This window comes from Ceratotherium simum, chromosome 20 (genome assembly GCF_057802395.1).
Source record: "Ceratotherium simum simum isolate JZ-2026a chromosome 20, ASM5780239v1, whole genome shotgun sequence".
NCBI lineage: Eukaryota > Metazoa > Chordata > Mammalia > Perissodactyla > Rhinocerotidae > Ceratotherium > Ceratotherium simum.
Window position 1 is genome coordinate 47,311,362 of NC_141919.1, and position 72,089 is coordinate 47,383,450.

Sequence of the window (72,089 nt, forward strand, 5' to 3'; positions counted from 1 at the left end):
TTGCTGTATGTGGGATGCAGCCTCAGCAAGGCCGGAGAAGCGGTGCATGGGTGCACGCCTGGGATCCGAACCCTGGCCGCCAGTAGCGGAGCGCGTGCACTTAACCGCTAAGCCACCGGGCCGGCCCTAAGAACTGATCTTTGTCCTCAGGGAGATCACCATCTTGTGAGACAGATACTCAGGTAAACACACATTGAAAATCACATTATATGTTCCATACTAGAAGTGAGAACTATGTGATATGGGAAACAGAGGAGAGGGCTTGTTCCAATTTGAGGACTTTGACAAATATTCCTGGGGATATAAAACATAAATATATTTTGTTTTGATTGAATATGTGGAGTTGACCAAGTGTAGAATGTTGGTGAGTGTTTCTAGGCAGTGGAGGCACCATGAGCAAAGTTGCAAAGGCATGAACCAGGATAGTATGCATAAAGAAATTAAAGAATGTGGTTACTGCTAGAGCCTGAGTTGAGAGATAGGGGTTGAAGTTGATAGAAGTTAAGATACAGAAGACCTTCCAGGGGGCCGACCCCGGGGCTTAGCGGTTAAGTGAGCATGCTCCGCTACTGGCGGCCCGGGTTCGGATCCCGGGCGTGCACAGACGCATCGCTTGTCTGGCCATGCTGAGGCGGCGTCCCACATACAGCAACTAGAAGGACGTGCAACTATGACATACAACTATCTACTGGGGCTTTGGGGAGAAAAAGGGGGAAAAAAAAAAAGGAGGATTGGCAATACATGTTAGCTCAGGATCGATCTTCCTCACAAAAAATAAATAAATAAATAAATAGAAGACCTTCTATGCAGAGATAAGGAGATTGGACAGGAAGGAGATCCTGTAGATGGTGCCAAAAAAACAAAATCTACAGATAGTCTCTTTTGTTGGTCCACATTGAATCAGTAGTAAAAATTAGAGATTTCATATTAAAGTCTGATATTTGACTTATCTTTTTGTTTTTAATTTTTTGTTTATTGCAGTAACATTGGTTTATAACATTGTATAAATTTCAGGTGTACATCATTATACTTCTATTTCTGCATAGATTACATTATGTTCACCACCCAAATACTAATTACAACCCGTCACCACACACATGTGCCGAATTATCCCTTTCACCCTCCCCCCTTCCCCCTTCCCCTCTGGTAACCACCAATCCAATTTCTGTCTCTATGTGTTTGTTTATTGTTGTTATTATCTACTACTTAATGAAGGAAATCATACGATATTTGACTTTCTCCCTCTGACTTATTTCACTTTGCATAATACCCTCAATGTCCATCCATGTTGTCACAAATGGCTGGATTTCATAGTTTCTTATGGCTGAGTAGTGTTCCATTGTGTATATATACCACAGCTTCTTTATCCATTCATCCCTTGATGGGCACTTAGGTTGCTTCCAAGTCTTTGCTATTGTGAATAACGCTGCAATGAACACAGGGGTGCACGTACCTTTGCAAATTGGTGTTTTCAAGTTCTTTGGATAAATACCCAGCAGTGGAATAGCTGGATCACATGGTAGTTCTATCCTTGATTTTTTGAGGACTCTCCATACTGTTTTCCATAGTGGCTGCACCAGTTTGCACTCCCACCAGCAGTGTATGAGAGTTCCCTTCTCTCCACATCCTCTCCAACACATGTTGTTTCCTCTCTTGTTAATTATAGCCATTCTGACGGGCGTGAGGTGATATCTCATTGTAGTTTTGATTTGCATTTCCCTGATAGTTAATGATTTTGAACATCTTTTCATGTGTCTGTTGGCCATCTGTATATCTTCTCTGGAGAAAGAAGATATGTCTTCTTGTGTCTGTTCAGGTCTTTTCCCCATTTTTTAATTGGGTTGTTAGTTTTGTTGTTGTTGAGATGCATGAGTTCTTTATATATTTTGGAGATTAAGCCCTTATCAGATGTATGGTTTGCAAATATCTTCTCCCAATTGTTAGGTTGTCTTTTCGTTTTGTTGATGGTTTCTTTTGCTGTGCAGATGTAGTCCCATTTGTTTATTTTTTCTATTGTTTCTCTTGCCCGGTCAGACATGGTGCTTGAAAATATGTTGCTAAGACCGATGTGGAAGAGCGTACTGCCTATGTTTTCTTCTAGAAGTTTCATAGTTTCAGGTCTTACATTCAAGTCTTTAATCCATTTGGAGCCAATTTTTGTGTGTGGTGTAAGGTAGATATTTGACTTATCTGACCAATGCTTTTATGGCAGCACCAATTCTTTATTTCCTCATGGCAGTGATACCCTGGAGATGAGAAGACTTCTACTCAGTGCCTGCATTCTCTGCTGTGCCATTGTGGCCCATCCTCACACAAAGTTAACATATGCATCTACACCTGTCTAGCTTTATTTTTATTTGGCCCAAGTAAACACTTGACTTTGCTAGCTCACTCTTGACATTGGTTGTATATGTGAGAGAGGACTATTAAAGTATTTTAATCTGTCACATGACATGTTTAATTGGGAGAAGAAGAAGCCTGGATTTGTGGAAAGGTCAGAATGGGAGCAAGAAGCAGGTAGAATGTTTAGAGGGTTGTAATCATCAATGTGAGACTTAACTGGAACTTATATTGAGCAAATTTCAGTCATTTGTCGGATGTGAGGAAGGAAAGAGAGGAGTCTAGGATGATGATCAGTTGTATGGTTCGGATGACTAGGCTGATGATGAAACTGTGACTAAGATAGCAAACACTAGAGTAGATTTGAAGGAGAGTGGTAAATGTGTTCAATTTTGGACAAGCTGAATTTGAAGTTCCTGGGGGATCCCCCAGGGGTCAAGTGAGTGGTGAGTTGTACATGTAAGACAGAAGCTCAGTGGAAAGGCCAATAGTAAGGATATAGTTTGAGTTATTATATAGGTGGTATTTGAAACCGTGAAAATAGGCAAAGTCCTGAAAGTAACAGTAGAGCAAAGAAAAACCCTGGGAAATAGGAAATACGAAATGGAAAGAGAGAGGTAGATGAACACATGAAAAAGTGAAGAACGAGGAGTCAAAGGAGTATAGATAAAATCGGAAAAAAGTATCCTTCACCATCTGAATCTATTTGGTTCTGGAGTTCAGCCAGCAGGAATTTGTATGGCAAGGGAAATCTTTACTCTCAGAGAATCTAAGGGGGTAGGGAATTTTAGGCAGCGAATGGTTAGCAGTTACAAACTCAATAGATTGGTCCAATGAGACAAAAGCTGAAATGCGTTCATATAGAAATTATGGCTATCTTTGTTTGACTAGTTTCAATGCAGTGATGGAGACAGAAGCCAGAATCTAGGGGGGATGAGGAGTAAATGGTAGGTATCTAGAATCAGCGAGATTAAACTACTTTGAGGAAGCTTGACCCAGATGAGAAAAAAAATCGTAGAGTGATATCAGGAGTCAGATGCAAGATCTAGGGGAGGAGGTTTACATTACTTGGGAGACACTTGAGCATGCTATTCATATATCTCTGATTACATATTTACAGAACTCTTTTGCATGGATTTTTAAAAAGAGAAAACCAGAGTAGTTGTAAATACAGTAAAGGGTAACCCAATATCATTGCTGTTATTGCTATTTATCATTTTTAGAAATCCAAGAAAATATGTTTGGTAATTCAAACTCCCACCTACCTACCACATACATTCTTTCCACTGAGATATCTTTAATGACAGAGAAGTCCCCATCTCTGAAGACAACACATTCTGTTCTTTCCCAGCTTTGATTTGTTTCTTATTCTTATGTTAATTCAATATGTGCTTCTCATGTTTCCATTTCTGGTTCTAGTTCTTCTCTTAGGAGCCACATGGAGTAAGACTAATCTATCTTTCACAAGAAAACCCTTTAGATATTTGAAAAATAACTCGTATGCCTTCTCTTTTCAGCTGTTTTCTAAGCTACATGGAAGTTTCTACACTTAGCTCCTGTTTGAGCTGTGTAAAAGGTCTCTCAATAACTTCACCTCTCATTTCTTCTTCTTCCTCTTAATGTACTCTGGCTTATCGACATATTTAAATGATGTTGAATTGTACATCATGCTGCAAGTTTGGTTTGTGTAGCACAGAGTAAAGTTGGTCTGCCTTGCTTCACTGTAGGGACATTATCCCTCTATTTAAACTCCTACGATTGCCTAGCTATTGTAAGTAACCTTCTCACACCTCTGCTCGTTAGGAGATTTACAGTCACAGATAATTTTCACATTAACTCATGCCAAGTATTTTTTTCTTCCTCCATAAACTTATGTTGGTTATTTTTGAGCTTAAAAGTATAAGTGCACATTTTATTGTCTTCATATTAGCCTAAGAATTCAGTTCCTCACTATCATATTGAATCTTGATTTTGTCACTATGTCGTTGGCTCCCTACCTACTTTGTTGTCTCCTGAAAATATGTCTCCTTTTATGTTCTCATCTAATTCATGGGAAAAAAACGATAGATAGGTGAGGACAAGGCCACACCTTTGTGGTGTTCCACCGGACATTTATCCCAAGGTTGAAATCAATGTCTTATTCAACATTATGTATGACTACTAAGGCATTTGTGAATTCACCTAACAATTTCACCCAACTGATCTTTCAAAAACATCTTATTGATATATATGAACACCTTATTCAAGCGTCCACATATTTTGTCAAGCTAGTGAAAAATTATCAAAGGAGGAAATAATCATTGTACAGCAGACTCATTTTGAGTAAATCTTCATGAGTTTCTTAGGATTTAATGATTCAAGTAATAGTAAATTAAATTTATATAGTGCTTGACTTTTCTAAGTTACTTGTCATGCAAATTTCCACAGTGGAAGTTGGAACATTGTACAAAGTTCACAGGCATTGAAGTCTAGCAAATGGATTAAAATATCTGGCTTTGGTATGCATTAGCTCTGTGTCCAAGGTAAATGTCTAACCTTTCAGCGTATCAAAGGGGTAATAATAGATGTTTCACGAGGTTATTATTGAGATTTAATGAGAATTTATATAAAGCATCCAGTCCAGGGCTATCCCACAGTGTGTATATGACACATTACCTTTCCTACTTCCAACACCACGATACTCAGAGTACCTGCACTGAGTATTCAGCCCGATGTTATGTCCATTTAGAAGATGAGGAAAAAAAGTTTAGAGAGTTTTTATATATCATTCATTCAATAATTATTGAATGCTTCCTAAGTGTTTGGCACTGTTACGCACTGGATACAATTAATTATGAGATACATATTTAGGTTTCCGGGGAACATAAAGAATGTGTACCAAACCTAGCCCCAAAGGCTAGATAGTTAATTTTGAACACCAATTGGCTAAGAGTTGACATAGTGTTTTGACAACTCAGTGATTGTCTTTGTTATAGAAATTTTGTGAATATTCACAATGAATCTCCTAAACCCTTTTTTTGTAGGTGTAGTCTATAATAAAATAGCTTCTTATGTTCAGCTCTAAAGAGTAATATGTTAGGACAACAAACTGTGGCCCATTAAGATGCCTAAAGACCAGCTTTAATGAATCACTAAAGATTATTTATAACCAGCATAGGAAGTGTATGTAATTAGATACTTCTAAGGCACTCTTGGGGCTCAAATAATGTGTTCTTTTATGGAGTAAAATATTTCCCTCCTGATTAAAAATACACTTTGTTAAGTTGATTATCCATTTTTATAACTAGATAGCCTTAACTTGGTCATAAATACTATAGAATTAGTGGAACTAGAATTAATGACATTTGAATGCAATTCTAAATTGTCAAATTGTGAACTTTTTCATAAGAATAAATTTATTCCATTCAAATCCTATTGTCTGAGAGAATGAATAATATTGTACATCTATAGAAGTCAGGATAGATAACAATTTAGTAGTTGTATTTAATAGCACTGACTAGAAAGATCAACTAAAAATATGGTTTAAACATGACAAATCTGTTTTGCTTTTTGCTAAATTGATCAAAACATACAGTGTTTTTCCCTTGGGAGAATTGTTACTGATTTGAAATGAGATTTTAAAAAAATATGCTAATACTTGACTTCCCACTCTGAGGGGGAAATGCACTGAGTGTTTATGTAAAGATACTAGGTGCATCTTTCAGGTGCATTTAAAAAATAATAAATACTGAAGTAGGACTTCCAGTCATATGGGGTGAATAGGTTGCTAATCCTCCACACACACACACACGCATACACAAATGTAACACTAGACAGAATTCTAAAAAAAAAATCTGGACTCTGAGAAAATGATCAAAGGCAGAAGAGAAACTGAGAATAAATTATTAATTCTTGAAAAACTGCTACAGCTCCAGGTAAGAAAAATGAGAGTCCTCCGCCTTTTGGCCAGGTATTGCCCTGTTCCTGGCCCACTTCCACCCACACCTGGTGAGAACTGTTACTTATTCGTTGCAGAAACTTGCAGCCGTGCTGCCAGAGGGCATGGACTCAATTTTGCGTAGAATGTGAAAACATAAGACTTTGCAGATAAAAGTGGCGAATATAATGGGAAACAACAGGAGGAAAACAACATCTCTGATAACCTGAGATTGTGATCCTGTTGGGGTGAATGGTGGACCAGTGGAACTTTATCAGGAGATTCTGGAAATAAGACAGACATGGTTAGATAAACTTTCTATGCATCCCTGACTGTCTAGGAAACTATGCACTTGAGACACCCAAGTAGAAAGTGATTACAAAAGGAGATTGGAGAATTGGTTGATCTTTGAATGCCCTCACCAACCCACACACAGATTGATCATCAGAGAGAGGAAGTTCAAGATTTCTGAGCACATCTGCCAAAATCATTGGCTGACCAGGATTCTGTGGAGACACAAGGGTGACCCCTAAGACACAAGGCTTAAATTAAAAATAACCATGAGGGCTGGCTCGGTGGCGTAGGGGTTAATTTCATACACTCCAATTCGGCAGCCTGGGGTTCGCAGGTTCGGATCCCCAGCCAGGACATATGCACCACTCATCAAACCATGCTGTGGCAGGCGTCCCACATATAAAGTAGAGGAAGATGGGCATGGATGTTAGCTCAGGGCCAACCTTCATCAGCAAGAGGAGGATTGGCAACAGACATTAGCTCAGGGCTAATCTTCCTCACCAAAAATAAATAAATAAATAAATAAATAAATAAATAAATAAATAAATAAGTAAATAAACAACCATGTAGAATCCTATAGAAAAGAAGTAACAGGAGATATTGTGATCTTAGATCTATAGAGCTATTGTCTATGTGACCTGTGCTGGGTAAGATGCAGATAATCATGACAACTACCTCAAAGGAGTATAGAAGACGTTATATGAGTTAATACAGTTAAAAAAATCAGAGCAATGTTTGATGCATAGTAATATTTCTGTTATTTCTATGGAAAGCAGTAAATGTGCTTTCACACAAACAAACAAAAGCAAAACTTTATGAAAGTAGTAGTTTTTATTCAGATTAAGAGAGAACAAAAGGAAAACAAGCAAAAAAACAGGAGAGGCAAGTTTGCACAATACGAAGTTCCTGGATTTAACTTGCCAGTTTTAGGTCTTGTGAATTTTGCTACTTGTGAATTTTGGATGCCTTCATTCATTCCTTCAACAATGATGAACTACTATGTGTCAGACACTGTCCAAGTTGCTGGAAGTAGAATGATGACTGATTTGAGAATTATCAAAACAACAATACTACTAAATCAGATGTTTAAAACTTATTATAACTGCTTCATGTGAAGCAGTGAACTGCTCACTCTTATTCATATGTCAAGACAGCTTAAAGGTAAGGGATGTCCTTCCTGTAAATATGTGCTATCACTTTGGTAGTTGGTGACTAAACCCAGTAGTTAAATATTGACCTAAGAATTAGGCTTATATTAAATTTAGCATTACGCGTGCCGTCAAATTATTATAAAGTCAATGTAACTAACAGAGATGTCTACCAGAGTTGTTCTATCTTGTTTGGATTTGCTCTTAGTTGTTTCATTCCATGAATTCAAGTGTTACTTCAGGGAGCATTGAGATATTAGGACCAGACTTCTAACTTGAGGACTTATTGAGAGCATAATGTAGAGGGGAATTTATTGTGATTATCTTGGGGAGTGTTACTCATGATTCTTTCCGACTTTTCCTCAATCAACACATGAATAATTCATCCATTTCAGTGTTGACTTTTGAAGGCTTGTCTACAAGGAATGGTCAGAACTGAGGCTGCAGTTTCTGTTGATGGTAATAACTCATAATATCTTTGTTTCTGTAAAGTTCTCCCTTGACCTTTAGACTCATATAGTTACTGGACTACTTGACATTTCCAAATGGATGCTTCATAGATATATCAAACAATATTTTCCAAAAGGAACTCTTGATTTCCTCCAACACACCTCTTCTGGGATTTCATCATTTCAGTAATTGTTAAAACCACCCACCAAGATGCTTAAGCTGGAAACTTTAGTGTCTTCCTCAATCTCCCAAGTGTATCAATCTGCAACTCCTACTGTTTCTGCCTTCTAAAGATAGCTCTTCTCATTCATTTTTTTTCTATCTGCTCTATGTCTATTTGAATTCAAACTATTTAAATTATGTTTTACACCTTTTCTCATAACCAGTCTCATCTTTAAGACTCACCCTCGTTTAAATCCTTTTTTTCTCTTTTCTTCTTCTTCTTCTTCTTTTTTTTTTTTTTTTGGTGAGGAAGATTGGTCCTGGGCTAACGTCTGTGCCAGTCTTCCTCTGTTTTGTATGTGGGATGCCTGCCACAGCTATGCACCTATGAATGATGCATAGGTCCATACCCGGAATCTGAAACCGCGAACCCCGGGCTGCTGAAGTGGAGGGCACGCACCTAACCACCATGCCCCGGGCCGGCTCCTCATTTAAATCCTTTTATAAACATAGCAATCAGAGTAATCTTTTTAGATTATGAATTGGACAATGTTAGTCTCCTTAAAATAATCTTCAACACCTTCTAATCGCATGATGTCACCCAAGTGCAAATACAAATTCCTTACATGGCCTCTCAGATTGCACATAACCTGGCCCACGCACACCTTTCAAGTTCCTTTCTCTGTACTGCCTCTTCCATGTGTGTTCTGGCCACCATGGCCTTCTTTTATGTCTCATATTTGTCAGTTTGTTTCTCACCTCAATGGCGATAGTTTTGCTTCTGTCTGAAAAAAAATATCTTTATCTCATGGATCTCAAGTTAAACTTTATTCCAGAAAGACCTTTCCCAAACCACAATAAGTTGTCTAATCACTATTATTTTATATTATTCTACCCTCAGTTATCATTTAAGTACCTCAAGTTTTAAATACGCATTTTATATACTCATCTATATTGCTATACCTCTAAGTTGCAACATAATTGCTCTTAAAAGACGTGCTTAAAAAGCATATTTAGCGCTTACTTCTTCATAATTTCTAGGCACCATACCACCCACACAAGCAAAGCAAACCTACAAAACAAAAATGTACATTACTAAGCAGTATATATTCCTAATGCGTAAATGAACCCAAATAATTTGATTAAACACTGTTTAATTCATTTTCTGCAGATGCTAGCTCTAGGCCTAAGCCCTCAGCAAAGTGCAAAGTATTCTCCCAATCCTATACCTGTGGTATCCCTTGAAATCCAGAGCCCACCCTGACCAACACAACACATTGGTTAGTTAACCAATTCCAGACACAGGCTCACATCAGGGTTTAACCCTCAGTGCAGGATATTCCAGAAAAAAGAAATAATGTTTCTGGAAATTCTGAATTTGTGGGAAAATTATGTTTTTAAAGAACTGTGTAGAAATAGAAAAAAAAGTAATATATCTTCATTTCCTTTATAGAGCTAGTCATCTTGTTAGATTCAAAGTATAAAGATTATATTGAGTATACTTGATTTACTCATGAAATTAAAATGGTTGGAATATTAAATTTAAAAGAATAGTTTGTTTAGGTTCTAATTTCATATTTACTATTGGGATTTACTTTTAAATGTGTTTGATTGTTACAAATGGCACTGAAAGCTGCTGAGCTTAAGAAATTAAACATCTTTTAGTTTTCACTTATTTATCTGTAGCAATCAACAACCTAGAAAATAAGAAATCATCAATATTATAATTAACCAACGTCATCATGTTTTGTGGACATGGTATCCACCACGTTGTCATAGAGATGTAGAAATACACAATTTCAGGAAAATATCTAAGATAATATATACGTATATATATTTATATCTATATTTTTTACCTGTTAGGTCTTGCCAGAAGAATCAAGAATGAAAGATGGAGTTGTTACATGAGTGTGAGTAGGAGGTAGGTATCCTCAGGTGGTGAGAGGATCTCTGGAGGCAGGACAGGCAGAACCCAGTTAGGAGATGGGAGCAGATATAATTCATTATAGAGATAAAAGGTGATGAGAAGGGCAATGCAGTTTTACTGAATAAATACCATAAGCCCAGAACTGGGCTAGACAGTTGAAAGGTAAGTTAATTTAATGTTTGTAATAATTCTTTGAGGTATTATTTTCCTTAACTCACCTGTAAGAGACCTGAAACTCAGTATAATTTGTTTGCCCAAGTTCACATGGTTAGAAAGTGGCCTGTTCAGAAAAGACCGAAAGATATATGTGAGTCTAAACCCAAGCACTTTCCATCAACTAAGCTGGAATCAGTGCTGTTTCCAGGAAAGGAAGCCAAGAAACAACACTACATGAAACCAAGAAGTGGAGAGGTCGTCATTACTACTATATCATTCTATATGACAGATGCACTTGTAGGCTTTGTGTTTATATCAGTAAATAAGAGAGGCAAAGTCTTAACCTCATGGACCGTACAGTCGAGTTGGGGAGACAGACAATGTAAAACAAAGACACAAATAAATATAAGACATAAATAGTATGTAGTTATAGATACTTTGAAGACAACTATAGCTGTCCAAGTGGATAGAAAGTGACAAGGAGTAGAAAGTGGCCATTTTAAATAAAGTGGCTAGGAAGGGCTCTCTGAAAAGCAGATATCTGACTAGAAACGCCAGTGAAGTAAGGGAGGGAAGACCTGGAACAATTGTGTTCTGAGCAGCCAAGCTGCTAGCACCATGAGGCAAAATTGCTGTGTTTGAGGGACATTAGGAAGCCAGCGTGGTTAGAACTGAATGAGAGAGGCAGACAGTTCTGAAGATAAGACAAGAGATAAAGGAAGCAGATGGTTTGTGTAAGTCTCAATAGGCTGTGGTAAGGAGTTTGTGTTTTATTTTAAGTGATGTACAATTCTTGGATCTTGAGCCTGGGGGTGTCAGGAGCTGACTTACATTAAGTACCACTTTTGCTGCTTTGTGAACAATGGGACAAAAGTCAGGGCAGCCAAACCAGTTAAGAGGCTATGAGTTAGGTTAGGAAAGATGGTGATGGCTTGGAATAGGGTAGTAGGTGTACAGATTGAGAAGTAGTCATATCTGAGCTGTATTTTGATGTCATAGACATAGAAGCATCTATGGTTGTAACAGGAGCAAAGAGAGAGGATGTAACAGGCTCACCCAGAGTTCTATTGGCCGTTTGTTGCTGCTCTATTTGCTGTGATTTCAGCTCTATCACCCTCAGAAGTTCAAAAGATACTATAAAGGAATCATGCAACTTCTGAATTCACCATTTTCCAAGCTCCAATATTCTAATTGAAAATACCCTTTGCCATATTGTTAATTACCCTCATTATATGAAGGATCATTATAAGGGACTTCTGCTTTGCAATTGTCTCATTTTGATCTCAGCATAAGTTTCACAAAACTGAAGGTTTTTCACACAGTCTTCTCTTGTCTCTAAAATTAATTAGTTTATTTCTTGGAGAGATGTTGGGATTTCCACCCAGACATTGAGTTTGTCATTGTGTGTATCCTTTGTTTGCTTTTCCCTCTCTGATGAGGAATCTGATGCTCCCCCTGCTGTGAGGTGTTTGGTAATGTTGTGGGAAGAGGACATTTGCTAATATTGTTGGGACTTTTCTGTATGCCAAGTTTGGGAAAAAGCAGCTTGTTCACATTATTTCACTTTAGCTTCAGAATAACCCTGGTAAATTTGTGTTATTTTCATTCAGAAAAGAGGACACTGAGGCTGTGAATTTAAATATCACAATCAACTGAATACGAGTAAGCAGTAGAGTCAGGATTTGAGACTTTCCCTCTAATTCCCCTGTGACCGCAAAGCACAAGTTCTGTCTATTGCATATGCTTGGCAGATCCCAGATCTCAGACTCCTGGAGCGACCCCTAAAGGAATACCTTTGTCTCCTCCAGCACTTTAAAGTTTCTGACATCTAGGCTAACTGTGCTGTTTATTTTGCAGTCTAGTCAAATGCAGCAGCAGTTTTATATTTCTGCCTTTGAATCTCAGATCCAAGAAACTGGCAACAGCGTGAATTCCTCAGTGTAAAAGAATTGTAATGATCTGACTTTGTTGGTGGGTCGACACCAAATCCTTTTAGTCACATAGACTTTTTTTTCTGTTAGAAATAAAAAATAGTTGCAGAGGAGTGAATTTGAGGAGTAATATAAGGACAAGTTAACTTGAATAAATTATTTTTTGTAAAAGATTTATAATAAAAATGTTTAATTTTCCATTCTTAGAGAGAGCTACCAAAAAATATACCTCCTTCAATATTTGTTCTTTCCGTCACTTCCTTCTTTTCCCCTCAAGTCTACTCTAAAAAATGTTCATAATCTGGCCTAGGTTGTATTTTTCTGCACCTCCTCTTCCGAGAAAGGGACAAGCAAGAATCTTCTCACTTGGTGATAATTCGGCCATACTCAAGGATAAAATATTTAAGGGGACGTGGTTATATTAACAATACCTATCTTTACCTCCAGCTTAGTTGTTCTAATTTATAGATGCCTATGACTATTTTACCACAACTACACAAAGAAATAGCAAACTTTATATAACGTTTATGACCCAAGGAAACAACTCAGCTCAGTTCAATAGTGAGCACTTAATATGGACTATGGCTAAAGAAACCACTCTTGAGAAATTTGTAGTTTATGGCAGAACAAACACATACAGAGAAAAAAATACATTCTAATCTACAAATGCTATGAGATTCCGAAGGCAGTAATTTTTCTCAACTTGAAAATTGAAAAGACTCATTGGTGGAGATAACTAAAGGCTGCCCAGGTGAATATAAAGAGAAAATTTCTGGCAGAGAAAACTGCTTGAAATAAGCTAATCAAGGGTGTAAGATATTGCTGGTTAGTATTCTGATTCTAGCTGTCTCCTCCCAACCCCTACCAAGTGAGTGAGGCTCAGCAAAGAGCTGAATCCTCATCTCTTCTTGCCATCAAGAAGGTGAAACAACATGGTAGGAAGCAGGGCTAGTTGGCACTCTGCTTTCTTTCCTTAACTGTGCTGTGTGTGTATGGGAGGGGAGAACCAGTGAGGAGCTGAGTTTTCACTCCCACCCTACAGCAGCAGAGCTGTATCAGTCAGTCCTCTGCCGACTTCCTCCTTGATAGCAGCAGCACCCAGAGGTGAGTTGAGTTTATATCCCTACTTGGAGGTAACAAGGTGATTGGAGTCAATGTCCTAGAGTATAGAATCAGTGAACTAGAGAAGAGACCAATAGAATTTATCCATTCTGAACAAAAAAAGAGAGAATAGATTGAAAAAAGAAGTGAGCATCAGAGACCTGTGGGATGCAACCAAGGACCTAGCATTCATTTCATAGGAATTCCAGAAAGAGAGGAGAGAGAGATTGAGAATGAAAAAGTATTCAAAAAAATAATGGCTGAAAACTTCCCAAATGCAGTAAAACAACACCATGAACTTACAGATTCAAGAAGGTAAGTGAATTTCCGATAGGATAAACCCAAAGAAATCTACACCAATGACAAAACATAATTAAACATCTGAAAACTAAAAGCAAAAAATTGTGAAGGCAACCAGAAAGAAACAACATTGTAATAGAGTCTGACTCGATTTTTGATGTTTGACTGCAAGAGCTTTCAACCTCACCACTCCTCTGGCCCTTCTGCCCTATGATATGAGCAAGCTGATAAGAAAGCCTAGGGTTCCCTGCTTTGGTATACAGGTGGAAAGTTGAAACTAGCCAAGATCTGGCCCACAAGCATGAACTGGCACCTAAGTTGATACTCCTAATCACAATAAATCCAAGCCAGTCTCCTCCTGCTATCTCAAGCGATTTTTTATCTTACATGGGAACCTGCCATGTTCTTCCCTGAAAATATCATTATTAGAGGAATAAACCTTTTCTTACCTTCTTGGTGCATATTTGGCACCATCAGTCTCCAAATCTAAACTAAATTTGGGGTGCATTTCCATCTCATCTTTGTAATGACTGCAACAGATGTATTACTTATAGGGGGCCAATAACTGGAGTTGATTGAATCAGATTTTTCATCTGAAACCGTGGAGGCGAGAGAAATTGGCACATTTTTCAAGTACTGAAAAACAAGAGATGTCAACTGCGAATTCTATAAAAGGTGAACTTAGATGCAAAAATCTTCAACAAAATATTAGCAAATATAATCTAGCAATGAATAAAAATAATTGCATACCCTGATCAATTGGAATTTATTCCAGGTATGCAAATCTGGTTCAACATTCAAATATCAATTAATGCAATCCATTACCCCAGTGGGCTAATGAAGAAAAATCACATGATCCCATCAACTAACTCAGAACTAACATTTGATAACATATAACACCATTCATCATAAAAACTCTCATCCAACTTAGGAATGTGATGGAGAGAGGAACTTCCTCTACTCAATGAAGATCATCTACCAAAAACCTACAGCTAATAAAACTCCTAATTATGAAAAATTGAATGCTTTTCCCTTAAGATCAGGAACAAGGCAAATATGTCCACTATCACTACCTTTATCCAACACTTGCCAGAAGTTGCACAATAAGGCAGGGAAAGGATATAACAGGGATACTAATTAGAAATAAATAAAACTCTATTTGTAGATGAAATAATTGTCTACATAGAAAACCTCAAAGAACCTATAAAAATCTTGTAACTAATAAATGAGTTGAGTATGATTACAAGATACAAGATCACTATGCAAAAATCAACAGCATTTCTTTATACTAACAATAAATAGAAACCCAAATAAAAAAAAATTACAATTCCTCAAAATAAAATGAAATACTTGGGTGTAAGTGGGCCAACACATATACAGAATCTGTGTGCTTAAAATTACAAAATAATGATGAGAGTTGTCAAAGAAGATCTATATAAATGGAGAGCTAGATTATGCTCATGGATTGGAAAACTCAACGTAGTAAAGATGTCAATTGTCCCAAATTGATATACAGGTTTAACAAAGTGGAAAACTCAACATAGTAAAGATGTCAATTGTCCCAAATTGATATACAGGTTTAACAAAGTTTCTATCAAAATCCCATCGTTATTTGTTGTTAATATAGACAAGATTATTCTACAGTTTTTATGGGAAGGCAAATAGATAAATACATTTTGAAAAAGAAGAATAAATTTAGAGGAATCACTCTACTCAATTTCAAGACTTTTTGTATAGCTACTTTTACCCAGACTATGTAGTTTAAGTGGAGGAATTGACACATCAATGACACAGAATAGAAAATCCAGAAATAGACTCACACAAGTGTGCCCAACTAATTTTTGAAAAAGGTGCAAAAGCAATTCAATGGAGGATAGACTTTTAGCAAATTGTGCTGAAGCTAGTGGATATGTATAACAGAAAAATGAATCTTGACCTACATCTTACACATTATACAAAAATTAACTGAAATGGTTCATAGACTTAAGTGTAAAATATGAAATTTTAAAACTTTTAAAAAACGTAGAAGGAGATCTTCAGGATCTAAGCAAGGAGGTCTTAGATTTGACACCAAAAGCCCGATCCAAAGGCAAAAAAATATCAGTTTGATTTCATCCGTTAAGAGGGTGAGAAGATAATCTACAGACTGGGAGAAAAATATTTGCAAACTACATATCCAAACAAAGGACTAGTATGTAGAATATATAAAGAAGTTTCCAAGCTCAAGAGTAAACAAGAAAATAATATGATTATAAAATAAGCAAAAGGCCTGAAGAGACATACCACTAAAGAGAATATACAGATGGCAAATAAGCACATGAAAAGATGTTCAACTCTTTAGCGATTGGGAAAATGCAAATTAAACCTCAATGAGATACCACGATACACCTATCATAATAGTCAAGATAAAAACTAGTGATAACACCAAATGGTGATGAGGATGTGGAGAGACTGGATCACTTATACATTGCTAATGGAAATGTAAAAGGATACAGCCATTCTGGAAAGCAGTTTGGCAGTTTCTTTTTTATATTTCCTTTTCCTATTTTTTAGAAATAGACTTTATTTTTTAGAGCACTTTTAAGTTCACGGCAGTATTGAGTAGAAGGTAGCTGTGTCTAGTCTAATAAGCCCAAATAAGGCATTCTTCATTTCTCTAACAGTATTTCTGACCTCTAACATTTCTTTTTTGCTTATTTCTTAGAATTTCCACCTCTCTGCTTACAGTGCCCACATGTTCTTTCATGCTGTTTACTTTGTCCATTAGAGCCCTTAGCATATTAATCATAGTTGTTTTAAATTCTTAGGCTGATAATTCCAACATCCTTCACATATCTGAATCCGGTTCTGATGTTTGTTAACTAAATCACATCTGCAACAACGCTTTTGCAGTGAAAGGTAGCATATTTACAGATTCTAGGAATTAGGACACGAATATATCTTGTAGGGACATTATTCCTAGATATTTATTTGAAATGACCTCTAAGACAGTTAAAAGAATTGAAGGTTGAAATTGAGTATACTTAATATTACGTATTTAAGTAAAACATATCTTGCAATTATGTACAGTGGTACAATTTGCCTATTCCCTTAAGGCTTTTAGCCCTGGGCCCAAGGCTGGACTCAAAGTAGGAAAATATAATGATCTAACTATTTTTGCTCCAGATTGTGACAGACCATAGATATTTTTTTGGTCACTCCTGTGGACATTGTCTTACATTTTGCTGTGTCTCAATTTTTGTTGCTGCTTCAAAATGAGAATTATTTCAAAGATTCCAAACATGCAAGATGTGAACATCAATATGTTTAATAGTGTCTAATTCTCTCTGCTCCTCTTCAAACATGCAAGAGCCATGCTTCAATGGTCTGTCTCCTGTGAGACTGCTGTATTGAAAGGATTGGTGTTCCTTAATTCTCACTGGCTTTTTTACTTTGAAGATTCATTCAGAAAAATAGGTGCCAATTTCAATGGATTCATCTGTTCTATCTTGCTTGGGGTAGATATTAATAATGAAGTTGAAAACATTCTTATGCAGCACAAAATTTACTATAATTAACTTGTTCAAAGTGAGAGAAATTCAGTATGACTTTTAGTTTTCTTTTGTCTTTTGCCAGGGGAAAATAATCTTGCTGAAATTTTCCGTATACAGGCTGTTATTTATTCTCCTTTTTCATCTCTGAAGTAGAAATATCCATAGACATGACTCTAAACATTGCTGTTCAAAGGTTTGTATGAAGGACTTATATAAGGCGATTTGCAATTTAGAAATATCACTTAAACTGCAGTGTGAAGGATGTATGATTTGTGAAGTAGAAATGATTTGTATTAATCTTAGATTTTTCTATTTTAGTGAGATTAGCGCTCATATGAGATTGTCCTTGAATATTGCTTAACAGCACAGATATTAGGTAAAGCAACATAAACATGCATTATATTCACTTATTGTGTTGTGTTAAGTCTTTGTTTAGTGCAAAGAATTTCCACAGAGATGTTTCACCTAATCAGAAAATGAGAAACTTTACCAAACTTAGTTGTCTCCATGGCTTAACCAACTATACTGTCATTTCATGAAATTTTAATAAAGCTAACAATAAATTGTAAATGAGTTCCGTGTTACTACTTGCCATGAAGTAGCAAAAAGAGGTAGAAATGTGAAATGCAAAGCCAGTGAAATTAACATTTAAAGCAGCAATGAAAGTATCATTCCGAATCTCGAGATATGCTAGGCCCCTAGACAAGGAATTCATAAAGCAGAGTTTCTAAAATTTTCATTCCAGTTTCTGTCTTATTTGAAAGGAGCAATGATACCAACTTGCTGACACCATTTTAAATTCTCCTTTCAGAAGCTAAATAGAGATCATTACCTTACCACCCTTACTTTGTAACTATTTGACATGATTTATCCCGGAATGTCAAAGAGCTTTAATATTATACCTTACCATAAATTTAATAATTCCCTAGCATCCTTGGGATACTACAAAGTTTTCATAAAGTCAAGTGTAATCTGAACGGCGAGACAAAATGAAAATTCACTTCTTTGTTTCCAGGCCCCAAATATCTGCACTAATATGTGCATTATGTTTTGGACAGTGCAAGAATTCTCTGCCTACGTCTAGACTGTGAAATGTTTCTATACTTGCAGGACGGCATAGTTTGTAACCAAGTTACTAATTAGAGCTTATCTAGAGGAGAATATAGAACATAGTGAAGGGACACCAGAAACTACCACATCTAGAATTTCTGAAAGAACTGGAAAAGAAAAGAGAGATATAACGTAGAATGGAAACTGATAGCTGTCTTTAGACATCCGAATGGTTATCATGTCTAGCTCCTGAAGTTGTAACATGTGGAATTAACGTGGAAACACGCTTCAGTCCAACACCAAGACTTAGAAAATTAGAAATATCAAGTGATGGACTATGTTGCCTTGTTAGGTGTGAGTTCCCCATCACTAAAGGGTTTAAATGAAAGCTAGACGGCCATTTTTCCAATATGCTGTTAAAAGAATTGCTTGCGCTGTGCAAGAGAATAGGTTACAGGAATACAATCTTGTTTCTCTTTATATTTCTATGATTACTCAGTATGGCAATGGGACGTGCTAAGGTATCCAACTGGCTAGTGGTGCCCCGGGAGGGAAGCCTATCAAGGCTGTAAACACAACTCCTTACGTTAATCTTTCTTTTGTAATGTACACCCCTAAACATCTTAATCTTCCATATATTCTTCCTCTATAGACAACATATCAATTCTTTAAGAATCTTAGATAGTCTTGTGAGTTTTAGGTGTATTTTGGTAACTTATAGCTAATTCAAAATAATGATGGAAACAGTTTTGTCACATTTTTTGTTCTGAGAGAATGTCCTGGATCTGCTCCACAGGCCCCATCCTTAGGAGGTGCTCTCTCATAGTTTTGCCTGGTCCTTGAATTCTAGTGTAATGTATACATTGGCAGTACTCTCTCCAACATGAGAGAGCTTCCATGGAGTTAATAAATTTCCTAATTCCTTTAAGAATTCAGGGAAGGACATAGATGGTGATAAGACTTGTCATTGTTTTTAAGGGATGTTGCTTGACTGATCTGTGAACTCAGAGTACCAGACTTTTGACAGAATGTCAACTGAGGACTATCCAGATCAGATAGAAACAAAATTGGATATTTATCTCAGAAATTTAAAAATAGAACAAATTGTTAAAATTAAATTAATGGGCTATTTTAATGAATAAGAAATATGTGATTTTTCTAGTTTTAAGTGTAAAGATACATACATATCACACACATACATACACACGTGGACATAAAAATATTAATATTAATTACTAAATACTAATACTAAATTTATGCTGATATTCAATCCCAACTATGATGTTCAGGTTAACTGGTTACCTTGGTCAGATTATGGAAATTCCCACATCCTCTGTCTGTATCTTCTTTTTTAATTTTTTGAGTTACCCGGTTCTATGGGGTCTAACAATCCTCTTCTGCCAATGTTAAATACTAGCTTATTTCCTCCCACCAATTTTCTTGTAATAAATGCTTTTTGTATTAAAACATTTAAAATACATCAAATTCTCATTTCATTGCTGAGACTTGCGCATAGTTTGGGTCTTATATAAACATATGCTCAACTAATTTAGGGAAGTTTATATCCTTCAATATCCCTTTTCTAAAGCATTCTTCCTGTTTTTCCAGGGAGAAAGGGCAATGAAGCTTTTTCTTTTTTTCCCTGTCTCTTTCTCTATCATTTGAGGGTCTTGAATTCGATCTTTTGGATATCCCACAGTGATGGTAGTGGTAGGGGAGTGGGTGATCTGTTATCACGGAGGTGTTAATATTTAACCATTAAGATAGGATTGTGTTCATTGTCACATTGATTAAACAAGTAGAGCCTGGATAATAACTTGCTGAGTATGTAGTGGAGGAAACGTTTAATCTTGATAATGAACTGGACCATATGGCCTCCAAAATTTCTGCAATATCTAAGATTATCCAATTGAATCTACTTTGGTCAATATGAAAATCTGAGGCACAGAAATGGTCTATATCAATTCTAATCAGAAGAAGAGTATCAAAACCCAGATAGAAATGTAAGGCTCTGTCCTCCAAAGAAACCTCCAAACACAATCACTTTTTTCGGAATCATGTCAACTATTCAAGTGCACCATTACTCTGGAGGACAATACTCAAGGAGTTCCTCCGCTTAAGCCAGTAGTAGATCTCAAGTATTTAAAGCTTTCTTTTTCAAAACCAGAGAAAAGCAATCTAAGAATGATTGTAGCAATTTTCTGAGGAAATGGGCAATGGAAAGAGAAATCCAATAGGCATTTTGCTGTTTTCATGAGATTGCAGCAAACATTTTTCTTTCCTGTAGTTTTCACAGATTTCAGATTCTAGGGATGAACTCCTCCATTTTTTTTTTTAGAGGCACAAACTGGAAAAGTAAAACAAAAATATACAAGAAAAATCTTAGGGATGGAATGAATACCTGTTGATGAAAATCAAGTTTATTGTTTATTGTGCACTAAATTAGAAGGAAAGCACCCCTAGAACAACTGGGGAATAATTAGCACTGCAAAAGTAAGTATTTATATTTTCCTTCTCCCTAGGAAGATCAGATACATAAATTCAACCTGACATGGTGGCAGAACTAATGTTTTTCTGTTGTTTTTTTATTGTAAAAATTCATCATTTCTGTTTTCCTCATAAGACTGTACATTTTATGCACATGGGCCATAACTTAAATGCCAAAGCTATTCAGTTATCCCACTAGCATGAGACTTGGTAATTATGGTGAAAAGCTATTTCGTATTGCAAGTGTGGCATGGAATTGTACATTTCGCAATATTGAAATTTCAAGATTTTACACAAACGTATTCATCATGGGTCAAGTTATGGGAAGCAGACCATGCCTTCTTAGTAAGATCTACATAATAATGATATTGGTAACATTAGGCCTAAGGATGGGAAGACAAAGCAAAATGGAAGTTGTAGAATTGAGATATTAACTCGTGTTTTTTCAATGAGGTATGCACTTTTTATTTATTTTATTCTATAGTTCCCTACTTCAAGTTCATCCTTTCCCCACTGATTTGTTTTCCCTTGGCATATTGCCAAAATGAGAGATTATCACTTATGACCCACTCCAGATGTAGTCTTAAAACCGACAAACAAGATAAGGTCAAAGAAACACCTGACTTTAGAGTGCATATCCTCTAGACTGGTATTATGGACTTTATTGAAAGATTGAAAAGCATTCTTCAGTTGAATGAATTGAATATGATTGGGTTCTGGATTGAATCACTATGTGTCATGCAACCAGAAGTTCAACTTATTACTGCACCTGATTCCAGTTAAATTTTTTATGAGACAGACAACTGGGGAAATTTGCAGTTGCTACCATAAGAGTGGAAGCCAAAACACCTCCAGAGACTATTTTATACAGCATGATGTCACCCTGTACAATTGATGAAAGTATTTTAATCTAGAAAATAATATAATATAAAATAGAAAAAATACAGCAGGCGTTTACTGTCATATTCTCTTTTAGTTGTGTGAATATGCCCAGATAGATATAAATCTAAAGACAAAAGAAAAACAGCTTGGGCATATTTATCCATACTCCCATATGAATACCTGTTAGTATCTGGAAGTTTAAAAAAAAAGTGAATTTTGACATTTGATGTTTTTGGAAGTAAGTGTTGTGGTTGTAGTTGCAGTTATTTAAAAAACTGGAAAAATCAAATAAACAAACATAATAGGACTCTCAATTATTAATATCAAACATCAACAATCGTAGACCACAAAGAAATCAAATTGCCGTTCTTTCTCTTCTATATTTCTCCTTTGTATTAGTCTATTGAGATCTTATTTCTGGTTCGGTAATCTTGACATGACCAGAAGAACTGTGGAAAGTGTGTGTCTGATAGATGGCCTAGTGATGCAGAATTAGTTTAACTCTTTTTCTAAATCCTCGCATGGGGAACATATTTCTTTCCCACCTCCAGGCGTACCATGCAATCAAATAAAACGACCCTGTTATAGGAAAGATAATGTTTAAAATATTTTAGCATAAAGTTTATTTGAAAGTACGGTGGATTTTGTTCCTGGTAAATCTAACTTTTGCAATTTTAACTGTTCTTTCGTGCTCAAAATAAGATGTGACTTTGCTGAGAAAAAAAGTGAAACCCTTATACTAAGAGCTCACGCACGTGCGTTTCACTCGCTACTGAGGAACATCTATCTACAAACCTGATCGCTCTGTTTCTCTTTAGTCAATTCGAAGCTCTGAACACCATGAGGTGATTAAGAACCCGTTTTTGTATGAAAAATGGCCTTGAAAAGTAGGTCAAATGTTCCTACTGATGACAAATTGAAGATATCTAAGCAAGTGTTGGCATTTCTGACTTTGCTGATGTGCGAAATCCAAAGCATTTCTGTAGCTCCTAAGGGCCAACTTATCTGTTAAACACAGCAGACACAGTGCCTTGGCTCACAATGATTTCAGAGGCTCATTAAAATATTTTAATTTTTAAAAATTTCATTAGAAAAATAAACTTTTAGGTGAAAGAAAATATTTTAATATGTAATTAATATATTTGTTTTATGCCAAGGCACTTTAAAATGTAATTGTAATACTTTTATGGAGAAAAGGGCCTATGAAAGCAAAAGTACCCCTAAGGCCCATGAAACTCATAATGTGAGCCTGCTCACTTCAACCTATAAACATAGTGAAAGATAGAGGGGACAGAAAAAAATGTTTTGTGCCGTGGTTTGATATTAGGCTCTTTTAGATCCTGGACATTCCAAAAATAAATTTCAGCCAATTTTTCAATCATTCGTTGAATGAGTTCTAATTTCCTTCAAGCTGAAGTGATAGTTATACTGTGACTATGTTCCAGCATGTTTCAATTGGAGGCCAAAACACTGTTCTTTGCTGTGTTCGAGTGAAAATTGCCTTTCCACGTGGCCAGTTCATCGCCCAGTTACTCATAGAAGACAGCACTAGTTCTCCACTTTACTGTATTCCAGGTTGGATGATCTGTAACAATATGATTCTGCTGCAACGTATTACTCAAATCTTTCATTTGAATGCAGCACCTGGTCCCTCGTCAATATTTTATGGAACAGAAAACTCATGAATGAGGGCGCAACAACTGCCACTAGCAGATGCCAAATACTTCTTGAGATGATTATATGCACCTATATATGGATTTCTGCACGGCGGCTATTGGCACTACGTTGTCGAGGGCAGGACTTTGAATTGCGCATGAGAGAACCTGATTCTTGCCCCAGCTATCTCTTATGTCTCTGACCTTAAGCAAGAGATGTGCTCCACCTTGGATTTCATGTGCTCAGTTAAAAAGAAAAAGTGGCTGATTTCTAGGATCCTTTCTAGCTCTAAGTGTCAGTAATTCCATAAAGCTATTCTACTGTTCTCCAGTATGTCTTTTTATGATGTGTGCTTCCATTGCCTGGGATCTAGACCACTTAGCATTTGTGAGGATCTCCCATTGGCAATGAGTCCTTGAAATTGTCCACAGACATTTACAATAAGCATCACTTCCAGGCTGTGGCATACTTGGTTGCATTACAAGAGGCTCTTTTATAGTTGCTATATGTCAAATTTCCATAGCTCGTATCCATGAGAAGATTAGATATTACCATTGTAAGGATTGCAGTCTGAGTTAACTTGGCCTTGACCTGTGAAGTCTCCTGGAGGTCAAGCTGCCTTTTCTGTTTGCTTTTTTACCATTTGGTTTGCCAAAAAAGACAGAGGAATTTAGGGTGATGGCTTTCAGTTTTCTAGTGATGAAGAAGATTATTAGCTATTTATAGCATTTCCTTGGTGCTGGCTTGTATGTGGTTTCAGTTTCTTACCAAATTAATGATATCTATCCAGATCCAGGTATTTAGCAAAGGGATCATAAAGTCTTACCATATTGTAAATGTGGATAAAGATAGAAAAAAAAGTTTGTGTTTTTGCACTTTTTTGCACTGCTTTAATATCAACTATTTAACTATACATTGCGTGGTTTTGTTTAATTTTGAAAAGTGCACAAAGGTGATATATTTGTATATGATTATATCTATAATAAACTAAATAGAGGTATTATTTTCCTTTTATTAAAAAAGAAGTGGCTGAATACTGACACAAATATATATACCCTAATGTACTAGCTAGGTCTTCTAGTACAATGATGAATAGAAAGAATGATCCTGGATCATCCTTATCTTGCTCCCAACCTTAGGCACGGACACTCCATATTTTATCATTCAGTAGGCTGAATTGACTATTTTAGATTCCACATCTAAGTAAGATCATGCACAGTTTCCCTTTGTGTCTTGCTTGTTTCACTTAGTGAATGTCCTCCAGCTCCATCCATGTTGTTACAAATGGCAGGATTTTCTTCTTTTTCAGATCTGAATAAGATTCTATTATACACACACACACAAATGTATTTTGTATGTGTGTATATAAAGCAATATATATATTGCTTTTTCTTTATCCATTTATCCACTGAAGGACATTTGCTTATTGATTACTTCAAAGCACCCCCTGCTTGTCTATAGGGAGGAAAAGCAGCCCCACCTGTTCCAATGAAGAGTGTTCACGCATAAGGCATTTCCAACTCCACAAAGTACATTTCTGCAGGCCCTGTGGAGAAATGGCCTTGCCCCGACCACTGGAAGCCCTTAGAATGCAGAGGTTCTTATTGTCCGTTATTCACAGGCATGATTCTAAGCTGCAATGCCTGGGTTACAATAAAATGCCACAAACAATAAAGGCACTGTTATATAAACTATGACAGTTTTCAATATTGTGTTTTGACTTGAAACACAGGTGATAAACTTCCTTCTCATGTCACATGGAATTCAACTTGCTGATATGTTATGTTAAGAATGGAAAGGTATAGATAGATATAAACTTAGACTAATTGTGTTTGATGGTAAAGAAGATGTATCTTGCTTTAGTGGCAACTGATTCAGTGGAAAATGTCAGAGATGGAAGTGCTGGCTGGAATGTTCTTTCCTATTTAACAAAGGTGACATTGAACACAAAATTACACACTGAATCAGCTACTTTGGGGATGAAAGATAACTTCAGAGAGCGCTGATATCTCAGAGAAAAATAGTAAAAGTACGATTTTTTTAAATAAAAAGTGTGAAATTGTAATCTAGTCTTTTGCAGAGTCATAAATGGAGTTCACCTTTATTTAATGCTTTATTGCCATAATCATTTCACAAGTTCAATAGTTCACTCACACATCTGTAATGTAAATATATTAAAAAACATACATGTACATTAATTAACAAAATTGGAACTTTTACTTATTTATGATTTTAAAATATTTGATAAACTGCTACATGAACAGTGGTTTCTAGGACGATCTAGAAAATGTGTATTGCCAAAGATGTGACTAATTTTTAGGTATTTGAGAGAAAGAACAACTCTAACAAATCTAAATTTTTTACATCAGTCTCCAGTTTGCCTTCAAGAATATTTACAATTGGAGTAGGCCTTAAATGATGGAAATATAATAGAAGCCAGATCCAGAGAGCTATTCAAATGAGCAAATTTTATGGAATCATGGATGCTCTCTTTAGTTGTTGTGGTTTTAAGAGTGATAACATTATAAAGATATAGAACCTTCACTCTCAAGTGATTAGAGTCGACGAATTTTTCCATGTTAATCTATCTTTATCTACTTTTTCCCCAGCTTTATTGAGATATAACTGACATATAACAGTATGTAAATTTAAGGTGTACAGCGTGTTGACTATATACAACTATACACGGCAAAATGATTAACACCATAGTGTTAGCTAACACCTCCATCACGTCACATAATTACTATTTCTTTTTATTGGTGAGAACATTTTAGATCTAATCTCTCACAAATTTCAGGTATATAATACAATGTTATTAACTATAATCACCGTGCTGTAAATTAGGTCCCTAGAATTTATTCATCTTATAAATGGAAGTTTGTACTCTTTTACCTACATCTCCCCATTTTCCCCACCCCCTAGTCCCTGGTAACCACAATTCTACTCTCTGTTTCTATGAGTTCAGATTTTTTAGATTCCACATATAAACGATATCATACAGTATTTGTCTTTCACTGTCTAACTAGCATAATGCCCTCAAAGTCCATCCCTGTTGTCCCAGACGGCAGAATTTCCTTCTTGTTTATGGCTGAATAATATTCCAGTGTGTGTGTGTGTGCATGCGTGCACATGTACATGTATATGTATATGTGTATATATGTATTTATCCATATATCCATTGACAGACACATAGGTTGTTTTCACATCGGCTATTGTGAATAATGTTGCAATGAACATGGGAGTGCAGATATTGCTTCTAAATCCTGTTTTCATTTCCTCTATATATATACCCAGAAGTGGGATTGCTGGATCATATGGTAGTTCTATTTTAATTTTTTAGGAAATCTTCATACCGTTTTCCGTAGTGGCTGCACCAATTTACATTCCAACCACAGTGCACAAGAATTACCTTTCCACCACATCCTGTCCGACACTTATTATCTCTTATCTTTTTGAGCATAGCCATTTTAACAGGTGTGAGGTGATAGCTCATTGTGATTTTGATTTGCATTTTCCCGATGATTCCTGATGTTGAGCAGCTTTCCATGTACCTGTTGGCCATTTGTATGTCGTCTTTGGAAAATGTCTATTCAGTTCCTCTGCCCATTTTTTAATCAGATGGTTTGTTTTTTGTTATCAGATATCAGATATATGTTTTGCAAATATTTTCTTCCATTCTGTAGGTTGTCTTTTCATTTTGTTGATTGTTTCTTTTGCTGTATAGAGGCTTTTTAGTTAGATGTAGTCCCACTTGTTGGTGTTTGCTTTTGTTGCTTGTGTTTTTGGTGTCATGTCGAAAAAATCATTACTGAGACCAATATCAGGGAGCTTTTCTCTTTATTTTCTTCTAGGAATTTCATAGTTTCAGTTCCAATGTTTAAGTCTGTAATCCATTTTGATTTTACTTTTGCAAGTGGTGTGAGATAGGGGTCCAATTTCATTTCTTTGTATGTGGTCCCCCAGTTTTCCAAACACCATTTATTGAAGAAACTATCCTTTCTCCAATGAGTATTTGTGGCTCCATAGTCAAATAATAGTTGACCATATATGTGACAGTTTATTTCTGGGCTGTCAATTCTCTTCCATTTGCTTTCGTCTGTTTTTATGCCCATACCATACTGTTTTAATTGCTATACCTTTGTGATATAGTTTGAAATTAGGAAGTGTGATAACTCCAGCTTTGTTGTTCCTTCTCAGGATTGCTTTGGCTATTTGGTATCTTTGTAGTTCCATAGAAGTTTAGGATTTTTTTCTATTTCTGTTAAAAATGCCACTGGAATTTTGATAGAGATTGCAATGAATCTATAGATTGCTTTGGGTAGTATGGAAATTTTAACAATATTAATTCTTCTGATCCATGAACATAGGAAAGCTTTCAATTTGTTTGTGGCATCTTCAATTTTTTTTTTTTATCAAAGTTGTAATTTTCAGTGTACAGACCTTTTATCTCCTTGGTATTTAATTCTTTTTGATGCCATTGTGAATGGGATTGTTTTCTTTATTTCTTTTTCAGATGTTTCATTATTACTGTATAGAAAAACAACGCATTTTGTATGCTGATTTTGTATCCTGCAACTTTACTGAATTTGTTGATTAATTCTGTTTGTGTGTGTGTGTGTGAAATGTTAAGGATTTTCTATGTATAAGATTATACAATCTGAAAAAAAACAATTTTACTTCTTCCTTCCAATGTAGATGTCTGTTGTTTCTTTTCTTGCTTGATTGCTTTGGCTATGATTTCCAGCATTATGTTGAATAGGAGTAGTGAGAGTGGGCACTCTTGTCTTATTCTTGATCTTAGAGGAAAAGATTTCAGTCTTTCGCCATTGACTATGATGTTAGCTGTGGACTTGTTATATATGACCTTTATTATGTTGATGTTCATTCCTTCTATACCTAATTTGCTGAGAATTTTTATCATAAAAGGATGTTGAATTTTTTCAAATGGTTTTTCTGCATTTATTAACCTTATCCTATGATTTTTATGCTTCATTCTATTAATGTGGTATATCACATTTATTGATTTGCTTATGTTGAACTGTCTGTACATCCCAGGAATAAATCCTGCTTGATCATGGTATATGATTCTTTTAATGTGCTGTTGAATTTGGTTTGCTAATATTTTGTAGAGAATTTTTACAGTTATATTCATAAGTGATATTGACCTGTAGTTTACTTTTATTGTAGTGTCAAATGGTTCAGGGTGCCAAGTGCATGGGTGTATGGTGGCAGTGGGTCCAGGGAAGCATTAGGTCTCTTTGGCTCAGGTCACTGAGGTCCACAGCATCAACAACTGTGGTGTCCTTGGAGAGCACTGTGGGCATCCACATGGGCTGCAAGACCTGTTGGGTTCCTCAGCAAAACTTCCAGGTCCAGTGGCTAGAGACCAGGGCAGGAAACAGTGGTGGCCAGAGTCAGTAGTGTGCACACACTCGGCTGCAGAAGCCAACTGCAGAAGCCTTTTTAGTGGCAGGGGCCGGTTGCAGACACACACGTAGTGGTGGAGTCAGGGCAGGTAGCAGGGGCCGGAGCCAACTGAAGGCACACTGGCAGCTGTGGGGGCCCTGGCTGTTGGTGTGCACTACAGTGGCTGCTGGGTCTCAAGACAGGCATATGGCAATGGAGGCTGGTGATGGACATCATGCCAGGGGGCATGCAGGTGCATAGCTAGAAGGGCTAGCTGCAGGTGAGTGCAGGCCAGTGACAGAAGACAGAATGTGATCTGGGCCCACACGGAGCTGCAGGGGCTCTGGCTGTTAGTGTGCTGTCTCATGACTGTACAGTCTCCCCCAGCATGTACACAGCAGTGGAGGCCAGTGAAGGGCATCAGGCCATTGGCATGCAAGTGCACAGCTGGAGGGGCTAGCCTCAAGCATATGCATAGCGTTTAGGGTCAGCCACGGGGGTCAAGTCTGGCATCTTGCACTGTCAGCTGCAGAGGCCTGGGCTGGCTATCAGTGCAGTTCAGAGTCTCTGGCAGGTGGTGGGGGAAGGAGTTGGAAGGACTCAGCCAACTGGCATTAGCAAACATGAATACCTGTGGGGTGAAAGCTGATGAAATCTGCAGGCTCTGCAGAAGCTATGCTGGCCTTTGGTTTATTCAGTGGTGAAAGCTGCTATGTTGTCTGCAGAGCAGGTCACTGTGAACTGAAATCGCTCCTGCTGCATGGCTACCATTGGTAGTCCCTGCTTCTTCCTTTTTTCTAGTCATCTCTGTACATCTAGGCTTTGCTGGTCTGAATGAGGTGAAAATGAAGTGGGAGTTTCGTGCAGTGCCCCAAAAGGCTGGGGGAGCTGGTTCCTCACCCTGCTCTTCTTTTCCCAGCATTTCATTCCATTCCCAACTCTTTCCAGCTGGGGAGTTCCCTCTTGGCACCGAGCAGTGCCAGCCTGGGGGACGGGATGATGTGGGCAAAATGAAGCTGTCTCCCTTTTTATGCAGTTATTCTCTGGTTCTCTGTTCCACTGTGTTGCTGATGTTTCTTACATGTACTCCAGAGCTCTTCCAGAGCTGTTTTTGTGCATAGCTGTCTAATTGTTGATCTCTGTGGGGGACAGAGACTCGAGTCTCCTACACCGCCATTTTGGGGATGTCACTTTCCTGTCATATCTTCTTTCTTTTTCATTCCAGCTCCTGTACTGTTTCTAGGGGGAGTCATCAAAACTTATTTTTTTTAGTTTATCTATTACAATTAATGCCTCTCTATCTGTAATACTTTTTAATTTTTTTTTCTTTCTCCTTCCTGCATACTTACTTCCCTTTCTTTCTTCCTTCCTTCCCCCTTCCTTCCTTCCTCCCTCCCTCCCTTCCATTCTTCCTTCCTTCTTTCCAGTTCAATGAGAGCAAGGACCTTCTCCACACTCTTCACTAGTGTATTCCAGATGACTAAAACATAACTAGGTACTTAACACTATTTATTAACATAATTGGTAAATATTATATCATTTTCCATATATCCCATGAGAATGTATCTTTCAAATCCCTACTGATGCTCACAAATTGTTAAGTCTCTGAGGACGACTTGACCTCAATATTGTAAATATATTGCCCTACGTCTTATCGAATGTTATGGTTCAAGATTTAGTATTTAAGTCTGCGATATATTCCAACTTAACGTTTGTGTATGGAGAAAGTGGTTGAGGTTTTTTTTCTTCCCATTATGAATATCTTTTTTTTTTTTTTGCAGTACCAAACTACTTTCCTTTACCCACTGAATTAACATTTTTTAGTTGAAAATCAGTTAAACATATACGTGTGAGTCTATATCTAACCAGTCGTCTGTTGAATTTATCTATTTTTAGACTAACATCATACTGTCTTGATTGCTGTGGCTTTATAGTATGCCTTGAAATCTGGAAGTTTAAGTTCTCTAACATTGCTCTTGTTTATCAAGATTACTTTGGCTACTTTAGATTTTTGTATTCCTACATAAATTTAATATCAGCTTGTCAATTTCTGTGATTTTGACTAGAACTACATTGAATCTAGGATAGATCAATTTGGGGAGAATGGATATCTTAATTTTTAATTTTCTAGCACGTGTGTTTAATCTTTTTCTTACGTCTTTAATTTCTCTTATCAAAGTTTTGTATTTTGCAGCAATTTTTGTTGGATTTATTTCTAGGTATTTGATGTTATTTGATAATTTTGTAAATGATATTGCTTCTATTTCATTTCCACTAGTGTCACCTAATATATGGAAAAACAATTGATTTTCTGCATAGTGACCTAATTATTTCTAGTATATTTTTTGTGGTTTGAGTAGCATTTTCTTTTACATGACAATGTCATCTGCAAATAGGCAGTTTTATCTTTTTCTTTCTAATCTCTACCCCTTTTATTTAATTATCTTCTCGTACAATGTTAAATGGAATTAAGTAACTGATAACCTTGACTTGTTTTTGACCTTTGGGAAAGTGTTCAGTGTTTCACTATGAAGAATATATTAGCTATTGGTGTTTTATTGCTGATGTTTATCAGATTGAGGAGATTTTCTTATGTCTTAGTTTGCTGAGAATATTTTCTTTAAAACCATGAATGACCACTGAATTTGTCAGATGCTTTTTGTGTATCTGTGGAGGTGAGTATGTAATTTTTTCTTTACTCTGTTAGTGCCATGAGTTACTCTGATTGTTCTTTGAATGTTAAACTAACCTGGTATTCCCGAGATGAGATCCAATTGGTCATGGTGTAATATAATTTTTATATATTGTTGGGTTAAATTTGTTAATATTTTATTAATGATTTTTTTATGATTACACTCCCAAGGAATATTAGTCTCCAATTTTTTCTTCTAATATCTTCCTAATATTTTGGTAAGAGGCTTATACTTGCCTCATAGAACAGGTGGAAAATTGTTCTCTATTTCCTGAAGCCATTTAAGATTGGTATTAATTTTTTATTTAATGATTGAATTAAAATACTTCAAACTTTATATCCACTACCATCTAATATATCCCTTATCATCCCCCAGCTCAAATGGAATCCTTTCTCTGAGACTCTGTGGAAAATGTCTGTTTTTAACTTAAGCCACTCTACTTACTTTACCTTATTTTGGAAATATCAGTATAGGGTGTATCTTTACCACTGACTAATCTCAATTTTGGCTTTCACGAACCTGAATAATCTTGGTAGCTACTTCCACTATAGGATCCAAGGGAATGTCTTATATATTCACTTCCCTTTCTCTCTTTCATCTACATCTGTGGCGTGATCCAAACATGGTGAATGAGACACATATGTCCTGTGCTTTGATTCTTGAGAGGGGGAAACAAAGGTCCAGAGTCAGATCGCAATTTTAACTATGGTTGCTGCTCAGTGGAGAGTCCATTTGTGCAATTAAAAGTACTGAGTGTACATAGTGTCTAGCAATGTTAGGAGAAGACCCGTGGTGTTGATGGTGGTGGCAGTGGCAGCACAGCGAGATTACTCCTTGGCAGCAGACTGATAGTGATTAGCTCTATTTGGATCCTGACACAGGCTGACTTTCTAGATTTTCTCTGAATTCTGTGACCTACCAGACCCCTTTCCAACAAATATCTGCTGGGGCTTTTCAGAATCAATTTTTGTTCTTTGAAACCAAAATCCTCTGCCAGTATTCTTACCATAGCATGGAGAATGATTCCCTTTATATAGCAGACATCACGTATTTATTACACTTCCAAAGAAAAGTGAGTAACAAATTTGACTCAGTTATACATGAGCATTATGCATGTATTTGTGGTCTAATGTTATTCTTCAATTCGAATGTAATTTCTTTTTGCCTGAAATATGAGTTATACATACAAAATATATTAGCTGAGGGAGAGCTGCCATGCAGTTCTCTATTTAAAAAACAATTTATAAATGCCCATCTTTTGCCCAAAACTTTTTAAAAAAGAAAATGGAGCTATTGTGGAATTAATTCTCATAGATTTCGAGAGTATTTGGAGTGAGGTATTTTTCCACTGAAAGAAAATGATAAATGGAGTTGCGTACAACTCTTATGAAAGTGAAAGACTTCAATGAGATTTTACATTGATAAAGTGCCTAAGGGTGTCAGTTTCCAAAGGGAAGTATAGGCACAGGAATTGATCCTTGGGGAAGCCAATCTTTAAAGTTTGATGAAGGTCAAAGCATTTCACCTCAAGGTTGTTTCTTAATGGCTATTCTCGATCACTGTATAGTAAATTTGATTGGATGTGCCATTTGAGACAGCTAAAAGGAAAAAAAACCTGCCAAAAAGTAGTCAATGTGTTGGTTACTTTTAGATACAACCTAGGAAAAGCAAAATGTCCTTTTTTTTTGTGTTGAACTTCATATAAAATTTTGTTTCGTAAAGGAAAATATTTGGGATCTGTTATAATCGTCTAAAAATGTTTTAAATGTTAACACAATTAACACATATATATGTAGACATATACACACACACACAATTTACTATTGGTCTTTCTAATGCCTATTTTCATACATTTACCTTTGTTTTGTCCTAATAATTTGATAGTTTTAATGATGGACAGGTTAAGCATATTATTGTGTAATGCCCCATGAACTATTAGGTTTAGGGCAATGGTAACAACAGCACAACGTTAGAATATATTTCTCCCTTTGGCTCCCTGGTTTCAGGATGACATAAAATCAACTAGTGTGTCCCTAGTTCCTATAAGCCAAAAAACAACAAAGTTGCACTAGCAGAAAACAATCTGCTATCTGAAAGCCAGTCCATTGTTGACTTCCTTACTACAACTTTTATTCCTAACTATTGGGGGAGAATAAATTACATGCTTGCTTATAGTTAATTCCTTAGTAATTATGCAAGTCCTGAACAAGTTGGCTAATCTTTCTGAACCTCAGATTCTTCAGTTTAGCTGGTAACTCCATGTATAAGACTAGGTTAATAACTACACCTCCTAGGATGTCTGTGAAACTTAAATGGGATAATCTAAGTAAAGTGCTTAGCATAGTGGCTGTCATATAGTGGTGCTCAAAGAATTTAGTAATAACGATGACCCTACTGCTATCAACAACACAATGAAACACAATGAAAAGATTAGTGGATAAGCTAACACACAGGATTGTATCGTCAAATCAGACTTACATCAATCAGAGTTATAACCTAGGTAGACGAGGAGAGTGCCATTTTTGAATAAGTCCAGGGCAGCCAGGTTTCCCTCCAGTGTTGGAGATTACTGTTTTATTTCAGGAGAACCAAATGAAGCAGTTGACTTACGTTTAAGGGCCATGAAGTAAGAAGAAAACACACCAAACATTAAAGTCACACTCAGAGGAGCTAGCTACCCACAATACGATTGACATATGGACACTGAGACCCAATGCAAAGAGAAATGGATTCATATCTCCCATCTCACACTCATTCTGTGTCATAGCTCACAAAAGGAAATGACAGGCAGAATTCCCCACTCTGTTAAATTATTTCCCTCCCCACCGTCTTTCTCCCTGTCTTGTTTTTCGCTTTTTTTTTTTTTTGGAGGTACCAGAAGTGTGTAGAATCAAATGCACTGCACACATGTTAAATACAAGTTCTTTTGTCAAGGAAGAAACTTTTGCAGTAAGAAACAAAGTCCAACTAAAAATGGCTTAACATTAAGAGAACTAATTGTTTTCTTATAACAATAAGTTCAAAGACAGATGGATCTAAGATTAGGCAATTAAGTGGTTCAATAAGTTGAGTCCCAGAACTGTCTTTCCTATTTTCCTCTGCTATCTTCAGTACATTGCCAAGCTTCCTTCATACTCATGAGATGGCAATCATGAAGTATTATATCCTCCTACACCAAAGTCCAAAGGCAAAAATGGGAAGGACATTTTTTAAAATTTGCATTTATTTATCTTTTTAAGCATGAAGGAACCTATCCTGGAAGCCCTCTAGAGGGTCACATGATTTTCTGCTTCAGTAACTGGGAAAGAGAACTGCATGTTTGGCTTAAGCAAATCAGTGATTACCCAAGTCACATTGGGGAGATCTAGAAAAATTTTAGGATTTAGGCAGCATAGACAATTTCATAAACGCTTGAGAGTTAGCACCCAATTGTATCCACTACAGCTACACTCACACGCATGCAAAGCTACTCCTTATTAATAAATATAATGAGATACCTCAGTAATTTATCATTTATATTAAATTGTACTTTTCCATATCGATAGCACAAGTCTTAGCAACTAATAGTTGCCAATTAGTATAACGAAAAAGCTACATTTTTAAAGGTACATTTGATTTATCTACTAATGTGCTGGTGGTCTCTTTGTAAAGCAATCCACAAATATATGGTTTCTTAAGTTACTGTTACACATTTTTGGAATGTTAAGAAAGAGTTTTATTTTAATCTTCCAAAAATGCAAAAGTGATAGCATCTCTGTCAGTTCTGAATCACTTTCTGACAATTGGTTATGTAGGGAGTACATTTGTTCTTTCAGAGCAATGTTCCCATTCTATGACCAATGTAAAAAAACTAAGGCTGTGCTCATTGACTATAGTATAGTTTCCTAAAACTGAAAAAAAAAAGGCAATGGAATTCAAAAAGTCCTGGACATTAGACAATAATTTGCTTTAAAAATATAGAGTTAATTTACGTAAAAATGTATTTTCAGCTGTCTTATAATGCATGTGTACACGTGCACACACACACAGAGTAGATCGTTTTAAAATAGATCAATCAAAAAGGTTTTATAAAAGTGGATGCATTGGAGTTGGGTTCTTAGCTGGGTGGGATTTCCAATAGGCATATATGAGTCAGGGCATTCAAGCTAGAAAGGACTGCAGTAATAAAAAGGCTTGGAAATGGGAAACAATTTTTAGAGCACGTTAGCTAGAAAGACAAATTTGATTATGTGAACAACATAATAGGAAAATGAGTAATGAAACCTTTTGGATAGATTATGGAGAGTCATGGATATCAGGCTATGAATTTATTCTGTGGCTTACTTGATTCTGTAGGTAAGGGAGAGTGATTGAAGAAGGTGTATCAATGACACAGCGTGTTTAAAATGATCTTAAGGAAAGATAAATCTGAAAGTAATGTGTGTAATAAAGTGAGGGAGGCACTTTACTTCATATCCAATTAAGATTAGAGGCAGCATGTTACAAGCAATAAAGCATGATTTAAATTGGATATACATTCAGACTTCAGCTCTGATATTTACCAGTTTTAAAACCATACGCAAATTTGTCCTGTGTCACTTAGACGAATGTCCTCCAGGTCCATTCATGTTGTCACAAATGGCAGGATTTCCTTCTTTTTTAAGGCTGAATAATATTGCGTTGTGTGTATACACAGTAGTCCTCTCTTATCCATGTTTTTGCTTTCTGTGACTTCAGTTATCCTGGTCAACCATGGTCAGAAAATATTAAATGGAAAATTCCAGAAATAAACAATTCATAAGTTTTAAATTGTGTACCGTTCTTAGTAGCATGATGAAAGCTCACACCATCTCGCTCCCTCCCACCCAGGACATGAATCTTCCCTTTATCCAGCGAGTCCACGCTGTATACACCACCCATCCATTAGTCACTTAGCAGCCGCCTCCGTTATCAGATCGACTGTCACAGTATAGCAGTGCTTCTGTTCAAGTCACCCTTATTTTACTTAATCATGGCCCCAAAGTGCAAGAATGGTGATTCTGGCAATTTGGATATGCCAAAAAGAATCCATAAATTGCTTCAAAGTGAAAAGGTGAAAGTTCTCAATTTAATAAGGAAAGAAAGAAAATTGTATGCTGAGGTTGCTAAGATCTAGGGTAAGAACAAATCTTCCATCTGTGAAACTGTGAAGAAGGAAAAAGAAATTTGTGCTAGTTTTGTTGTAGCACCTTAAACATGTATGTATAGAAAAAAACATAGTACATATAGGGTTCAGTACTCTCTGTGGTTTCAGGCATCCACTGGGGATCTTGGAACATATCCCCGTGGATAAGGATGGCTACTGTACCACATTTTCTTTATCCATTAATTGGACATTTGGGTTGTTTCCACATCTTGGCTATTGTGAATAATGCTGTAATAAATATTACAGATATCTCTTTGAGATCCTGGTTTCAATTCCTTTGGATATTTACCCAGAAGTGGGATTGCTGGATCATATGGTAGTTTTATTTCTAATTTTGTGGGGATCCTCCATACTGTTTTCTGTAGTAGTTTCACCAATAATACCACTTATATGAGGAACCTAAAATAGTCTAACTCATAGAAGCAGAGAGTATAATAGTGGTTGCCAGGAGTGGGAGGAAGGGGGAAATGGGGAGGTATTAGTCAAAGGTGTAAAGTTTTAGGTATACAAGATGTGTAACTCCTAGAGATCCATTGTACAGCGTAGTGCCTATAGTTATCAATACTGTATTTTATACTTAAAGAGGGTAGATGTTATTACAGAAAAGACAGTATTGCTACCACAGAAAAAATAGTGTTCTTATCACAGAAAAAATAGTAATAAATAAAGAAGGTGGGAGGATACTTTTGGAAGTGATTGATATGTTTATGACATAGAATGTGGTGATAGCTTCACAGGTGTATACTTGTCTCCAAACTCATCATGTTGTATACATCAAGTACGTACAGCTTTCTGGATGTCAATCAAATCATATTTCAATAAAGTGGTTTAAAAAACGCACAAAGTTTTTAGCCTTTTTGGGCTCAGTTTCCTTATATGTAAGATACGGACAAAATACTTATCTTTCAATGTTATTGTAGAATAATACGTGTGGGAAAGAACCTATTATAGTGTGCGATAGTTTGTAGGTCCTCAATACATATTGATTCCGTTGGCGTTCGTTCTTACCTATCAATGTCATCTAAATCTAAATTTCCCTTTAGTATTATAAAAAATGAATTAGACCTGTTTGAAACTAGATTTGGAGAAATCAGTTATGAGACTATTTTAGTAGTGAATTGCTGAACTAAATCAGAAATATATAGACCTATTGAATATCTCTACCTGCTTGCCCAGTAGACACCTAATTTTAATGTACAGCTAATGCATTTTATCAGCTACACCCTCTTATATATATATATATACATATATATATATGTATCAATATCACCTCAGTCAGAAACAACTAGCTAATCCTGCTGTCTACTAATGAATAATTTTATAGTCTGTTGCACATCTCTATCTCTACTGATTTCATTGTGCAATTCATAATCTAGTCTCTTGCTTCCTTTCCAGCCATACATCCCAACACTTATCTAGCCCCATACACACCGGTTTTATTCGTGGTTATTCAAATTTGACTTCTTATACTTTGCATGCTCTTTGTTTTGAGTGGTTTTCTTTCTCATCTACTGAGCTAACATTTTCTTCATCTTTCAAGATTTAACAAATGCTATATTTTCTTTAAGAACATCTTCTACTGCTGTCTCTCCGACCTATGAGAGAACAAGATGTTTTGTCCTTTCACTGCTCATGGCATCATGTATACTCTGTATTGAAGCTACTCTCGTATTGTATATAACTACCTATTTCGGTGTCTCTTACACTCTTTAATGGAACTTTACATTTATATTGTTTGACACACAGTAGACATTCAATAGATGTTTATTGGATAAAAAAAAATTGATTGATCCCATCACAGAGTTGGGATTATATAATATGGTCCCAACACAAAATAATTTGAAATCATCTTGACATTTATGGCATCAACAAAATTGCATTCGAGTCTTATATGAATATGAAAGTGAATCTAGCTTTGGATAGATTTGATAGCTTTTGATAGATTTTGATAGATTTTGATAATTGATTTTTATGATAGACTTGAATAAATCAGAAGGGGTCCTACAAAGCACGATCAAAGTACTTAAAGGACTGATAACTAGATTCTTATGAGGAAAGATATGATGAGTTGTTATAGAGTAGTTTAGAGATGAGAAGAATGTTAACCTACTGCAACTATTTGAAGGGTTTTATAAGGTGAATATTAGGTTTTCTTTTTTCGTCTCCAGAGGAGACAAAATAAGAAAAAGCTTAAATTATAGCAAAATTTTGGATAGGCATTCAGAAGAGACCATTACCCACGTGTGGTTAAAACGAGAATAGGAATGTTACATCTGTGCCTAACCTTTTTTTTTGTTTGTTTTTTGTTTTTTAGATTTTATTTATTTATTTTTCCCCCCAAAGCCCCAGTAGATAGCTGTATGTCATAGCTGCACATCCTTCTAGCTGCTGTATGTGGGACGCGGCCTCAGCATGGCCGGAGAAGCGGTGCGTTGGTGCACGCCCGGGATCCGAACCCAGGCAACCAGCAGCGGAGCGCGCGCACTTAACCGCTAAGCCATGGGGCCGACCCTGTGCCTAACTTTTAAATAAGATGAAAAATTTGGAATTAAGGTAGTTGTCCTGAGAGATTTGAGACCCTTCCTGACTTTAAAATTAAATATAATACAGAGGATAAGAATTAAAGGATATGTTAATGTATACTGTGTTTGTTCCTTTTAGTCAATTGTAAGCAGATTATTTTGTGCATGTGACCAAAAGCAATTAACAAATGGGAATATTATGCCCATATTAAGTGTACTATTCTCAATTTAATTATCTACTTATATAATAAATAATTCCACAGGCTTTAGTACATAAAGGTCTGTGAAAAATAATAAATACTTTTAGAAGCCATAGTGTAAACCCAAATATAACACAGTACTTATGAATTTAATTTCTTTGTTGTTTGAACATGGATTATATGCATTGAAAAAGAATTGAATGCACAAAGGACAGCAACCAAATTATGTTTCCTCACATTTCTATTAAATTCTCTTCCTTAATAGTATACCTGTAGGTTCAAGTACATTCTCTTTAGGGCAGTATCCAAGGGACTTTATATTCTTGTGTCTGCCTACTTTCCCAAATTATACACATTTAATCTGTAATCTGAATTTTTTCTCTCTAAGTATATGTATACACACACACACACACACACAAACACACTTTCTGCACCTTACTTTTCGACTTGATAAAATATCTGATATAATTGTATCTTAGCATATATTGATATGAATCATTTTTTAAAATAATGACAATGATAAAAATAGACACATAGACCAGTGGAACAGAATAGAGAGCCTATAAATAACCCCCCAAATACGTGGTCAACTAATATTTAACTAGGGAGCCAAACATACTCAATGAAGGGATAGTCTCTTCAATAAATGATGTTGGGAAAACTGGATAACCACGTGCAGAAAAATGAAATTGGACCCCTATCTTACACTACTCACAAAAAATTAACTCAACAAGGATAAAAGACATAAAAATAAGATCTGAAACCATAAAACTCATAGAAGAAAAAAGAGAAAAACCTCCTTGATGTTGGTCTTGGCAATGATTGTTTGGATCTGACACTAAAAGCACAAGCAACAAAAGCAAAAATCAAGTGGGACTACATCAAACTAAAATGCTTCTACACAGCAAAAGAAACAACCAACAAAATTAAAAAGCAACCTACAGGATGGGGGAAAACATTAGCAAAACATATGTTTGGTAAAGGATTAATATATAAAATATATAAAGAACTCATACAACTCAATAACAAAAAAAAAATTCTGATTAAAAAATGAGCAGAGGAAGTGAACAGACATTTTTCCAAAGAAAAAGTGCTCGATATCACTAATCATCAGGAAAATGCCAATCAAAACCACAGTGGGATATTACCTCACACCTGTTAAAATGGCTATGGTCAAAAAGACAAGAGATAAAAAGTGTTGGCTAGGATGTGGAGAAAACTGAATCCTTGTGTACTGTTGGTGGGAATGTAAATTGGTGCAGCCACTATAGAAAACAGTATGAAAGTTCCTTAAAACGTTAAAAATAGAAGTAATATATGATCCAGCAATCCCACTTCTGGCTATATATCCAAAGGAAATGAAACAGGATCTCAAAGAGCTATAGGTACTCCCATATTTATTGCAGCATTATTCACAATAGCCAAGATATGAATGGATAAAGATATAGTGTGTATACACACTCACACACACACACACACACACAATGAGATATTATTTAATCATGGGGAAGAAGGAAACTCTGCCATTTGGAACAACATAGATCGACCTTAAGGTCATTATGCTAAATGAGGTAAGTCAGACAAAGACTAATACTGTATGATATCACTTGCAAGTGGAATGTGAAAAAGCCAAAGTTACAGAAACAGAGAGTAGAATGATGGTTACCAGGAGGTGGAGGATAAGGGAATTGGGGAGATGTTAGTTAAAGGGTACAGACTTGCGGTTAGAAGATGAATAAGTTCTGGAGATCTAATGCACAGCATTGTGATTATAGTCAACAATACTGTATTATATACTTCAAAGTTGCTAAGAGACTAGATCTTAAATGTCCTCACCACAAAAAGACATGATAATTATGTGACATGAAGGAGGAGTTAGCTAACTCTACGGTGGTAATCATATTGCAATATATAAATGTATCAAATCAACAAGTTGTACACCTTAAACTTACACAATGTTATATCAATTAAATCTCCACAAAGCAAAAATTAAGAAAAATAAAATTAAAAAAATTACTGCATGTTATTCCATTTTACAATTGTTCAATAATTTATATAACCAGTCACTTATTACAGTCTAAGCTTTCCCCAGACAGTAATGTAAATGAAAGGAGCCTCTCCATTTGTATTCATATCATCTGGTGAACAAATGATCAGGAGTACAGGCCGCTTGCTTAGAGCATGTAACCAATTCTGAATATTTATTGCTCGGTAAGGGCCACAAGGAAAGCATTCAGAAGCTCTTCACCAGTGATTATATTTTGAGGCACACCAGATTATGCTTAAGTAATGGATATCTTCAAGTAAAGTTTAGCCTAATTGCTCCCATGTGCTATGAAATGTTCAGAACCTTCCCACTGTGGGATCTTTGAGACAGACTTAGCGAAAGATATGATAGGATACTGGAAGGATGCTGAGCATACTCAGGACTTGTATAGATGGAAGCATTAGTGGGGGTGTGAAGTTTCCCGGGAGGAGACTGAAAGTAACAGAGTTAAGTTTCCCCTTCCCTCTCACCCGCTCCTCCTCACGGCCCCCCATCAGTGTTAGCACCAGAGAGGCCCAGAAGAAAAGCATTTTCACAAATGACATCGCTTTCCAGGGCTTGGTGGGAGGCTGTCTTTTGCGGACCATAATTATGGTCCACTGTCCCTTGTTTAGAGCATTAAGGGAGGTTCTCGAACAATGCCAGTAACAACCATTCTCTCTCTGGGTTCTAAAATCGTAGTTCTTTTAATTTTATTCACTCTGTCTTTTGCTTTACTTGTTCTGTAAACTCCACTATTAATGTGTTTGCTGAAATGTAACTATTGGCTGTAAGTTTGAGAGTAGCAGTCAATAGTGGCATCACTAAAGACCGGTGCCGAAGGTGGACAGGGAGGTGGCATCTGAGAAGAGGGCAGAGTGAGTGCTGTTCTATGACCCGGTTCACTAGAGACCCGTCTGTTGCACTAGGGCCTCCCTCTTTTCCTTCCTGGATCTGTTCTCTGACACCAATCTTTTGCACTCAGTCATATGTCTCCATCAATTATTTAGTTCACTTCGTCTGCTGTGGGAAGGATATATTTAGCAGGAAAGGCAGTGACAGTGAAGAGGCCCATTGTTTATAAATACCTACAATTTTTGACCTCAGAAGTGGATAAACATGAATAAATCAATTCTCAAAACCTAGGATTCTGTAGAAAACACATGGGTAACACACAGAAGTTTCACTAAAGGGGACAGCTGATTTGAATTCTCATGCCTGTATCATGAGGATTAACAGCTTATTTTGTACACAGATAATCGGTTCTGCTGATAGCATAGGAAAGCAACTCAGCATGCTGATGGTGAGAGGACTTACGTCCTTGATGTCCACGTCCCAGGCATGGCATTCACGGTCTTCATGTAAAAGTTGTCAAAAAATGAAGAACAAACTTTAAACAGTACAGAGGCCATTTTTGAGTGGAAAACACTTATAAATGGGCAGTTATCCCTCCTAGAATGTTTAGAATGTACTCCTGAGGGAAAGAACTGAAAAGTAATGTATAGCGGAGGGAGAGAGACTGATGGCAGATAAATCATAAATCAATGAATGAGCCCAATGACTGTATGTGGAAGTAAAGGAGGGTTTTAGGCTTTTAGGCCAACTTTTTAGGCTTTGAAGATTTATGAAGCTAAGAATATCAAGGCAGCATAGATGCTATTAGAGAGAGGAACTGGTAACTCCTCTAGCTTAACTGGTGATCTAAAAATAATTAAGAGGAAAAAATATAGGATGATGACATATGTCATATTCTGCATTCTACTGTTTAGGCATGGAGCTATAAAAGAGGATGCAGCAAGAGGGCCTATGTCTGTCTGGCCAGGAGTTTTGCCAGGGCTTTGGGTTTTCCGGGGATGAGGAGAAAGAGTATTATTAAAATGAACAAAGTCTAGGGCAGGAGCTCCAAGTCAGTACCAGAGGTACTGATTGATCCAGAATTGATCCATTTCCCAGGGCAGGCTCAAATACATAGCAGTGCAGTCCTTAGATCAAGAGTAGAAGGAAGCAGAGATGAGAGGGGCAGTCAGGAAGTTGTGTGGGTGGATGAAAGTGGATGGCTCAGAATATAGGTCCTACTATAAAGGATGAGGCAAGTTTCCATAAAAATCCAACAAACATGGGCACCAGAGAGATAAAATGGACTTTTTCAAATCTCTGAAGTATATGAATTGAGTAATTTGAAGAATATGGAGACTTTAAGTTTGAATATAGATAATAAAGGTAGAAGAAAATTTGGGGGAGAATGGGCCTGTGAAAATGGAGGATGCTATAGTGGGACTCTTTCAGCTTGTGAAGCAGGACTAGCTTGGAGGGACTTGGCAGAGGAGGATTGTCTGTGAGAGAATTGCCCTCAGCCCCTCTTCCATAGACGCTTCTGTTGGTTTGAAGCAGAGAGACAGGACTTCCAAGAACAAGTTACATTTTAGACAGTGCCCAATGGGACGTTGTTATGTAGAAACGCTGTTTAGGAGACGTGGAACTATAAATGAGGCATTTGGTTCAACCTGTGTCTCATTTTGGCCATTCTTCCTTTGAGGAGGTTCAGAAATTTCAGAGTTTCTCTCTCACCTCTCCCTCTTTCTCCCTCTCCCTTAAAATTTCTCATTTTGTTGCCTTAATATGTTTTCTACTGAGTGTAAGTTTAATATGAAATCACAAATGTTGGTCACTACAGGGGTGGGTCCTATTGGTGAGGAAGTGACCGTAGGGCTGGAAGATGGGGCATGGATTGTGGCGACTGTAACAGTCCCTCAGACGCCTGGGGTGTGGCACTTTCCCCAACCTATTCTCCAGCAGCAGTGCGTTCTGCACAATGGGATATTTGACCCTTCTATTATTCTGCTATATACTGGATACCTTTTCTGTGAGGTTAAAGGAAGCTAAGGATACTGAATTGAAATGGACACCTAAAATTGTATTCTAAGATCTGATGGAAAGAAAACAAATTTGTGAGTCCTGATGAATTAGAGAAAGATCAGGGATTTGAGAAACGTCAGACACAAGCTGGAGGGACAATATTTTTAAATGAACTCTAGAGTTAGAAAGGAACACTTTTGAGAAATCCTAGGTCAGGGGCTGTCTGAGGCTAGCATGCAGTTGAAGGCAGTTTAGAGTTCAGCGACCACGTGTGAGAACTCTGGGGGATGTAAGGAATCTAATCCATGGAAAGCGTTTACAGTCTAGTGTGAGCCAAGGTTTGGCTTGTCTAGATGACATTGTGATAGGAAGGAGAGTTTTGAAATAATTGAAGAAGTGTCTGTGGAGGAAAAGAAAGCCGTAGGAAAATAAATCAGAGAATAAAACACGGATATGCAACACAGATAGTTTTAAGGGAATCTGTTTCCAGATTCTCCACTTCGCTTATCCTGTGTTATCAAACTCCCCTAGAACTTGCCTGCATTCACATTAGCCCTTTTGTACTTTAAATCATACAGGCACAACCCTCACCCCACCTCCGCTACCCCAAATCCTATAACATTGCATTGCTTGGAGAATAAAATCCTCTTGGTGACAAGCGGATAATATGCGGGCAGCAGCAGATTTGGGGGACGTTTCCCTGAATGACTTTTCAAGCCACTCTAAACCAGACAGCTTATCGATTGTGCCTGTTTATACATTTTCCTTTAAGGGTGAAGCTTGTCCCTTATTTGGATGTACTGAATTCTTTTTTGTTTTTTTGTGAGGAAGATCAGCCCTGAGGTAACATCTGATGCCAATCCTCCTCTTTTTGCTGAGGAAGATTGGTCCTGGGCTAACATCCATGCCCATCTTCTTCTACTTTATATGGGATGCCGCCACAGCATGGCTTGACAAGCGGTGCGTCGGTGCGTGCCCGGGATCCGAACCTGTGAACCCCGGGCCGCTGAAGTGGAGCGCGTGTGCACTTAACTGCTATGCAACTGGGCCGGCCCCAGGATGTACTGAATTCTTAACAACAGAAGCTGTAGGAGCTATGGCCCTGGCTCTTTTAAACAAGTAGTTTTTAACTGGGCTGGGGGAGGGGTGATTTTGCTCCCCAGGGAATGTTTGGCAGTATCTGGAGACATTTTTGTTGTCATAAATGTGTGTGTGCAAGTGGGTGCTACTGGCGTCTGGTGGGTAGAGGTCAAGGATGCTGCTAAGATCTTACAAGTGCACAGGCCCCACCCCCACCTCTCCACCTCTCATCCCCGACAAAGGTCAATAGCACAGAGGTGAGAAACATTGTTTTAAACGTAAGTGGAATACTTTTTGGAATATCATATTTTTCAAAGTGGAATAGATAAAATCCTCAGATAAACAAAGGTATTTATTGTTATTCTAGTAACAGTCATTTCTCATTTTATAATATATTATAAAATATTTAATATATTCTATCTTGTATTTCAAAAAAAGACTTATTTAAACTTAAGAAAAATGTATAGCGGTTAAGTTCACAAGTTCTGCTTCGGCAGCCTGGGGTTCACTGGTTTGGATCCTGTACACGGACCTACTCACCACTCATCATGCCATGCTGAGGCGGCTTCCCACATAGAACTAGAAGGACCTACAACTAGGATATAAACTATGTACTGGGACTTTGGGGAGAAAAGAGAAAAAGAGGAAGATTGGCAACAGATGTTAGCTCAGAGCCAATCTTCCTCAAAAAAAAAAAAAGATAAAAAGTATAGATATCATTTAAATATCCAAAGAGAATAAAGTTGTCATTCTCTCTGCCCCAAATAATAATTTTGCCTTAGATAGCGTCGTGGCTCACTCTCTCATTTTCATCAGCAATTTGTTAAAATGTTTCCTTTTTAATAAGGTCTTCTCCAACCACACTACTTAAAATTATAATCAATCTATAATCCATACACTCCTATCCCCCTTCTCGGCTGGATTTTTCCATATCACTTACCACCATCTAATATAATGCGCATTTTACTTTGTTATCTTAATATCAAGTGCCCTCCTCCTACTTGAACATCAGTTCCTTTAGGATAGGATGTCCTTCTGTTGTGTTCAAGGCTGCATATTCCCCACAGCTAAAGAATATTTGGCACAAAGTAGGTACTTAATACCCATTAGTAAAATGAAGGAAAAGTTACATTGTAATGAGGAAAAGCTTTGAAAGGATTCTAGGGAACAGTTAGAGAGTCAGAGACACAACGACTAGGGAGTGGAGCTGGGAAGGACACAGAGGGAATCCGTGGGCTTTTCATTTAGGATAACGGAGCCCAGGGAATGCGGCTGAGCTTGGTAGCCAGGAGACACCACTCCGAATTCCAGACTATCCAGAGAAATGTGAACTGCCGAGGCCTGAAGCGTGAGGAACTAATAATCTCGCACAGATAAACATGCCTAAAAGAAAGGGCAGACTCTGAAATGAAGAGAAATAGTGAAGAGAATATGAGGGAGAGCTCTGGTGAGAATTATTGAGCTTTTGCTTTAGCTGGTAGGTCAGCTGGCTTGAGTTAAGACTTAAAATTGAAATATATCCAAATTTCAGCATTTCTCATGCACTATTTGGGATGGTAAACAGGAAATACACAGTCTCTGGCCTGACAAGTTTGTGATTAACCACCCAGAACATATATTACGAGGCTTGTTGATAACCAGGCTGCTACAGGGAAAGAGATAGCTCTGTTAGAAGAATTCCAGGCTTGATTGACAAGGGGAGAAGTTGCAAGACATGCTAGATGATGAGGACAGGACATTAGAAATGGAGTAAGGGCTTTTCAAAATTGGAAATATTTACCAGGGTGTGATGGCCCACTTGGAATAATTTGTGCAATCTATTTTCCAGGGGAAAAAAAAACTGTTTGCACAGAGCTTCCTGCTGTGAAATTTTCACACAGCCAAGCTGGTTACGAGAGACTTCTTTGTTGTGTAGCCATTGATGTGACTGGAGAGGCTGCTAGGGTCATTCTTTCTGGGAGACTCTCATTGTGTGGTTGATTGTTTGATAGAGCCATTCACTCAATCAACAGACATTAATTGGTAACCTGCTCTGTGCCTATCAGGAGTGTGTCATGCTTAAAAACCTTGATTTTTGAAGTCAGACAAATCTGGCTCCAAATCACAGCTCCTACACTTAACAACTCAGACTTGTTTGAAAAATAGTTAACTCCTGCATCTCAGTTTCAGCGTTTATAAAAGGGAGTGAATCACAGCTCCCACATATCATGTTGAGGGGCTGAAGGGCGTCATTGTATGTCAGTTGAGAAAGGCTTCTGGCACACAGTGAGCTCAGTAAATGTATCAATACATTTTTGTGCCACTTCACTTAGAGACTAGAGATGCTGGGGAGAGCACAGAGGACCACTCCATAAGTGACCCATAGGTGAGGCTCAAAAATATTTCAAAGAACTCAAAGACCCCCAACAAAAGTTAAGCCTAAATCTTCAAGTTGAATGTGAAATATTAAGAGCCATGCATGGTGGTATATAGAATACACATTCAATAAAAAAGAATAGGTCATGTAGAAGTTATGTCAGCATATAGAAGAAGAGGTGGGTATTTTTGAAGACTGTGCAAAAAGGGAAATCTTCACAGCATAAGCTCTGTGGTTGTGCTGGATAACAGGAGCTGAGACCCTTTTCTTGAGGGTTACCTGCAGGGAAAGGTGAGGAAGAGAGTATTCATGACAAAGCCATGCGTTATCTAGTCACCATTGTGAGACTGAATCATAAAGCCAAAGGAAGGTTTCTCTTGAGCCAATTGGCCATTCCCATTCTGAGACTGTATATTCTCTATGGCTGTCTGCCTGTCTCTAGCTCTCACTCTTTCTCTCTCTCTCTCTCTTTTTCCATTACTCCTGATTTGATGGCCTATTCTGCAAACAGAGGAACTTTGAAATATTAAATGAGTCAAGGATAAATATTTGAAAAAAAAGGGTAACTTACAGATGGAATTGGAGGTATTAGAGATTAGACTGACTGCTCCACTCCAAAAACAAAACAAACAAACGAACGAAAACCCTAAAGTCACAGAGTCCTGTAATCTTGCCATGGAATGTCTCTAAGGAAATTAATCGAAGAAAATGAAGTCTTTAATTGGCACTCAGATTTCCAACAGAATTATACTTAGTCCCCTTTAGGGAAATATTGGAGGAGAGGTTGCCCAGCAGACCTTGATTTAAATATGGTTAGCCTTCCAGTCTTCAATTATGGAGACTCACCGACAATAGAACTGGGAGGGAATAGCTTCTCTATTGCTATGGACTATTTTTGCTGCACATTTTTTAAATGACATTGAAGAAAACACCAAAGAACAAGGTAGAGGTCAATAGTAATGAAATAAAATCTACTCTTCAACACTGGAAATATGTACCAAGCCATGTGGCATCTAGGGTGACTCAGAATAGACAAAAAACAAGTCATAAACGTCATGTTTGTGAATATCCTTAATGTATCACAAGAGTAAAAGACTTTGAATAACAGAAACTACTGTTGCAAAAAATTTAAAAATGTCAGGAACAACAATATTGTCTTTATGGCTATGAAATTATTCTCTTTCTATCCCATTCTACCTCTTATTTTTCTTTCTTTATTCTCTCTTGCTTGCTTATTCTTTGGAAGTTGTTATTTGCATCTTTGGAATGTTTTTTACTCTAATGGTCTACAGATACTTTCTGCAATTTCTCAGTTGGTGTGAAGAGAATGTGGCCAATAATTGATAGTCAGATTTTCAGACTATCCATAGTTGAGTATAGGAATATGGATGGGGCACTATTAGAAATCCACTATTTCTAGTACTGACATGTCTATAGCTAAATTTTTGCTCCCATTGTTTCTTTTCTTTCTCCTCTGATCTTATGTTCTTTTTCTTTTTCTTTTGCTGCTCATGTATTTAGTGTATAATGTAGAATTGTTCAAGAAGGCAGGTGCCTGAAACAGGAATGAAGGCAAGTAGGAGGCAGCTCAGGAGTTCACCGAGTGTCATTCTCAATTTGTCTGAGTACCTAATAATAATGGAATAATAATTTCTCTCCAATGGAACACTGATGATGTGGAAACTGATGATAAGGAAATCCTCAAACCCAAACCTTGACAAGTATGTATTTAACAGCCCAATTCACATATGAGAAGGACTGTTTGGAAGTAGTCACATCCCAGTTGGAATTATTTTAAAAATTTTCTCTGCTAATAAAAAATTCAAGGAGTGGTCTTACATTATTGAATGAAATGCTCAGAGCAAGAAAACTGCAAGTCAAGAGAAAAAGCCTGTGGTGAGTAAATGTCCACAGAGTGTCAGGGACATTTAGTGTTTGTTCAGTAGACTAGTGATAGTTTCATAAAATAAGGATTATCAATTTAACTTAAAACTGTATATTTTTCTGCTATTTTTCTCCCTGTCTCATTCTTCTCATTGTTTACTTTTTTCCATACAGCCATGTACAATTCAGACACATTTTTACCCCACTGTTAGCAAATATAAGCTGAATCAGAGCATGGATGTCACCAGTAAGATTTGATTAGGAAGAGCATTTGTGGAGTGAGAGTGAGGGCCGAAAGATGGTGTCTGTGGAGTAGTTAGAAAGGTCACTCATGGTGTTAGTGACCAGACACCTGTCTTCAGTGGACACAGGGCCACATGAACACCCTTCCCAGACAAATATTCCCATACTAGAATTTTCCATACCATCAGATAGTCTTATTCAGGCTTATCTCTTTGTTCTGTGCACAGAATATTTTGACCATAGAAGGAGAGGCTCTTTGAAAAACTGCATGCCTGAAACTGGTTAGAATATATGAAATAATATTTTAAATTAATGATGATAAAATATCAGGAATTCTTATTCATAGCTTGAAACATTGCCATTAAGTGTGTTTATTGAGATTCTATATTAGTTCTATGGCAGGTATTTTGAGCATTAGAAAGCTGTGGTGGTAAAATCGATGAGGAAGCTAAAGTTGACAATGATTATGAGAGAGTGAGAAATGCTTAAAATAAATTTTGAAAGGATGTGGATAAAGAACTTCTGCTTTAGGTTAGGTTGTTAAAGTGTTCAAAATACTCTCATTATCTTGGTAAAAAACAAGAAAAAACTAAAATAAAATGAAGATTTTTCAACAAGGCTAATGAAGAAGAGGGAATCCAAGGAACCCTTGATGAACTGAATTCCAAGAAAAGCAAAATCCTTCATAGGACAGCAGAGAGTTGCAGTGCTGGTTCTGGAAATAAGCAGAAGGAGGAATGGACTTACCACAGAAGGAGAGACTGTATAGGGACAAGACAGTATTAGGTGAGCATTAAATGACTTAAGAGTTAGGTGGATAGCATATCATCCTGAAGATCCACAAACGCAAAAGTAAATCACTAGGCCTAATAATTCTCAGGACACCTTCACTTCTGACTTCTGCACAGGGAGTAGGAGGAGAGAAGAGACTGGAAAGTGGAGAAAAATAATGTGTTCTTGAAATTTCTCATCATACTTGCATTCTGGGGCTGTGCCTGAGTTAAAGCTAAGCATGATCTAAATTTATATGAAATGTCAACCCATTCCCTCAGTTCACATAATGAAAAGATCAACAAAAAGCATAATCACAGGAGGTTTGGGGTTGGGCTAATTACAGGGTAACTCAGCCTAATTAAAGCTGGTCCAAACTTCACTCAACTTGATGGGAGGAAGAACCTGAATGATCAGTCTCTCACCCTATCTATCACACAAGAAAGGAGCATGAATTGTCTTGTAACAAACAAAATAACAAAATATTATTATATTCTGTCTCTAAAATTTACAACAATGTCTAGAATAACCTAAAAATAATGTAACTAAGTAGAAAACTATGACCGCAAATCAATGGAAAATGCAATTATTAGAAGGCTGCCCAGAGATAATCAGTCATTGGAGCTAACATAAAAGGACCTTTAAAATAAATATTTTAATTATGTTAAAAAATTATAGGGAAATATTTAAGAAAATAATGAGGAATATCTTGTAGATAAAATAAAACTAAAATAGAATAAAGTGCAGATTCTATAATTAAATAAGACAATATCTGATCTTGAAAATGCATTGGGTGTGCTTAAGAACAATTTGGAGACTAAAGAAGAAAAGATCATTGAACTTGAAGGCAGATCAATAGAAGTTACCAAAACTGCAATAGAAAGAGAAAAATATTTGAAAAAAATTCAAAGTAACAGTGGCTTGTGGGATCATAGCAAGCAGCCTAACATTCATGCCATTGGAATCTCAGAATTAGAGTATGAGATAGGATAGAGCAGAATTTTTTTTGAGGAAGATTAGTCCTGAGCTAACATCCATTGCCAATCCTCCTCTTTTTGCTGAGGAAGATTGGCCTTGGGCTAACATCCATGCCCATCTTCCTCTACTTTATACGGGACACTGCCACAGCATGGCTTGAAAAGCGGTGCGTCAGTCCGCGCCCAGGATCTGAACCTGCGAACCCCAGGCCACCGAAGCAGAGCACACGAACTTAACTGCTACGCCACCAGGCCAGCCCACAGAATTTTTGAAAAATTTTCTTCTTCAATTTTGAAGAAAATCATCAGCCCCCTGATTCTAGAACTTGGCACACACCAATCAGGTTAAATACCCATCATAACAAACTGTTGAAAACCAAGAGTTAAGAGAAAATACTCTTAAAACAAAACGAACACCAGAGTGAAAGATACATTACATACAGGTGAACAGCAGTGAGGAATGTAGGTAATTTATCAGAAGCAAGGCAGGGCAGGAAACGATGGAAAGATGTCTTAAAATACTGGAAGGAAAAAAAAATTCTTTATCCAGTGAAAATATATTTCACAAATGAAAGCAAATAAAGTTATTTTAGATAAATGAATTTGTATCTAGCCAACTTGCACTGTATGAAATGCCGAAAGAAATTCTTCAGGCTCAAGCAAAAAGGTTACATACAGAACTAGGATCTACTAGCAGGAATGTGAAGAGGGAGAAATAGTAAAATTTGTGCAAATATAAAGATTTATTTTTCTCCTTTAATCTGTCTAAAGAAAATTAAATGTTTAAAGCAAAAGTAATAACAATATATTGTGAGGTTTATAACACATGTAGAAGTAAAGAAGATGAGAATAGTAACACAAAGGATAACTTAGGGATCAACGGAAATAGATTGCTGTAAGGTTTTATTACATTTATGTAAAGTGGTATAATATTACTTCAGGATAGTGTCATAAGTTCAAATGGAGTGTTTTAATTCCTGTGATGACCACTGAAAATTTAAACAGATACAGCTCAAAAGGCAATCAAGCAGATAAAATCAATTATTTTTTTTTTAAAGTACTAAGTGCAAAAAAGGCAGACAAGGAAGGAAAAAGGAAGGAAGCACACAGAGAATAAATAGAAATCAATTAGGAAGATGGCTGGCTTAAGCCTGACAGTATTAATAATTTCATTAAATGTAAATGATCTAATCAATCACATTAAAAGAGATCGTCAGACCAGACACAAGGCAAGACCTCACTATATGCCATTAGAAAACAAATACTTTTTACACATAAAAGGACAAACACGTTAAAAATAGAAAGAAAAATGTACAAATCATGAAAATACTACTCATGTCTATATTAATATCAGACAGCAGATTTCAGGTAATGAAATATTACAAGAGAAAAAGGTATTTCGTAATGATAAAAGGGTATTTCATTAAGAAAACACAGGAATCCTAAATGTGTATGCACCATATAACAAAAATTCTAAGTACACAAAACAAAATTTAACAGGTGCAAAAGAAATAGACACAACTACAATCACAGTTGGAGACTGCAGTATTCCTTCCCAATAATTGAAAGAATATACAAGAAACATTGGTAAGGATGTGAGAGGTTTGAATAACACTGTCAACCAACATAATCTATTAGACATTGTACAATTCTAAACCCAACGTAGGCAGAACACACATTCTTTTCAATAGCAAATAGAATGTTCTTTAAGATAGATAATATGAAAGACCATAAAATATCTCAATACATGGCAAAGGACTGAAATCATAGAGTATGTATTCTGACCACAAGGAAATTAATTTAAAAAAACGGTAATATTAAGATGTCCTGAAAAATCCCCAAATGTTGGAAAGTGGATAACATATTTCTAGATAAGCACTATGCCAAAGAAATGACAAAGGAATTTAGAAATTATTTTGTGTTAACTGACAAATTAAAAAAACACATGAAATTTGTGTGATGCCGCTAAGGGATTCCTTAGAGAGAAATGCATGACTTAAAATGTATAAATTAGAAAAGAAGACAGATTTAAAAATCAATGATGTGAGTTTCCATCCACAGAATTAAGAAAATAAAGACCAAATGAAAGGCTGGGGAGAGAGGTTATGATACAGGCAAATAGTTGAGGGAGAGGACTCTCCCTATTTGAGCTTGCACGAGCTGAGCAGGGAAGGCTTGATTTGACACTCATCCAGCTAATCATTCTCTTACACCCACACCCACACCCACATACATAACATAGTTTCCCTCTGGAGAGCCCTACTGGACGTGATAGGTAGGAAATCAACCCCCAAATCAAACCTAGTGTACTTTAATATCAAGGCACACAGAAAATCCGGCTTTTTCATGAGTCTTATGTGCTGTGACTCTATGTATGTAAGTCCCGGGAATATTTGATATGGCGACCTGGCATACAATGCCAGAAAAGCAAAAGTGGTCTTTGACAACGATATAAAATCCTCATGAAATATGTATAAATGGGTTATGTTCCTGTAGGAATAATCTGTGGAGTCTACTCTTCAAAGTAAGAGAACTCAAGGAGAGGGTATGTTGGCGGTAGTGCCTCAAAACGATAATGCTAAATTATGTACTACTCTCCGTTAATCTCTCTCTCTATTATTTCCTAATTATGTTGATTTTGAAATAGTATGTTTCAATATCCTGGTTTCCTACTCAGATTTTCCATTGTCTAATAGTCACCCGTAATTATTCAGAGAGAATGTTCGACGGATTAGGAATGTGGGAAGGAAGCTGGTATCTGGGGGCGTTGACAGAATGGGATTTCTTGGAGACCCATGTGCAGGAACTTTTCTGTAATATACATGTAGCCTCTCCATTGCCTTCCGGAGATATTTTGTTCAAGTCTATTGTTTTCTACACAGGACTACTTAAGACCCATCTTGTGGTCTTAAGCTCTGCATTGTGAACAGTAAGTTTTAACATTAAGAGGCATTTTATTAAGGAGCTGTATCCCAGAGAAAAATTCCAAATAAATTTGTTCAACTTTTGTTGGAGAGAAAAATAAATTTCTGAGCATTCAAACTTCAGACTAAGCAAATGTTAATAACAATTTTGAACCCTACGCATTTGAGAAACGTCATGGAAAGAGGACTAACACTTGTAAGCATGAGAACCAGGAAACCCACCCACAGCCCATCATATAGATATACAGATCCATTTATTAACCAGACAGAGGAATGCAGCTTAGCCTCCTGCTAGAGCTGTATGTCTCCCACTTGGCAGACAATGTTTACTTTCGATATAAGCCAGAGAAAGGGAAGCACAGGGAGGAGAGCTTATGTGTGACTACCTTTTTCAGCCCACTCCAGAGTGTCACATTATACTGAATGATGAATGTAAACTTCTCCATTGTGGTATAAAATATTAACAGACTTATGGTAATGGCTTTTCATAATAGATATCCTCTTAGAGAAGATATACCTAATAAGAAATAGCAAGACCTCATAGGAGGATAGAAGCCTTAGTGGGGGCAGGAGTGGTGGGGAGTGGTTCATAGGAATATGTTTTCTGATAGTAAACTGAAAGTGCTTATCTCTGGTGCAACTGAGATGTGTTCCCCACCCCTACTATGTTTCTTCCTGCAAGGGACAGGGGAAGCATACATTTCAGAAATGAGATCACGTTTCCAGTGTTTTTTTTTCCTTTTAGAACAAGAGCTATTCTTGATATCAGTATCTTTCATACATCTATTTCTCTCTTTTGCTTTCCCAGATTTGTGATGACCTTCCTTGTTCAGTTAAGGATAGTTACATAGTAACTCCAACTGGCTGTATAATCAGGGTAAAAGTGTTTGTGGTGTTATTATCAAGTGGAGTTAATCAGGAATGTGAGGATTTGAAATGGAGTGAGGACAGAAAGAAAAGGTATAGAATAGCTAGATTCCAGTTCCTCTGCGGTCTGGATGACCAGAGACTTCCCTGTACTAGGAAGGAAGACTCCTCTTTGTCCTCTGGCCTACTGTATTTCCACACTGGGCAGATGGCCCTGTCTATTGTCTATACTGATATTTGGTGCTGTGTGTTCTGACTATTAGTGGTTTTGAGGTCTAGAGATGAGAACATTCATTTAGGGAACAAAATTTCAAGTGAAATCCCTAAGATCTGGGCATGAGAATTGTACATATGCATTTCACTAAACTTTAGAATTTCTTAGCTAACATATGAACAAAAGTAGTCTAATGGATGTGAGATAGAGTAGAGATTTGGGAAATATGTTTAAAGTTAGGTACACTTTTTGAAGTCTTCTAAACAAACTTAGGGAAATGCTTTTTAGGAGTAAGTCCATGATTAAAAAAATATATGGATGATTAGAAAAAATATAAGAAAAAGTTCCTATGGGTTCAGTAGATGTAGCTAGAGTCATTTTTTATTATACTCTATAAAGAGAAGAGAGACCCTGGGGAGATTACAGAGGAGTTCCTCATGAGTGATTGAAATATGAAACTCAAAAACAATTTCCAAGAATAAGATGTTCTCCATTGAAAATTCTCTTGTCAGAAATAAAACATTTAGAAAATTGCACTGTACCAGATTTAGTACACATGATTCCTAAAGTAATATGTTAGAAGAAACACAACAAATACTGTGTTGAAGTTGAGCCAATTAGGCAAGTAAAATTGTATTCAGTATATTTAAAGCCTGTGGAAAAGGGCAAAACTTCCTCACAGTAAGTGGAGCGTAGCTTATTCTGGGAATATTGAGCTGATACTCTACCCCTTCACCCCCAGCACACACAGAAACATGGTTATTGGCAGGACGAGGAAGTGATGAAACTCAAGAAGTCAAGTCACGTGTGTACAGTCACCAACATGAGAGCCCTGGCTAGACGCACTGTGATGTATTACTCACTGTCTGTGGGCATCAAAGGAGGATGTTCTTCTTGTATTAGGCTGATCATTTACTTCTCTGGCCATGCAGTTCTCTTCATCACTGTGACTGTCTGTCAGTGTTTCTATGCCTGTTATCTTTCTCTTAGCTCTTTCTTTGTTTCCCTCTCCCCATCTCTTCCTTTTTCTCTGTAAATCTTTTTTTGTTTGTTTTTAAAGATAATTTTATGTTTTTGATTCATCTCAATCTGGCATTTCTTTTAATGATGACAATTAAGTTATGGGAGGCAATAAGTTAAAGAGAATTTAATAAAGTCTCCATAATGTCTGTGGAGAGAATTAGACATGTTGGTGACCAAAGAATCTATAGCTCTAAATTCAACTCCTGGTCCTGTCCATGGAATGTGCCCGCAAGGAACAAGGCTGATCTGGAGTGAGCTACGTCGCAGGGGAAAATAGGTGGGACAGCCAACACGGTCTTGCAAGACATCTCAGAGAATGAGTAAAAAGAACACAATCTGTGATAAAAATATTTTCGCAGAAACTTCCATTAGTAGGCTGTGTCTTAGTGGAAATTTAGCATCTACTATGAACAAGATTCCAAATACTACCTGTCAAGATTGCATTAGAAAGAAAGAAAATATCAGTAAAGGACTAAAACTAGTAACTGAAAATTATCCTAAGATTTCTTTTGAGATATAATTTTGGACCAAGAGACAAACGTTTCTATTTTAGAATGTTCCTAAAACCAGGAGCATCACTATTGAATCTGTAGCTATAAAATCTCTTCCTCTTTCATTTTGATTTGTGACTATTGCTATCTTTATACTTCACTCCACTAACTTCCTTTCAAATTTCACTCCACTAGCTTCATATCTAAGTTGAGCTTATGCGGAGTGCCTACTTGTTCAACTAGAAGAAAATTCCGTGAAGTGGGCACGATGACGGAAATTCAGGGACTGATGAGTGGTATGAATTGTGCTCCTTAATAGTAGTGGAAAGTCGGTCTCCTCATTTCCTCTTTAAGACTTCCAACTTTTCTATAATGTTATTTTATACACATTAAAAATCCAGGTCTGATAGAGTAAAAGTCAATTTACAAGTTCTTGAATTCTAGTATTTCTAAATAATCATACAAAGGGGAAATAATTACTGATTTGAAGCAGACTAGAAATACCTGGGATATATTTGAGACCAGATGGAGTATAAGGGGAATCAGTGATCCTTGGAGACATAGATAGTAGGTCTTGCTAAGCAGTGAGGTGCAGCTAAGCCTGCTACTTCACCTGTTGTGTGTGAGCTGGCCCATTGCAACAAACATCCCAGACATAGCAGACACAGCGATCTTTCAGAACATGTTGATAATTGAAAACTTGTACTTAAGAAAATGAGAGGTAAGTCCCCTTTAGTATTAGAAACATGCAACTTGATACACATGTTCTTTACAAAGAAAATAATCCCCAAACAGTAGCTGGGGCACCCAGAATAACTCAGAACAGAAAAACCATTAGTTAAGATGCTGGAACTGATGTTTTTAAGTATCTTATGGATGTTATATGGAAAAGATGTCTGAATTTGGAAATCATTCTGATGTCAAAATTTAATGAAATACGAGGCAAATAAGATGAGTACAAGATGATGAACTAATAATCACTCAAATCTCACTCAAGAAAGCAATGAAAGGAATAGGCTAATATAGGCATATATCTTAGTTTTTTCCCTCCATTTAGTGGGTTAAACCAGAGGGGTGGCTGATCCAGAAAATCATTGTGAGCAGTATCGAAAGGGGGTGCAACGTCAAAGAGGGTTGAATCTGGGCTTGGAGGGGAGAAAATTAGTGTCACACAATATTTTATGAAACTTTTATATGCCCTGGAATTGATTTTGGGGACCTTAAACTGATAACAAAAAAGTTTCAAACATTCCTCGTATTCTAAAGAAAGTCCAAAATAATTGGAGTCTGACATCTTCCCAGAACTTAGTTAGTCATGGTCAAATAAACCCTGCTACTCAAACTGTCCATCCCCTTTCCTCTATTCTATTTACGTAACCACCATGGGAAGGGAAGATATTTCAAAGAACTCTTTCGAAGTCCTAAGAGCCTAGAAGGGAGTGATATTGCTTGTGCTACCCTATCCTGCTGAAGAGGAGGTGTGTGTCCCCAATCCACAATCTAAGTAAATGTGATTCTGGGAGGATAATTTGAAGAGATGAGGCTTGTCTGATAGAAGAGGATCTTCGCATTTCATTTCCCTTTCAGAAGTGTTCTTACGAAGTGATTTGCTGATCTGACATCTACGCCTTTTTGAACAGAACAATAAGGTAACTGGAAAAGAAGGACAGAGTGGAGAATGGGGCTGGAAGGAGAGAGAGGGCAGCCATGTAGCAGTCAATCTCTTGTCCCTAGTGGTGTGGCAAGGATGTGTGAGGTTTTGTGGGTCTGTTGGACACTTGGAAGAAGGTGAGCCAGGATGGTTGCTTTCTGTGTGAATGGTTCTACCAACAGAGGCTGGAGCTGTGGCAGAGAGTGGAAAGAATTTAAGCTGGAATCAGATCTCCCATATCAGAGAACCGTGCAACAGAGTGGAAGGGATCTCTGGGGAAGTCCCTCAAGGAACTCACTTTTGCCTGATTCACATTTGCAACAAAGAGAGCGTTGAGCTACAGTCAATATTTAACGGAAGAAAGGGTAACAGCCAAAGGAGACTCTAAAAGCAGCCTGAGAACAAAGAGATACAACCCCTCACTACCAAAGCTTCTCTGGGAGAAGTCTGGGAGAAGGGAAGAGATAAACATTAAATACGATATGAAACTGAAGTTAAACAGGTCTAAAGAACTTGTACTAAAAGTGACTGGAAGTTAGGGCATTTGTCTAATATGTAGTTGTGTTACTAGCAATCCTCCAAGAAGTGGGTGCCAAGGTGATCAATAGAGCAAGGATTTTTATTAAGGGAAGCACCTGTGAGAGGACATGGGGAGGAAGCCGGAAGTTTGGGAGAGTTAGGCGTCAGATGACAATGCAGTCCTGCTTCCATGAGAAAGAGAGGGAAGGAAGGTTGGGTAGAAATGTCATAATCAGCTATGCAGACTAGGGAAGGTTCAGCAAGGTGCTTGGGGGGTTGTCAGGCAAAGTTGCCTGTTGGAGGAGTTCTGTGTCTTCCAGGAGGCACTTGCTTTAGCAGCCTTCCTGTACTCAGCCATTTGCTGGAGCAGCTTGTGGGAAGCATGGCCTCAGAATAAAGATAACAGATTTCAGAGCACAGTGCCTGGGGTTCTTGGTGTAGTTGAAGGTCTAGAAGAAATATTCTCATGGCCACTTCAGTAGCTGAAAGAAAGTAGAGGACAGTTTGACAGAACATAGGTGAGTAAAGTGTTGAGAAAAAATTAAAGCTTGAACCTCACAAGTTAAGACTGATCAATAAAGTGATTACATCAGACAGAGGCTGATGAGCAGCTTGTGAGAAGGCAAATAATTCAGAGCCTAGGACATGGCTGAGGCAGGTTTGTACTGGCCTGGTAGCCGAGGGGCAACCATGACCAGGACAGGGAGAAGAGAGAAACTTTGAGAAACTTCTCAAAGAAATAATTTTGCTGCTATCATTTTGTTTATTTTTGTATTATTGCCTCACGTATTATTTTATTTTATCTTAGTCTTCCTTAGGGTTACTAATTCTGTAAAAGAGACATTATTTAACCAAGTGCATTTGGGATAAAAGCTTTCAAATTTTTGCTTAAAAAAAGAAACTTTTGGGGCCGGCCCGGTGGTGTAAGCGGTTAAGTACGCGTGCTCCACTGCGGCGACCCGGGGTTCACCGGTTCGGATACCGGGCACGCACAGATGCACCACTTGTCAAGCCATGCTGTGGTGGCGTCCCATATACAGTGGAGGAAGATGGTCAGGGATGTTAGCCCAGGGCCGGTCTTCCTCAGCAAAAAAAAGGAGGATTGGCAGATGTTAGCTCAGGGCCAATATTCTTCACAAAAAAAAAAAAAAGAAGAAGAAAGAAACTTTTATTGTGGTTATTATCATGATTTTCAAAGGCAGATAAAATAGTCTAATGAACCCAATATATCAGCCACTATCTTCAACAATTTTCAACATATCTTGTTTCATCATCATCCTTCCCCCATTTCACTCTCCGCAGACTATTTTGAAGCACATCTAAGACATTGTATAATTTTACTGGGTAAAGCCTTCTGCATATTCTTCTAATACGTAAGTAGTCTTCTTTAGGTCTCTACAGGAAAATTGTGGATAACAATTTCTGTTTCATGGTCACTCAGAGAACTCAGTAAGGCAATATAAATTGTTGGCACTGCTGAAACCTCATTTAGTTTTGATTAATTAATTGATTTCAGAGACATTTATTAGTAGAGTCCTTTATGGGAGGGAATTTTAAATACTAATTAAGAGCTTAAGTTTAAGAGTTACATGAGTTTGAGTCCAAATTCCATCTCTAACACTTTCTACCTAAATATACAAAGCTTTTATACACTGACCCTCTATATCTTCATCTGTATAATAAAACTAATATTATTTGCCTATTAAGTTGGTTGTAAGCATTAATTACGTTGTATAAACAATGTATTTTGAACAACGATGGACACTACATATGGTAGCTAATGCTATTGTTTGTATTGCACTGTAGTGAAGTAACACAGTGAGATGCTAGGGAGAGAGAAGAGAAATTGATTAGGTGGAAATGAGATTTTCCTAGAATAATGGAGTGATGCCAAAGTCATATCCTCTAGCAGTCTAGGTTACAATAATCTTTCTGTGATGCTCAGAGGTCTCAGCATTTCCCTTCCCAGACCTTCTTTCCAAAATTAATATTTTCTACTCAGTGTAGCCAACCCCCATCAGTTACCCAGTCTAACATATTTATGATGTCAGCAGGTTATCTTAAGTTTCACAGAGAACATGTAAAACATAATGCTCAGCAATACCTACCAAATAAAGCTGGCTCTTTTGAAGAAATTGACACGATGATCCAAAAATTCATATGAAATTGCAAGGGATGCAGAATAGCCAAATAATTTTGAAAAAGAACAAATTTGGAAGACTCATACATCAGACATACTATGGATCAATGGTATAGAATTAAGTGTCCAGCAATAAATTGACCTGAAATGTGAAGGTTTATTTTGAATAAAGATGCCAAGATAATTCAATTGGGAAGGAATAGTCTTTTCAACAGATGGTGCTGGCAAAAATGGCTATCCATATGCAAAGGAATGAAGTTGGAACTTTAATTCACATTGTACACAAAGATTACCTCAAAATGGATCAAAGAGCTAAATATAAGCTCCTAGGGGCCAGCCCAGTGGTGTAGTGGTTAAGTTTGGCACGCTCCACTGCAGTGGCCCAAGGTTAGTGGGTTAAAATTCCAGACACGGACCTACACCACTCATCAAGCCATGCTGTGGTGGCATCCAACATGCAAAACAGAGGAAGATTTACAAAATAGTGGAAGATTGGCACAGATGTTAGCTCAGGGCCAATCTTCCTCACCAAAAAAACAAACAAAAAAAACAACAACAAAAAACTATTAAGCTCCTAGAAGAAAATACTGAAGTAAATCTTCACCGCCTTGAGATAGGCAATGATTCCTTAGATATGATACCTAAAGCACAAGCAACCAAAGAAAAATAAATTGAAATTATCAAAATTTAAAACTTTTGTACTTCCAAGATCATCATCAAGAAAGTGGAATGACAACTCACTGAATGAGAGAAAAATATTTGCAAATCATATATCTGGTAATGGACTGGTATTCATAACATACAAAGAACTCTTATAACTCCATAATAAAAAGAAATAGCCCAACTAAAAAAATAGGCAAATGATTCCAATAGATATTTCTCCAAAGAAGAAATAAAATTGGTCAATAAGATTAGGAAAAGATGCTCAACACCATTAGTCATTAAGGAAATGCAAGTCAAAACCACCATGAGATGCCACTTTACACTCACTAAAATGGCTGTAATGGAAAAGACAATAAATGTTGGTGAGGATGTGAAGAAATTGAAACCTTCTTACATTGTTGGAGAGAATGTAAAATGGTGCAGTGACTTTGGAAAATGGTTTGGCAGTTCCTCAAAATGTTAAAGATAAGGTTACTATATGACCTAGCAATTTTTCCTCTGGATATATACCCAAGAGAAAAGAAAATATATGTCCACATAAGAACTTGTACATGAATGTTCATAGCCCCATTATTCATAAGGGGTAACAACCCAAATGTCTACCAACTGATGAGTGGATTTAAAAATGTGGTATATCCCTACAATGGAACATCACTCAGCCATACATAAAAAAGAATGAAGTACTGGCACATGCAACAACATGGATGAACTTTGAAAATATTATGCTAAGTGAACACAGCTAGTCACAAAAGACCATAAATTGTGTGATTGCATTTCTTTGGAAAGTCCCAAATAGGAAATCTATGGAAACAGAAAGTAGATCAGTGTTTGCCTAGGACGTAGGGTGCTGTGATGTGTTTGGGAGCAAGTGCTAATGGAAGTAGGCTTTCTTTTTTCGATGATGAAAAAATTCTAAAATTAGATTGCAATGATGGTTGCACAAACCAGGGAATATGCTAAACACCATTGAATTGTCAGCTTTTAATGGTTGAATTTTTTAGCTGTGAATTATACCTCAATAAGCCTGTTTTGAAAAGCATAATATTCTAATTATGCCAGAGAAATCTGAAGCAGGACCTCAAATCCTAGTATTTCTAAGCAAACACAGACTACAAGGAAACAAGAGAGCTAAGGGACTTGAGGAATATGTCATAGACTGATTGAGGTTATTATCTGGGCTTCCTTTAATAGGGCTGTCTTATTAGAACATGAGAATTCCCTGTTCATGGAGACTGGTTGGATTCCAGAGGTCAAAAAACACAAGTTAGGGGCTGCCCTGTGGCCTAGTGGTTAAGTTTGGCACACTCAGCTTAGGTGGCCTGGGCTCGGTTCCCAGGTGCGGACCCACACCGCTTGTTGGCGGCCATGCTGTGGCAGCCACCCACGTATAAAACAGAGGAAGACTGGCACAGATGTTAGCTCAGGGCAAATCTTCATCAGCAAAAAAACAAACAAACAAACAAAAAAGACAGGTTGGCTGCAGCTCTGGAGAAATCTGCTGAGCAAAGAACACTTTGTTGGCCTGGAAAGTGAGGAATACCAGGTTGTCAGGGAGTAAGCATGATAAGGAATAGGATTTAAAACTCTTCAGAAAGGCTCTAGAGCAGAAATCAATACACTTTTTCTTTAAAGGGCCACATAGTAAAGATTTTAAATTTACTGACCATATGGTTATTGTCACGACTATTCAACTCTGTCCTCCTGTTGAGAAAGCAGTCACAGACTGTATGTACGTGACTGGGTGTGGCAGTGTTCCGGTCAAATTTTATTCGTAAAACAAGGTGATGCCTGGATTTGGCCTGTGGACCCTAACTTGCCGCTCCTGCTCTGGAGGGAAGCAGGTGTTACACAGGAGACCTGGAATGGATAGTTGTCTGGGTCCAATTTCTGGATCTTTTATCTTAGGGTGAAAAGAGAGATGGAAAGTTTGATATGACTGCAAATGTGACACATATGACTGCTTATGAAGATATCTAGTTCACTGGGGGACTTGGAATTCCCAGGCCAGTCCAGTGCGTGAGAAGAGGTCTGAGGAAGCTGCCCAGCCTGTTGCTTAGGTGTGCTCTGTGGAGAGGGGCAAGAGCTACATAAAAGGTAGCTCTTGTTTTTATTATTATGCTTTAGTAAAAAGAAAATAAGGGGCCATGGTAAAAATCTATAGAGTTTCCTCAAGATGGACGTTTCTTATATGACAACAGATGTCCCAGTATCATGAACGCCTCTAAGGAAAGTTAAGTCTAAAGTCTCACGTGGGCTATGAAATATTAAAAACCTTACCCTGTAGGATTTTTGCATGTTCTCCGGGTGAGAATGCGAGGAATCAATTAATTGTAAGACACTATGGAGACATTGAGACTATTTAGAAATTTTCAGCCAGATAAAAATGTTAATGGGAATTTAAAGCAAGAATAATGACAACAGAGCTTCAATTTCCTCTCAAGGGTGTTTCTCTGAAGGCACTGTGGTAGAAAAACAGAACATTTAGGACCCCGGGAGCTCTGGCAGGCTGCTGTTGGAGCCATAACTAGTGGGGATTCATCCTAATGACCGTGGAGAATTAGTTCTGCTTTGTCATCTCTCCCTTACATTTTTATTCTGTTTATTGTTTATACTAATGTTACTGTGGAGGTTTCATTTACAAAGTTCAATGTTCGAGGTAACCTATGGTATGTGAGGTCCTTATCAGTGCTCAATCATGAAAGCTACTCCATGAGTAGAGTGAGGGCAAGATGAAGAAGGTGTCTGGGGCCATATTTGGGATTCTTGATGGCCTCAGTGATAGAAATCTATGAATGTTGTTTGGGAGGCTCCCATGTTTCCCATCCAAGATATGCTTTTAATATCACCATTTTTCCATCCAGATAAGTTGGCCCCTTTACTTGCTACATCAAAAATTTTTTTGTGTGAGTAACAAGAGGTGTAAAGCTAAAGTGACACATTTAAGGTGGATTACTATCTTTGGAATCAAGCTATTGAGGGTGAAAAATGTGAGTCTGTCCTTAATTCCTACACTTACTAAGTAAAGATGTAAATAACAACCAGGGACTTTAGGTGAGAGTTAGGAGGTTGGAGAAGGGCTGGAGTTGATGCTCAGAATTGCCTATCTAGGGCCGGCCCCGTGGCTTAGCAGTTAAGTGCGCACGCTCCTCTACTGGTGGCCTGGGTTCAGATCCGAACACACACCGACACACTGCTTCTCCGGCCATGCTGAGGCTGCGTCCCACATACAGCAACTAGAAGGATGTGGAACTATGACATACAACTATCTACTGGGGCTTTGGGGGGAAAAAAAGGAGGAGGATTGGCAATAGATGTTAGCTCAGAGTCGGTCTTCCTCAGCAAAAAGAGGAGGATTAGCGTGGATGTTAGCTCAGGGCTGATCTTCCTCACACACACACACACAAAAATCAGAATTGCCCATCTATACAAATAAATCAAAGTCCCAATTGGAAACACTTGTGGCTTTGGAAAAAAAAAATTAAAAATTCACTAGGCCTAGTCAGTGACATCTTTTCTTTATTCAGTTAGTGCTTTTGTTAATATGTTTAGTGACAGGCTGCATGTTCCAGGTGAACCAGGGAATTGTGGTGACCATGGCATTTGTTAGGAGAACTATATAGAAAGTAGGTGTAAGAGAAGACAGTGAATTTAAGTGAACAGAGTAGCGATCCTTAGTGGCTTGGGAGAGCAAAGACTAGTCTCTAATCCTCAATGGCCACTGTCTCATTGCCCTTATAGGATTATTCCTGGAGGCTTTTAAATGGTTATCTAGTCTAACACATAGGTTCTGTTCACAGAGCTCAAGCCTGAAAACTTATGGAGTTGAGGAAACTGATTCCAGGAATCCTCACTGCAAGAATAGGAGAAATGTTGAACATCCTCAAACTCTGAGAAAAGAGGAATTAGAGGATGCCTTGAAGACTTGAGGAAGGCTAGGGCTTTTAGGATTATAACTGAAATTGGGTGGAAGTTCTAAATTATCCCAGACTTGGAAAGAGCTAAATAGTGAAAGTATTTGTTTATGAATTGGCCTGGATGTTTTAAAGCTATAAAGGAGGAATCACCTCCTGTCTCCATCACTTTTATGTTGGCCACCTCATCATCCTTAGGGTTCTCATTTACAAAATTTGGCTAATATTATATTCCTTATATGGTTGTAGAGCATATAAAAGAGAACACACCCGGATCAAGTGGAGGGGACCTGGGCCGTCCTGCTACCTGGGATAATTTTCAAGGTCACAGTGAAAGCATGTGGGATGGAATATATTGTTGCATCCGTCTTTGGAAGATACAATCTTTTGCAGAAACTGTTGTTGTAGTTTAGCTTGACAGAGTTGAGAAAGGAGCAGGGAAGAGGGGTATTTCACCTCAGTTTCCCCCTCCCACTGATTTGCATGTGCTTGTTTCTCTATCAGGAATGTCCATCTCTCCATATTCTTGATTATTTCATAATATTCCTTTAAAACTCAGCTTTAGTATCATGTCCTCTCATATGTCTTCTCTGTCTCTCTAAATTTTTGCAAGTTGGGTATATGGGAATAACATTGAATTTAAAAAAATGGAATAAGGAGGAAAAACAAGTTTAGAGGAAGAGTGATTAAAATAGTGTGACTGTTTTTAAGTAGCCCGAGGTGTTTAGACTTGAGCAGAGGTGAATATTTTGTGGATAGTGAAAAATTAGGGATTTTTTGACCAAATGATATCAGGGTTCTGAGGCCCTGTTTGTGAATGTAGGTTTCTGAGACCATTAAGGTAGTGATTGAAATAATGTGAAGAAATGAAGTGTTGTAAGGTCCACCAGGTAAGAATGGGTTTTCATGAAAATATTTGGACCACCATGGCCTGTCAGAAACATCTGGAGAGTGGATAATTAAACTTAGTTACCTTTCTTTGCATGTTTTCTGCAGGAGAGGAGTAAGGAGGAAAGAGCCTTGGGGAATGAAGACACAAAGAGGAAAGGGGCAGGTGAGTGAGTGTCCTCGGAATAAGATTGATAGCATTTTAAGGTCACTGTCTTATGGGACATAGAAAAAAACTGGGCCAAAGCCTGTGATTTTGCTGCTTTGTCAAGACTGGTCTTTCTCCTCTTCTACTTTCCTCTCCTTTTGTGGATCATCTGTGGGTGTAGTTTCTGGGTTGTCCTTTCTCTCTTTTGCTATGTTCATCTTCTCCTATTTTTTAAAGGGACTTTGTTAGATTTCCTTTCATATATTTTACTTCCTTGGTGAAACATGTCACAGAGAGCATTGTCAGAAGGCCACTCCCTCACTTTGGAGGGATGGCAGGAGGAGTGTGTTAAAAGAGTAGCCAAATAGCCAATTTACTGTTCTTTTAATGTACCTCATAGACAGGAATACTTGTGTTCTGAACTTGGCAATGCAACATTATCACTGATGATCTTTGGTTGACTGATTTCCATCTATAGGGCTGGGGTAGAGCCTTGTTAGGATGTACTGAACTAAGGTGGGCTTTTAGGATGTAAAGCATAAGCGAGATTGCTTACTTTAACTCAGGCTGAAGGTATGTGTAATCAGAAATACAGAACATATGAAAGAGCTGAATTGAATGAATTAAGGCTTGGGCTGAATAAATATTTCATCATATGTCATATGTTATTTTATTTTCTTGTTACATAACCAGCAATGTTCTAGGCACTAAAATGGAAGACAAAGAAAGCATACACAAGAGAAGTCTGGAGTAAAGTAGTATGAGTTTGAAAAAATAACCATGTTTTAATGTTCTCCTAATTTGTCATATTTATAATCATAAAAATTTAAATAAATTAAATATTCAACATAGGCGAAAGTTAAAATAAAAGATGGCACACACACACACCAATGTGTACAGCCATTAAAGTAATATTAGATGACATGGAAAAATGATCACGTTATTTCATGAAAGATATAAATAAGAATATGCCGTATAATTCAAATTCCATGAAAATATATGCACATAAGATAAGATTGGAAAGAAATTTGTTAAATGCATTAAAATATTGAGTAGATATCACTGATTGGCAGAATGACAGGTTATTTTAATGTTTGTCTTCCCTTTTTTCCACATATTTCAAAGTTCAAAAATACATACCTTTCTCATTAGTATTTAAGTAAAGGCTATTATTTTTAAATATGGCAATGGTCATATTTCATGGTTGGACTGCAAAGGAGCCATGTTCTGAAGGCCCGTTAAGGACAAAACTAGGACTAATGGGTGGATGCCTTTTGCAAACTCAGTTGGCTTCAGTATTACAAATTATCCTTAAAAACCAGAGCTGGAGTGTCTAAAATTCTCAAAAATGGGAATGCTTTAGTGATTGATGAGTTGTCATTGGACACGTGTGTGATTATATTTTATATAAAGGATGCAAGCCTTCAGCTGAGAATTAGACTAACACAACCTTCCAGCCTCGAGATATCTCGATTTTAAGTAGCAGTCACGTCTAGTTCTTCCTGTTGTTTGTAATCCAACTGGAAGTTTTAAATAACCTTTAACATGTAAGTAGAGTTTCCAATTTATTTTTCATTGTATATTTAAAATGAGATTTACATGTGGACCTCTTAGTGTCTCAGAAGAAAACTGATAAATCCCAATAACACCATTGCTGTTGAAACATTTCCAAGTTAGGTGAGATTGGGGAATACTGAAAATGTCAAAGAAGGAGATGTGTTATTTGATTGTATACTTAATTTTCTAGTGCAGCCAAAATAATCTGAAAATATAGTTTGGGACAGACGTGATTTAAATGATACAGTAAAAATTGGAAGAGAATCTAGGAAAGAAGTATCTGTTTTTTTGGTTGTTTATTAGCATTTTTAAAGATGTTTCTCTACCAGAATAAACTATAATGCTAATTTGTTTTTTTTTTTTTTTTTTTATTGCAGTAACATTGGTTTATAACATTGCAAAAATTTCAGGTGTACATCATTGTACTTCTATTTCTGCATGGACTACATCATGTTCACCACCAAAATACTAATTACAACCCATCACCACACACATGTACCGAATTATCCCTTTCACCCTCCACCCTCCCCCCTTCCCCTCTGGTAACCACCAATCCAATCTCTGTCCCTATGTGTTTGTTTATTGTTGTTATTACAATGCTAATTTGAATTACAAGGTATTGCTACAACTTGAGAAGTTTAACAGTAGTTCACTTTGGAATAATGATTTTTATTTCTCTTAATTCTTCAAAGTGATTCTTTTTCTTAAAGCTTATTGGAAGTTGGCACTCATTCTAGGTGTCAATTTAATAACCCTAAGAAAATTAAAAGGCTCTGTTTACTTATGATATCATTGTTCATATGGGAAATCCTAAGCAATCTACAAAAATAAAATTGGTGGGGGGGCCAGGCCAGTGGCATAGTGGTTAAGTTCATGTGCTCTGCTTCGGTGGCCCAGGTTCATGGGTTTGGATCCCAGGCATGGACCTACACACTGCTCATCAAGCCATGCTGTGGCAGCATCCCACATAGAAAATAGACGAGGATTAGCAAGGTGTTAGCTCAGGGTGAACCTTCCTCACCAAAACAAAATAAACAAACAAAATAAAATTCATAGAATTAATAAGTGAATTTAGCTAGGCTATAGGATTCCTGGTCAATATACAAAAGTACAGTTATATATCCTTTAACCTACAGAACTTGTTTTATCATTTCTTTTAGTGCAGATTAAGGAGATGCATTCTTCTACATTTTGCCTGTCAAAAAAAGTATTTCACCCTCATAAGTTAATATTTTCTTATTTCACCTTTTACAAAATAGCATAACATATACAATAAAATTCACCCTACTTATTATACAGTTCTGTGAGTTTTGACAAATGCTTACAGTCCTATAACTACTACCACATCCAAGATACAGAACAATTCCATCAGCCCCCAAAATAACCCTGTGCCCCATTGTTGTCATCTGTCCTGTTACTCATAGTCCTTGGCAATAACTGATTTATTTACAGTTCTATAATTTTGCCTTTTAAAGAATGTCATATAAATTGAATCCTGCAGTATGTGGCTTTTTAAAGCTAGCTTCCTTCACTTAGCATAATGCATTTCAGATTTTTTCATGTTGTTGCCATATCTATACTTTTTTCCTTTTTATTACTATGGAGTATGCCATTGTATGCCTGTACCACAGCGTACCCATTGTCCAGTTGAGGGACATATTGGTTGTTTCCAGTTTTTGTGTCTTCATTTGTACCCTAAGGGAAACAGAGGTTCTTTTTTCTTTTAATCTTTTCCCAGGACCTTAAGTCTTTTATTCTTTGGAGAGATAGGAGAGATGGATTCAGGTGAAATTTTGTGCTTTTCCAGCAAAATTGTTGTTCTCCTCCCTGAACACTACACCACAAGGGAGGCTTTCTCAAATCTCTCACTCTGGCCCTGATCTTTCTTTTGAGCATTGGGTTAGGTCTGTGAAGAAGATCCTGCAAATGATTGAGAATGTCCCTTCTGTCAGTGGTTTATAGGGGTCTTATATTTTCTCACTAGCCCACACTCAACCTTTAGCAATTTTTTAAACATTTACATGAATTCTTGTGAGAAGTTTGTATGGAATCTGTCCTCTGCCCCAGGGAAACAACCACTGTGTCTTGTCTCTTCTTAACTCTACTTGTCTGCCTGGATTTGGGGTTAGGTTGTTATCCTGAAACCATAACTCTTTGTTGTGTGCAAGAATAGCTGTGACTTTTTGTATTATACAGTGAGTTTTTGTTGTTGTATGTGTGGGAGTAATGCTCTTTCCAGCTTTCTAATATCCTAAACAGAAGCCAGAAGGCAACTTACTTTCATTTTAAAGGATATTTTGACCAAGTATAGGATATTTGACCAGTATACATTATCTCTCAGTACCTTAAAGGATGCCATTCCATCGTCTTTTGGCTTCCATTCTGTGTAAAGAGAAGTAAGATGTACTTCTTATCATCGTTCACTTGTGTATAATGTTTCTCATTTCACTGGTTGCTCCAAGATTTTGTCTTAATCTGGTTTTCAGCAGTTTTACTAATATGTACCCAGGTTTTATTTTTTTTAATTTATTCTGTTTAGGGTTATCTGAGCTTCTGGGATATGTTGGTTTTTGTTGGTCAATAATTTTTTTAAAAATCTGGCCAATTCAAATAAACTTGTTACCCACTCCCTCTCTACTTCATCAGGAATTAAATTTGCACATATATTAGATTGTTTTATATTGGGATCCCATAGACCCAGATGTTTTACTCAGTTTTTTCTCTGTTTTTTCTCTTTGTGTTTCAGTTTGGTGAGTTTCTATTGGACTGTTTTCTATTTAGCTGATCCTTTCCTCTGTTGAGTTTCTTCTAAGTCTCTTAATGAAATTATTTATCTCATATCATATTTTTTATTTCTATCATTTGTTTTGGACTGTTTTCTATAGTTTCTATCTATCTATTGCAATTCTCCATCTGTTCATCAAGTTACGCACACTTACCATTGTAGCCATACAAAGTCTGTATTTGAAAATTTTAAAGTCCTTATCTGGTAATTCCAATATCTGTGTCACATCTGAATTTTTTCCTGGGGACTATTTTATCTTTTGGCAATGTATGATGTTTGCTTGATGTTCTCTGCACGTTATATCTTTATTCAATGTCAATTTTTTTTTTTTTTGCCACAAAACTCTAGAGACTAAAGTAAATAATATTTATGCCCAGAAATGTGAAAGCCTCTCCTTTCTCAGGATGTTATTTAGAGTGTTGATTCAGTCTAATTTGTTTGAGAATTTGCTGTTGCTTTATTTAGCATTGTTGCATCAGACATTTCAATTATTTTCTTTAAGTGATTTTCTGCTCCCCCTTTGAGATTAGTGAGTACTGTAGTGCCAAAGAATTTTACTCAATATTCTGCTCCTCCATTAGATATCAGCATGCTCTGCATTTCTTCACCTCAGAGGGGTTTCCTTCTGTGCTCCTGTCCCCTTCCCTGGTGGTAGACTGCTGTTGTTATCACTCTGTATTGATGAGGCTCATATGGAGTGAGGGGGAATTCCTTACTTCTCTGCCTCAGTATTAGGCAGGCTCTGTGTATCTGTTTCTCAGGAGTGATGCTCTCTCAGCATCCCTGCTCTTCCTCTG